General features: G+C 43.6%; 3 protein-coding genes across 4 annotated transcripts in view; all 3 read right to left on the bottom strand.

Annotated features, from left to right (window-relative positions):
• Window positions 1–32,751: 32,751 nt before the first annotated feature.
• On the bottom strand, window positions 32,752–44,958 carry LOC125538620 (cytochrome P450 87A3-like). Its single transcript, XM_087542617.1, has 4 exons — window positions 44,854–44,958; window positions 44,629–44,707; window positions 44,335–44,441; window positions 32,752–32,832 (listed from the first exon to the last, which is right to left on the bottom strand). The coding sequence occupies exons 1-4, from the start codon at window positions 44,869–44,871 to the stop codon at window positions 32,752–32,754; spliced, it is 285 nt and encodes a 94-aa protein (XP_087398743.1). The 5' UTR covers window positions 44,872–44,958.
• Window positions 44,959–48,877: 3,919 nt separating this feature from the next.
• On the bottom strand, window positions 48,878–67,610 carry LOC125538621 (cytochrome P450 87A3-like). Its single transcript, XM_087540525.1, has 5 exons — window positions 67,506–67,610; window positions 67,281–67,359; window positions 66,987–67,093; window positions 66,300–66,433; window positions 48,878–49,161 (listed from the first exon to the last, which is right to left on the bottom strand). Exons 1-5 carry the CDS (start codon window positions 67,521–67,523, stop codon window positions 49,071–49,073), a joined length of 429 nt encoding a protein of 142 aa, XP_087396651.1. The 5' UTR covers window positions 67,524–67,610; the 3' UTR covers window positions 48,878–49,070.
• A 3,836-nt stretch (window positions 67,611–71,446) lies between these two features.
• LOC125540525 (cytochrome P450 87A3-like) overlaps window positions 71,447–72,089 on the bottom strand; it is a 9,132-nt gene continuing 8,489 nt past the window's right edge. For both annotated transcript variants that reach the window (XM_087545639.1, XM_087545640.1), the window contains one exon: window positions 71,447–71,850. In XM_087545639.1, the coding sequence (XP_087401765.1) occupies window positions 71,760–71,850 (91 nt within the window). In that variant the 3' untranslated portion in view covers window positions 71,447–71,759. The remainder of the gene's footprint in view (window positions 71,851–72,089) is intronic.

Below are 72,089 nucleotides of genomic sequence, written 5' to 3'. Positions count from 1 at the left end.
TACTCTCTTCAAGGATGCCCGTAAGTTTGTCCTGTCTTGTGATGAATGTCAAAGAATTGGTAATATTAGTAGACGTCAAGAAATGCCTATGAATTATTCACTTGTTATTGAACCATTTGATGTTTGGGGCTTTGATTATATGGGACCGTTTCCTTCCTCTAATGGGTATACTCATATCTTAGTTGTTGTTGATTACGTTACTAAGTGGGTAGAAGCTATTCCAACTAGTAATGCTGATCATAACACCTCTATTAAGATGCTTAAAGAAGTTATTTTTTCGAGATTTGGAGTCCCTAGATATTTAATGACTGATGGTGGTTCACATTTTATTCATGGTGCTTTCTGTAAAATGCTTGCTAAGTATGATGTTAATCATAGAATTGCATCTCCTTATCACCCACAGTCTAGTGGTCAAGTAGAACTGAGCAATAGAGAGCTTAAATTAATTTTGCAAAAGACTGTTAATAGATCTAGGAAGAATTGGTCCAAGAAACTTGATGATTGATACGTCTTCAACGAATCTAAATTTTTTGATTGTTCCATGCTATTATATTATCTGTTTTGGATGTTAATGGGCTTTATTTTACACTTTTATATTATTAGTTGGGACTAACCTATTAACCCAAGGCCCAGTGCAAATTGCTGTTTTTGCCTATTTCAGTGTTTCACAGAAAAGGAATATCAAACGGAGTCCAAACGGAATGAAACCTTCGGGAGAGTGATTTTTGGAACAAACGTGATCCAGAGGACTTGGAGTGGATGTCAAGAAACATACAAGGAGTCCATGAGGTAGGGGCGCACCTACCCCCTAGGCGCGCCCTACCCCCTCGTGGCTCAACCGACCTACTTCTTCCTCCTATATATGTTCACATACCCCGAAAACATCCAGGAGCACCACGAAACCCTATTTTCACCGCCGCAACCTTCTGTACCTAAGAGATCCCATCTTGGGGCCATTTCCGGAGCTCCACCGGAGGGGCATCGATCACGGAGGGCCTCTGCATCAACTCCATGGCCCCTCCGATGATGTGTGAGTAGTTAACTTCAGACCTTCGGGTCCATAGTTATTAGCTAGATGGCTTCTTCTCTCTCTTTGGATCTCAATAAAAAGTTCTCCTTGATCTTCTTGGAGATCTATTCGATGTAACTCTTTTTGCGGTGTGTTTGTCGAGATCCGATGAATTGTGGGTGTCGGTGTACTAGAGTAGGGGTACCCTAGTATCCCGAACTTGTGCACGGGCAGTCGCAGCATCCCGCGGCAAGGCTTGCTGGGTGACTGCCAAGGTCCTCTGTGGTTCCTTTGAAGCCATTCAAGAACAAAGTATCCAAGCCAAGGAGACAAGACCCCGGCAAGAGGAGCTTGCCGGTAAGGCCAACCAAGGCACCTCAAGACCCTGGCAAGAGGAGCTTGCCGGGAAGGCCACCGAAGGCATCTCAAGGAACTTGCCGCGACGCGCCGTGCGTCCCGGCAAGGCCCGGTGAGCGACAAGCTCGCGGACGCGACAAGACAACGACCGCGGCAAGGCGCTTACCGCGACAAGCCATCACTCTATGCCCGCGCTCCAGCACATCCACCAACGTGTCGCTCTGGGACCCTTCCAGGCGTGCGTGGCGGGAGGCTGTGCAGCCAGCGGTGCGCGGTGGCAAGCGGCACTGACAAGTTTGCCATCGTGGCGAGCGGTGGCGTCCCTGACGGTCCCTTTTGCACTGTTTAGGCGACACAGACGGGCATTTAATACCCTTGTCCCCTGCCGTCAGGGTTAGGTATGATATACTGTAGCAGGTAGCTGTACCTACCGCAGGACCTTTCCACTTTTACCCTTGTCTACGTTGCCACCTGTCGGTGACCCCTTGAGCATATAAAAGGAGGCACATGCGCAACGTAGAGGGGGTTAGCTAGTTCAGAGAACACTCACGCTCGGTCTTGTTAGCTTCTGGTGTGTACTGTAGCACTCGGCGCTCCCGAGCAAGAACTCAATACAAACCACAAAGCAGGAGTAGGGTTTTACGCATCCGTGCTGCCCGAACCTGGGTAAACCGCTCGCGTGCTTCGCCTCGATCCGCTCTTCGTGCGATATCCGCCCCTGCCGAACCGAAAGGGACTCGGTCCGCCGGTCCCATAGGTGCCCGTGGATCAGTACCCCGGCATCTTTGGCGCGCCAGGTAGGGGGCGTCGAGGTTGTGTGAACCAGATCCGGCGGTCACGCGAGCTAGATCGTCATCATCTTCATCGACATGCCGCCGAAGAAGAAGGCTTCGGAAGCGGCTGCTCCGTCCGCCCCGCTGCCACCAGAGCAAACGGCTGATGGGGCGGACGCCGGCGGAAGAACGGGCGTCGACGAGGGAGCTCACGGTGCTGCCAGGTCCAAGGACAAGGCTGTGCTGCCCATCGGTGGCGTAGCCGGCTCCCACAATGACCGAGCGCACTCCAAGACCTCGGCGTCCGTACATGCACCGCGCCCATCTCAGGAGGCGCGGGACCGGCAGCGTCATGGTACTCACAGTACCATGCGCTTGCTGGACCAAGATCGAGCTGGTGGATCTCGAAGTGCTCAAGACCACCATGCACGCCAACCTGCTGGCACGAGCGAGGCACGGTCGCCTGGACGGGATACTGCTCCTTCTAACATAGTTAGAAGTCCGAGCATATCCCGCTCCTCGCACCGTTCGCCACCACCACCCGCCACTGCGGCAGAAGCTTTGGTGCGAGCTCAACTGCTTCTGGACTACCCTCCGACGGCAGACAAGATCGACGACTGGAGGGCCACCATTCAGAGTCTCATCGGCTTCGCCAACGGCGACAATCAACGGCAGCCGAGCACGTCGCAGCCGCGGCAAGTCAGCCAGGCACAAGCCGGTGGTGACAAGACCGGTGGGGGTGCAACCACTGTGCACTCTCTGCCCCGAAGGCCAAGATCGCCGACTCACCAGATCCACCTCGACAGTGACTCCACCGCGTCATCAGATCCACGAGCTCGTCGCGATCAGCGCCAAGTTCTTCACGAACGACAGCAAGAAGACGCTCGTACTCGCATCGAGCGCCAAAGAGAAGCGCGACGTCAATCAGACCAGCGCGCTGGGCCCTCTGTCGACATGCATGCGCCAGGGGAACCAGGCGACTTGCCGTACGCGGTAGGTTGCCCTGCATTCACTCGTGAGCTGCGGCAAGTCCAGTGGCCCAGCATGAAGAATTTCAAGCCAGACGTACCGGAGAAGTACGACGGCAAGTCGCATCCGTCGGAGTTCCTCAGCATCTACACCATCGCGGTGCAGGCTGCTGGGGGGCGGGACAACAAGATCCTTGCCAACTACTTCCCGCTGGTGCTCAAGCCCAACGTCAGGTCCTGGCTCATGCACTTGCCGGACAACTCCATATCCTCCTTGGCAGACCTGTGCCATCAGTTTGTCGGCGCCTTTACAGGCGGCCACAAACCTCATGGCCAAGAGAGTGACCTTCATCTGCTCTCCCAGAAGGAAGGTGAGCCCCTGCGCAAGTACATTCAGAGATTCAGCCGTGTACAGCACAACATCCCAGATGTCCACCCTGCCGCGGTCATCAGCGCATTCCATCAGAACGTGCGTAACCGCAGGATGCGGGAGGAGATGGCGATGTGCAAGATCAGAGACGTCAGTGAGCTGTACGCCCTGGCCGACAAGTGTGCACGCGCTGAGGAAGGGAGGAAACTCCCCGGAGAGAATGCAGGAGCAGGAGGATCTGACAGCGACGACGCTGCCCCGGCAAAGAAAAACAGGCGGCGGAACAGGAAGAAGAAAGGCAAAGATGTGCTAGTCGTTGAGCAGTCCGGCAACGAAGGTGGCGCCAAGAAAGCCAAGGCTGGTAGCTCCGGCAAAGAGATTGCCGCATGCACCAACTGCCAGGCTGTGGCGGTCGCCGACAAGCAGGACGGCACCGACAAGCAGTAGTGCAAGATTCACCGCACCAAGGGCCATGACCTCCAGAGCTGCAAGAAAGTCGAGCAGCTTGTCCAGCAGCAAAAGGCTGAGTACGAGCGGCGAGACAAGGAGAGGGCCCAAGGAGGCGCTGGAGAATCTGGCAAGAAGCGCGCCGGCCGGGGAGGACGCCGCGGCAAAGCCAAGCAGCGGCAAGGAGACAGACCTCCCCGCGGCCGCGACAAGGATGAAGATGACGACGACGACGACGAAGACATGGATGATGTCGAGACCAGTGAGCAGGAGTTCCAGAAAGCCACAGAGGTCTTGTGTGTTGACGGCGGTGCTTCTCTGCATACTTCGCACCGCCAACTCAAGCAGTGGGTGCGGGAAGTTAATGCAGCAGAACCACCCGTCGAATCACGCAAGCTTCTGAAATGGTCCAGCACGCCTATCATCTTTCATATTGAGGACCACCCTGATCGCACAACTGCGGTCGGGTGCTTGCCGATGTTGGTTTCACCAACTATCCGCAACCTCAAGGTCACTAAGATGCTAGTTGACGGCGGGGACGGCTTGAACCTGATCTCCTCCGCTGTACTCCAGAAACTCCAGATCCCTGACAGCGAGCTTGAAGAGACCGGCACATTCCAAGGAATCAACCCGGGAAGAAGCAAGCCGAAGGGGAAGGTCACGTTGCCAGTAACATTTGGCAGCGAGCTAAACTTCAGGACTGAGAGGGTCACTTTTGACGTTGCCGATATTCCATTGCATTACAATGGGATACTTGGCCGTCCAGCACTCGCCAAGTTCATGGTAGCCTCTCACTACGCCTACAACATGCTGAAGATGCCAGGCCCGATAAGCGTCATCTCTGTCCCCGGTGACAAGAAGGATGCTCTTATCTGCGCCGACAAGATCTACCGGGAAGCGGCAGCCGCAGCAGATCACAAGTCACTTGCTGTTGGAGCTCCCGGGAAGAAGAAGACCAAGTCCGGCAAGAGTCCTGATGCCCAATCCGGCAAGCGCACCTCTTCGGAGTGATGCGCCGCCGTCGAGGACGCACCATCGAGCTCCACCGGCAAGTGTAAGAAGACAATGGCAGCTCCGCCAGAGACGAAGAAGGTGTCCGCCAAGGAGGACGGCACTGGTGGTACCTTCACCATCAGTGCCACTCTCGACCCTAAATAGGAAAGCGCGCTCATTGCTTTCCTGCGGGCGAACGTCGACGTGTTTGCGTGGCAACCGTCTGACATCCCCGGTGTTCCCAGGAAAGTAATTGAGCACCATTTTGCCGTTTGCCCTCATGCGCGGCCCGTCAAACAGAAGGTCAGGAAGCAAGCAGTGGAGCGCCAAGAATTCATTGCAGAAGAGATCAAGAAGTTGGAAGCAGCAGGCCTTGTCAGAGGAGTGCTCCATCCTACGTGGTTGGCCAATCCTGTAGTCGTGCGCAAGGCAAATGGGAAATGGAGACTTTGTATCGATTTTACCGATGTTAACAAAGCTTGTCCCAAAGACCCATTTCCCTTGCCGAGCATTGACCAGATTGTTGACTCCACAGCCGGATGTGATTTGCTTTCATTTCTTGACACATACTCAGGATATCATCAGATCTTCATGGCAGAAGAGGATGAGGAGAAGACCGCATTTATTACTCCATGTGGCACATACTGTTTCATACGGATGCCTTTCGGATTAAAAAATGCTGGTTCAACATTTGCAAGAGTAGTCCATGTCGCTCTCGAGCCACAAATACACAGAAATGTGGAAGCCTACATGGATGACATAGTGGTCAAGAGCAAGGACAAGGCAACTCTGATCCAAGATTTAGACGAGACCTTTGCAAATCTGCGCAAGATTAGCCTCAAGCTCAACCCCGAGAAGTGTGTGTTTGGAGTCCCCTCCGGCAAGCTTCTCGGGTTCTTCGTGTCTCAGCGGGGAATTGAAGCCAATCCCGACAAGATCAAGGCCATTGAGCAGATTGAAGCACCAAAGCGCGTCAAGGATGTACAAAGACTTGCCGGTTGCGTGGCTGCTCTCAGCAGGTTTATCTCTAGGTCTGCCGAGCGTGCCCTGCCGTTTTTCAAGTTATTGAAAAAGGCAGGTCCAATGAAATGGACTCCGGAAGCGGAGACTGCGCTGCAAGACTTGAAGAGATACCTGTCCTCCCCTCCAATACTTGTCGCACCTAAACCACAAGAGAAGTTGCTGCTGTATATAGCGGCAACCAATCAAGTGGTGATAGAGGCAAAGGTGTCCCGATGTTTCGATGAGATGGTGGCTATCGTTTTTTGTGGGAGTCGACCTTGATGATCCGACTACGAACGTGCGAGACGTCGCGCCTTAGCAATCGCTAAACCAACTTCCGAGGGGTTATTGACCACGACGGAGCACGATCAACCTGACCACGAGGGCCTGTTTCCTGCGAGCAAACGAAGAACAAGCAAGAAACTGAGATTGCAATCTGGATATTGCGAATATAAGATGAAAGCTTTATTGATCAAGGTGGGGTTCTGTGACGTCTTGGTCTGGTCGTTGGACACAAACGAAGTACGAGAAGTTGCAGCTATGGCGAACTTTTAATCTAAACAAAACCCAAAGTCTAAACGACGCCCTAAGGGCTGTATATATGGAGGAAGAGAGGGGAATTTCGTGTCCCTTGAGGGTGGGGTCCGAAACCAACCCTAACTCTTGTTTCCCCACACATACAGACTCTAAAAATAGCCTATACTTAAGTATTTAGAAATTACATGGGCCTGGCCCATTAATAAGGTGACGCAGCACCTAGAATAGCCTATGGACGAATATTATGAAGTGGCATCTTGTATATTTCGTCCATGGCTTCATGCACTCCTTATGGCGGCTTCAAAGTCCTGAAATCATCACTTGTAACTCCGTTCTTGATCCCCTTGCGCATGCCATCAACTCCATGCGTGTTCTTGCTCCAATGTTCATCCTTCTCCAAGCTAGGCCCTTCATTTGAAAGCAAAACAAATGTATCCAATTTAGGCAGCATCATAATCTCATGAACATTAGAATCATTACCAAGAAACGAAAGTACCCGGTAATTTAATTGGCGTGCGCGAGCTCTAGTAATTGGTCCAGTATATGTAACAGTAGGGGCTGTGGGTGTAACAATGGTATTGATGTCCTCATCATCCTCCCCTTCTTGAAATGAAGTCGTCCTCGACAGAAGCTCATCTTCCTCACCCAAATAAGGCTTCAAATCTGCAATGTTAAAAGTGGGACTAACCCCAAAATCTGCAGGTAGCTCAAGTTTATATGCATTATCATTTATTTTCTCTAAAACCTTAAAAGGACCATCAGCACGTGGCATTAGCTTTGATTTGCGCAGATTAGGAAATCTATCTTTACGCAAATGTAACCAAACAAGATCTCCAGGTGCAAACACAACATGTTTTCTACCCTTATCTCCAGCAAGTTTATATTTAGCATTCATACGCTCAATGTTTTCCTTAGTTAACTCATGCATTTTTAAAATCAATTCAGAACGTTCTTTAGCATCAAAATTAACCTTCTCCGAAGATGGAAGAGGCAACAAATCAATAGGTGCACGAGGTAGGAAACCATACACAATTTCAAAAGGGCACATCTTAGTAGTAGAATGCAATGAACGATTATAAGCAAATTCAATATGAGGCAAGCATTCTTCCCACATTTTCTTGTTATTCTTCAAAACAGCCCTAAGCATAGTAGACAATGTTCTATTGACTACTTCAGTTTGTCCATCAGTTTGGGGGTGACAAGTAGTACTAAAAAGCAGCTTAGTCCCCAACTTAGCCCATAAACATCTCCAAAAGTGGCTAAGAAATTTAGTATCACGATCTGAAACAATAGTATTTGGCACACCATGTAAGCGAATAATTTCACGAAAGAACAAATCAGCAACATTAACAGCATCATCGCTTTTATGACATGGTATAAAGTGTGCCATTTTCGAGAACCTATCCACGACAACAAATATGCTATCCCTCCCCTTCTTTGTTCTAGGTAAACCTAAAACAAAGTCCATAGATATATCCTCCCAAGGAACACTAGGTACAGGCAAAGGCATATATAAACCATGAGGATTGAGTCGTGACTTAGCTCTTTGACATGTAGTGCAGCGAGCAACAAAACGCTCAACATCCCGTCTCATCTTTAGCCAAAAGAAATGTGTAGCAAGTATATCCTCCGTCTTCTTGACGCCAAAGTGTCCCATTAATCCTCCTCCATGCGCCTCCTGCAACAACAAAAGACGAACGGAGCTAGCTGGAATGCATAGCTTGTTAGCACGAAACACAAATCCATCATTAAGAACGAACTTGTTCCAAGTTCTCCCTTCCTTACAATTCTGCAATACATCTTTAAATTCAGCATCATTAACATATTGATCTTTGATGGTCTCCAAACCAAATATTTTAAAGTCAAGTTGTGAAAGCATAGTATAACGACGAGACAAGGCATCAGCAATAACATTTTCTTTACCCTTCTTGTGTTTAATCACATAAGGGAAAGTCTCAATGAATTCAACCCATTTAGCATGTCGACGGTTCAGTTTTGCTTGACTTTTAATGTGTTTCAAAGATTCATGATCAGAATGTATAACAAATTCCTTGGGCCATAAATAATGTTGCCATGTTTCTAAGGTCCGAACAAGAGCATATAATTCTTTATCATAAGTAGAATAGTTCAGACTAGGCCCACTCAATTTTTCAGAAAAGTATGCAACAGGTTTTCCATCTTGTAATAACACACCTCCTAATCCAATTCCACTAGCATCACATTCAAGCTCAAAAGTCTTATTGAAATTAGGAAGTTGGAGTAAAGGAGCATGTGTCAACTTATCTTTCAATACCGTGAAGGCTTCTTCCTGTGCGGTACCCCAAACAAAAGGTACATCCTTCTTTGTAAGCTCGTTGAGAGGTGCAGCAATGGTGCTGAAATCTCTCACAAAACGCCGATAGAAACCAGCGAGGCCAAGGAAACTCCTCACTTGTGTGACCGTTTTGGGCTGCGGCCAACTCTCAATAGCTTCAATCTTGGCTTTATCAACTTCAATTCCCTGTGGAGTAACAACATAGCCAAGAAAAGATACTCGGTCGGTGCAAAAGGTGCACTTTCCAAGGTTACCAAACAAACGTGCATCACGTAGAGCAATAAAAACAGCACGTAAATGTTCCAAATGTTCCTCCAAAGATTTTCTATAAATCAATATGTCATCAAAGTAAACTACCACAAATCGTCCAATGAAAGCACGTAAAACTTCGTTCATTAACCTCATGAAAGTACTAGGTGCATTAGTTAACCCAAAAGGCATGACTAACCACTCATATAATCCAAACTTAGTTTTAAATGCTGTTTTCCATTCATCTCCCAATTTCATACGAATTTGATGGTAACCACTACGCAAATCAACTTTGGAGAATATTGTAGAGCCACTCAATTCATCAAGCATATCATCTAGCCTAGGAATAGGATGACGATAACGAATAGTAATATTATTAATGCCTCTACAATCAACGCACATACATGACGTACCATCCTTTTTCGGCACCAAAATGATAGGAACAGCACAAGGACTAAGGGATTCGCGTATATAACCTTTGTCGAGCAGTTCTTGTACTTGACGCATAATCTCCTTCGTCTCCTCTGGATTGGTACGGTATGGTGCACGGTTGGGTAATGATGCACCGGGAATTAAGTCAATTTGATGCTCAATCCCGCGAATAGGTGGTAATCCCGGTGGCACGTCTTGTGGAAAGACGTCGGCGAACTCCTGCAAAATGTTAGTGACAGCAGGAGGCAAAGAGGAAGGCACGTCCTCGAATGAAAATAATGCCTCTTTGCACACAAAAGCATAGCAAACAGATTTGCTAAAATCTAGATCATCAATATCAGATTTGGTGGCAAGTAAACATGCACTTTTCAATTTAATTTCAGAAGCAACACTAGATTGTTTATTATTATTAGGCTGCATTTGTTGCTCAAATTCTTTTGCCACAATCTGATTTTCACTCTTAGTTTTCTCCTGTTTTGCTTTATTAGCTCTATTAATATCATCTTTCAAAATGGAATCAGGAGTCATAGGAAGCAAAGTAATATTTTTATCCTTATGAACAAGAGTATACTGATTGTTTCTACCATGGTGAATAGAATTTTTATCAAATTGCCATGGTCTACCAAGTAATAAGGAACATGCTTGCATAGGTACCACATCACAATCAACATAATCAGCATATGTAGAGATACTAAAATGCACACGAACAGTACGTGTTACCTTAACCTTGCCGCTGTTGTTGAACCATTGGATGTAGTAAGGATGTGGATGTGGTCTTGTGGTGAGAGATAGCTTCTCCACCATCTCGATGCTAGCCAAGTTGTTGCAACTCCCTCCATCTATGATCACGCGAACAGAACGTTCCTTCACAACTCCCTTTGTATGGAACAAATTATGCCTCTGATTTTGCTCAGCTTGTGTAACCTGCACACTCAAAACACGTTGAGCAACTAAACATTCATACCTGTCAGCATCTTCAGGAGCCATGTATTGCGTCTCATGATCAGAATCGTCTCCACCGTGTTCGTCACGTGTAATAAGAGCCAAAGTCTCCTCATCATAGTCACTAGCGGACTCATACCCACCATCCTCAGTAACAATCATCACACGCTTAGATGGGCATTCTCTCGCATAATGACCTCCACCCTTGCAATGTCGACAAATAATATCATGTGTTTGCCCTGTTGATGCCATGGATGAAGAAGAGCTCTTTGCAGGCCCAGAAGGTGTGCTCTTGGCAGATAGTGGTGATTGTGCCTGCTTTATTGTATCACGGTTGGAGGTGGCAGCCGACGGAGGCGCCGGTGTAGCAGAACGTGTGGAAGTAGATGATGCACGTAGTGTCCATGAAGAAGGTCGACCTGCAGAAAAGTTAGTCCGCGCCAATGCCTGTCGATCCTGCACTTCACGTTCAGCTTTACAAGCAAGATGGAATAAACGAGTGATATTAGTATACTCCTTATACTCTAGAATCATCTGAATCTCTCTATTTAATCCACCCATAAAACGTGCAAGCATAGCTTCATTCTCCTCAACAATACCACATCTAATCATGCCAGTTTGTAATTCCTGATAATATTCTTCTACAGAATTTTTTCCCCTGTCTTAAGCGCTGCAATTTTTGAAGTAATTCACGTTGATAATATGGTGGAACCCAACGAGTACGCATAGCAGTTTTCAAAGCAGCCCAAGTAGCAGGAATGGGATATAATCTACAATGCTCAGACCACCAAACACATGCAAAACTAGTGAATGCACAAACAGCAGCAGGAACACGTCTCTCCTCGGGATATTGTAAACATGTAAATCGTTGTTCAGTTTCTAACTCCCAAGTAAGATATATATCAGGAACATATCTACCCTCAAATGGTGGAATATTCAATTTTAGTTTAGGGAGATGGTCATGATCTCGTACCTGAGGGTGAGCCCTACCATTGCCATTATTTGCATGTGGACGACCTGATGGTTGCTGTGCTGGTGGTGGCACGTAGTTCTGATTTTGATCAACCTCATCCTCGTAATCGCCAACAAAATCATCCTCCTCCGCATCAGCAGCAGGAGCCACAGAAGTAGCAACAGCAGCACCAACAGTTTGGCCAGGTGCAAGAGGGAGACGGCTCGCTTGGCGGAGGGCTGTTTCACGATGTGTAGGTAGTCGTCGTTGTTGTTGTTGTAGAGGTGCGTTAGGTGCAGCCGGTGGTGGTGGTGGTGGAAGACGCGCGAGCAATTCATTAAACCTGTTATCGAGATTTGTTTCGAACGTCTTCTCCATGTCATCTATCTTCTCCATGGCCTCTTCAAATCTGTTTAGCACATCCTGCACCTGTCCATTCATCATTTGCTGAAATTTATCATGCAACTCCTGATTCGTCATGTTCTCCCAGTCAATCTCGTCGGCTTGTGATCCTGCCATGGTTAGCAACAATAGAAAACACACAAGAATATGATCCTACAGAATACTAACAAGAGGTGGTGGTGGCGGGTGTCACAAATCCGTCAAGCAAATCTCAAATTCTTACCAGTTCTTACCCAGCAGCAGGCGGTGATCGGCAACCGTTGTAGTCAAAACTCTCAAAAGCTTGGATAGAGCGATTGCCAGGGAGAGTCAAATGCACGACGTAGAGGTATGTGGAGCTGGGAAGGCTTATAGTATGGTAGCAAAAAGGGTCAGCAATAATCAATTCAGAGATGCAAAGTTGAATAAACGCTCAACGACGGTACTGTGCTGGTCCTAGGCTAGACCGTGCTAGAGACGCGAGCCTAGAACACTAACAAAATCACGGCGCTGCACGTAAATAAGGGAAAAGCACACTCTGGAACTTTTTTTTTCGCTTTTTTTTGCGCTCCTCTTTTTTTTTGCGCTCCTCTTTTTTTTTGCGAAAAATTACTATAATGGCGAGTGTCTCAAAACTCTTCCCTCGTCAAACTGATAGGATGGGCACGAAAATTTTTTTTCACTTTTTTTTTCGGAAATCAGGGCAGCGACGACGAAAAAGTGCGACAAAAAATCACTATGATGGCACGTGGCTCAAAAGACTCAGAAAAACCTAAAAATAGGATAGGGAAAAAATATTTTTGCCCGTGAAAATTTTGGCCTAAAAACTGCCCGGGGGTCTCCAGACTTCTTTTTTCGAGACCTACGCAGGCAAGGAAACACGAATCGGAATTGAGATTGATCTCAAGAACAAACCTAATATGAGAAGAACTCGGATTGGTGGTGGATATATGGTTACAGATTGGTGGTGGTATATGGATACAGATTGGTGGTGGTATATGGATACGGATTGGTGGTGGTATATGGATACGGATTCAGAACGGTGGCGGATAAGCAATGGTGGTAGATGGGCGATGATGATGGTGCGGCGGCGGCGTGACAACTTATGACCAGAACTCGAAACTCTAAAAGACTAGACTCTAAGACCAGCAACTTGACACGACGATGCAACCGCAAATTCAACAAAGCAAAAACCCTAAAAAGATTATGCAAAGGCTCAGATTGGTTCGGATATGATGAACTAACCCTAATTTTTTTGTGGCTTTTTCGTGGACTGTAGGTATGAAAAACAGACTCGATCTAATCTACGAAAAACTGTAAAAATCTCACTGAGCAACCTGGAAATCTGATACCACTTGATAGAGGCAAAGGTGTCCCGATGTTTCGATGAGATGGTGGCTATCGTTTTCTGTGGGAGTCGACCTTGACGATCCGACTACGAACGTGCGAGACGTCGCGCCTTAGCAATCGCTAAACCAACTTCCGAGGGGTTATTGACCACGCCGGAGCACGATCAACCTGACCACGAGGGCCTGTTTCCTGCGAGCAAACGAAGAACAAGCAAGAAACTGAGATTGCAATCTGGATATTGCGAATATAAGATGAAAGCTTTATTGATCAAGGTGGGGTTCTGTGACGTCTTGGTCTGGTCGTTGGACACAAACGAAGTACGAGAAGTTGCAGCTATGGCGAACTTTTAATCTAAACAAAACCCAAAGTCTAAACGACGCCCTAAGGGCTGTATATATGGAGGAAGAGAGGGGAATTTCGTGGCCCTTGAGGGTGGGGTCCGAAACCAACCCTAACTCTTGTTTCCCCACACATACGGACTCTAAAAATAGCCTATACTTAAGTATTTCGAAATTACATGGGCCTGGCCCATTAATAAGGTGACGCAGCACCTAGAATAGCCTATGGACGAATATTATGAAGTGACATCTTGTATATTTCGTCCATGGCTTCATGCACTCCTTATGGCGGCTTCAAAGTCCTGAAATCATCACTTGTAACTCCGTTCTTGATCCCCTTGCGCATGCCATCAACTCCATGCGTGTTCTTGCTCCAATGTTCATCCTTCTCCAAGCTAGGCCCTTCATTTGAAAGCAAAACAAATGTATCCAATTTAGGCAGCATCATAATCTCATGAACATTAGAATCATTACCAAGAAACAAAAGTACCTGGTAATTTAATTGGCGTGCGCGAGCTCTAGTAATTGGTCCAGTATATGTAATAGTAGGGGCTGTGGGTGTAACAATGGTATTGATGTCCTCATCAAGTGGTTAGTGCTGCGTTAGTAGCAGAGAGGGAGGCAGATGACGAGCCAGCAACCACGGCAAGCACATCCAGCGACAAGCAGGGGGCTTCTCCGGCAAGCTCTGGTCCCGACAAGGATGGATCTGCGCAGATGCGGGAGGAGATACAGAAGAAAATGGTGCAGCGCCCAGTTTACTTTGTCAGTTCCCTTCTGCAGGGGGCTAGATCAAGGTACTCTGGCGTGCAGAAATTGCTTTTCGGCCTTCTCATGGCCTCGAGAAAGCTGCGCCATTACTTCCAAGCACAACTGGACAGCGGTCAAGAATATCCTGAAGTACCTGAAAAGGACTAAGGAAATGTTTCTCGTTTATGGAGGTGACGAAGAGCTCGTCGTAAAGGGTTACGTCGACGCTAGCTTCGACACAGATCTGGATGACTATAAGTCACAAACCGGATACGTGTATATTTTGAATGCTGGGGCAGTAAGCTGGTGCAGTTGCAAGCAGAGCGTCATGGCGGGATCTACATGTGAAGTGGAGTACATGGCAGCCTCGGAGGCAGCGCATGAAGCAATTTGGGTGAAGGAGTTCATCACCGACCTAGGAGTCATACCCAATGCGTCGGGGCCGATCAAGCTCTTCTGTGACAACACTGGAGCTATTGCTCTTGCCAAGGAGCCCAGGTTTCACAAGAAGACAAGGCACATCAAGCGTCGCTTCAACTCCATTCGTGAAAATGTTCAAGATGGAGACATAGATATTTGTAAAGTACACACGGACCTGAATGTAGCAGATCCGTTGACTAAACCTCTCCCTAGAGCAAAGCATGATCAACACCAGAATTCCATGGGTGTTCGATTCATCACAATGTATCTAGATTATTGACTCTAGTGCAAGTGGGAGACTGTTGGAAATATGCCCTAGAGGCAATAATAAAAGCATTATTATTATATTTCCTTGTTCATGATAATTTTCTTTATTCATGCTATAATTGTGTTATCCGAAAATCGTAATACATGTGTGAATAATAGACACCAACATGTCCCTAGTAAGCCTCTAGTTGACTAGCTCGTTGATCAACAGATAGTCATGGTTTCCTGACTATGGACATTGGATGTCATTGATAACGAGATCACATCATTAGGAGAATGATGTGATGGACAAGACCCAATCCTAAACATAGCATAAGATCGTATAGTTCGTTTGCTAGAGTTTTCCAATGTCAAGTATCTTTTCCTTAGACCATGAGATCGTGTAACTCCCGGATACCGTAGGAGTGCTTTGGGTATGCCAAACGTCACAACGTAACTAGGTGACTATAAAGGTATACTACGGGTATCTTCGAAAGTGTCTGTTGGGTTGACACGGATCAAGACTGGGATTTGTCACTCCGTATGACGGAGAGGTATCACTGGGCCCACTCGGTAATGCATCATCATAATGAGCTCAAAGTGACCAAGTGTCTGGTCACAGGATCATGCATTACGGTACGAGTAAAGTGACTTGCCGGTAACGAGATTGAACGAGGTATTGGGATACCGACGATCGAATCTCGGGCAAGTAACATACCGATTGATAAAGGGAATTGTATACGGGGTTGCTTGAATCCTCGACATCGTGGTTCATCCGATGAGATCATCCAGGAGCATGTGGGAGCCAACATGGGTATCCAGATCCCGCTGTTGGTTATTGACCGGAGAGTCGTCTCGGTCATGTCTACATGTCTCCCGAACCCGTAGGGTCTACACACTTAAGGTTCGGTGACGCTAGGGTTGTAGGGATATGTATATGCAGTAACCCGAATGTTGTTCGGAGTCCCGGATGAGATCCCGGACGTCACGAGGAGTTCCGGAATGGTCCGGTGGTAAAGAATTATATATAGGAAGTGCTATTTCGGGCATCGGGACAAGTTTCGGGGTCACCGGTATTGTACCGGGACCACCGGAAGGGTCCCGGGGGTCCACCGGGTGGGGCCACCTGTCCCGGGGGGGCACATGGGCTGTAGGGGGTGCGCCTTGGCCTACATGGGCCAAGGGCACCAGCCCCAAGAGGCCCATGCGCCTAGGGTTTCAAGGAGGGAAGAGTCCTAGGAGAGGAAGGCACCTCCTAGGCCGCACCCCCCTAGGAGATTAGATCTCCTAGGGCCGGCGCCCCCCCCCCTTGGCCCTCCTATATATAGTGGGGAGATGGAGGACTTCTTACCTTGATCTTTGGTGCCTCCCTCTCCCTCTCCAACACATCCTCCTCCTCCATAGTGCTTGGTGAAGCCCTGCCGGAGTACTGCAGCTCCATCAACACCACACCGTCGTGCTGCTGCTGGAGCCATCTCCCTCAACCTCTCCTTCCCCCTTGCTGGATCAAGAAGAAGGAGATGTCACGCTGACCGTACGTGTGTTGAACGCGGAGGTGCCGTCCGTTCGGCGCTAGGATCTCCGGTGATTTGGATCACGTCGAGTACGCCTTCCTCATCCCCGTTCTTTGAACGCTTCCGCGCGTGATCTACAAAGGTATGTAGATGCAATCCGATCACTCGTTGCTAGATGAACTCCTAGATGGATCTTGGTGAAACCGTAGGAAATTTTTTTGTTTTCTGCAACGTTCCCCAACAACCACCGCTATTGCTGATGAGAATGCTAGGTTGAAGACATTGCTTGAAACAGGGATGTACAAAAGTCTTCAAGGGCATCAGACACTATGTGATGTCCTCAAAAAGCAGATTCTGAAATGAAACCCTAGGAAAGAGGGTGTTGGGTTCGTAAGGAAAATGAATGCAGATGGCTCTTACTGGAAACCTGAGCAGTACCCCAAAACCATGTGGGTTGCTGCAAAGGAACCTTCAGCAGATCCATCCAATCTAACTGGCTTCACTTGTGCTAACCCCATTATCATTGATGAATCCTTTGATGCAAACTATATACTATTTAAGAATCAGAATGGTGAAGTGTTTGCCAGGTACGTTGGTACTAACTGCAGGAATGGACCACCTATGAAGAAGATCTGGGTTCCGAAAAAGTGTCTGGAAAATCTTCCTGTGAATGTCTTCATGACACCTCACTTGAAGAAGACAAACCTCAGACCAAAGGCTTCATACGGTCCAAAGGCTTCATACAAACAGAGGACTCACCTGAGTCGCACTAACGCAAATGCTTTGCAGGGAGACCATACTCAGTCATATGAATATGAGAGCGGTTCATCAAACCGCTATGTTCATAAGACCAAGAACTATTCTGCTTATTCTTATGAGTACTATTGTCCATTTGCAGGACTGTTTGCTAAGGCTTCAAAGCCAAAATTCTCAGATGCTGCACTTAGACTTATTGCTTCTAAGCCACCCTTGAAGATGTGGGTGGTTAAGAAGGCTTAACTCTCTTTTGCAGGGAATGGTCTCCAGCAGAAAACCAAAATCGTCTGACGCTATTGCTGGGGACCTTAAACATCTTGTAGGGCGCAAGATCAAATGCCCAAATGGTCTTACTATGTACTTCGTACCTGAATCGCTTGCTACTCTCCCTATTAGTCCTAACCTGGATCTAAGCTTTCATAACCCACTGGTTCGTCAAATGTTTTTGCTTCACAATGCTCTTGGTGAAGCCTATCCCCCTAACTGCACTGTAGGGTACGACACCAGCGTCTTCAGAATGGATTATTGACAGTGGGTGTACAAATCACATGACTGGCAAAAGAAGTTTTCTTATGGACTCAACCTTACGTCCATCCGACAAGAGTCACATCACATTTGCTCACACTGGTAAGAGTAAGGTATTGGGTCTAGGTAGAGTTGCAATCTCAAGGGATCAACACATGGATAAAGTTATGCTTGTTGAATCCCTTGGCTTCAACTTAATGTCTGTCTCAATGCTTTGCGATTTGAACATGATCGTAATGTTTGGAAAATATCGTTGCCTTGTACTAATGGAATCTGACAAGTCTCTAGTGTTTGAAGGGTATCGAAAAGATGATCTGTACGTGGTAGATTTCTCAGCAGGGCCACAGCTTGCAGTATGTCTTCTAGCAAAGGCTTCAGAATGCTGGCTATGGCATCGAAGGCTTGGACATGCTGGCATGAGGAACCTCCACACCCTCGCGAAGAAGAAGCATGTCATAGGCATCGAGGGCGTCAAGTTCAAGAAAGACCATTTATGCGGTGCCTATGAAGCAGGGAAAATGACGAGGGCCAAACATCCCTCGAAGACAATCATGACTACTACTCAACCCTTCGAACTGCTCCACATGGATCTTTTCGGTCCCACTCATTACTCAACTCTAACTACTACTGCTTGCCTCTATGACTTCGTTATTTTTGATGATTATTCTAGATATACTTGGGTGCACATAATCCTTTACAAGACTGAAGTGCAGGATGTCTTCAGACGCTTCGCCAATCGTGCTATGAACAATTTTGGCGCCAAGATAAAGCACATCAGAAGTGACAATGGCACTGAATTCAAGAACACTGGCCTTGATACATATCTTGATACCTTGGGCATCACACATGAATTCTCAGCCCCGTACACGCCACAGCAGAATGGCGTCGTCGAACGCAAGAACAGAACACTAATTGAGATGGCCAGAACGATGCTAGATGAATACAAGACTCCAAGAAAATTCTGGCCCGAAGCCATTGATACTGCATGTCATACAATCAATCGTGTTTATCTTCACAAGCTACTGAACAAGACATCTTATGAGCTCCTTACTGGCAAAAAGCCAAATGTCAGTTACTTCAGAGTATTTGGCGCAAGGTGCTGGATCAAGGACCCACATCACACCTCAAAATTTGCACCAAAAGCACATGAGGGTTTTATGCTTGGATATGGAAAGGATTCGCACTCCTACAGAGTCTTCAATCTCTTTCATTACAAAGTGGTTGAAACAGTGGATGTGCAGTTCGATGAGACCAACGGATCACAAAGAGAGCAGCTGCCAAGTGTGCTACATGAAGTTCCATCCAGTGAATCAATCAAGCTAATGGGAACTGGAGAGATTATACCTTCTGAAGCTCATCCTGAAGAAGAACTTATCATTTCAGCACCTGATCAACATGAAGACATTGCTCAGCCTGAAGACATTCCTTCCAACAACGACAGTGAACAGCAAGAGCAAAGTCTTCGCCCTGTACATCCTCGCGTTGCCAATGAAGTGCAGATTGAAAGAATAATTGATAGCATAAATGCACCTGGTCCAATCACTCGTTCAAGGGCAACTCAGCTAGCAAATTTCTGTGGGCACTTCGCATTCGTCTCAATATCAGAACCCAAGAAAGTTGAAGAAGCCTTCATGGAACCTGAATGGATTCAAGCTATGCAAGAAGAGCTTCAACAGTTTGAGCTGAATAATGTATGGGAACTGGTTAAGCGTCCTGATCCACGGAAGCACAACATAATAGGCACCAAATGGATATACCGCAACAAGCAAGATGAGCATGGTCAAGTTGTCAGAAACAAAGCTCGTCTCGTTGCTCAAGGATATACTCAAGTGGAAGGCATTGACTTCGATGAAACATTTGCTCCTGTGGCTAGGCTTGAAGCCATACGCATACTGCTGGCCTATGCAAATCATCATAACATACTTCTATATCAAATGGATGTGAAGAGTGCCTTTCTCAATGGCAAGATTGAAGAAGAAGTGTATGTTGCACAACCGCCTGGCTTTGAAAATCCAAAACATCCTGACATGGTATACAAGCTCAACAAGGCACTGTATGGCCTCAAACAAGCCCCTAGGGCCTAGTATGACACACTCAAATACTTCCTGAAGAGCAAAGGCTTCATACCTGGTTCCCTAGATCCCACTCTTTTCACGAAGACATATGATGGTGAACTGTTTGTGTGCCAAATATATGTGGATGACATTATCTTCGGCTGCACCAATCAGAAGTACAGTGAAGAGTTTGGATATATGATGCAAGAGCAATATCAGATGTCCATGATGGGGGAGCTGAAGTTCTTCCTTGGTCTTCAAATACGACAACAACGCAATGGCATCTTCATATCTCAAGAGAAGTATCTCAAAGATTGCCTGAAGAAGTTCGGTATGCAAGACTGCAAAGGCTTCACAACACCAATGCCAGCCAAACATCATCTGGGTCCTGTCGACAATGGTAAAGAGTTCGATCAAAAGGTATACCGCTCCATGATTGGTTCTTTACTTTATCTATGTGCATCTAGGCCAGATATTATGCTTAGTGTTTGCATGTGTGCTCGATTTCAAGCGGCACCAAAGGAGTCGCATCACTTAGCTGTGAAGCGAATTCTTCGATATTTGGCTCACACCCCAACTCTAGGATTATGGTATCCAAAGGGCTCAGAGTTTGATTTGGTTGGATTCTCGGATGCTGATTATGCTGGTGACAAAGTTGATCGCAAGTCTACATCAGGCACATGTCACTTTCTGGGACGATCACTTGTATGTTGGTCTTCAAAGAAGCAGAACTGTGTATCTCTCTCCACTGCTGAATCTGAATACATTGCTGCTGGATCTTGCTGCGCTCAGCTTCTGTGGATGAAGCAAACACTCAAGGACTATGGCATTCATCTGAAGCAAGTGCCACTTTACTGCGACAATGAAAGCGCCATCAAGATTGCCAACAACCCAGTTCAGCACTCGAAGACAAAGCACATTGAAATTCATCATCACTTTCTCAGAGATCATGTTGTGAAGGAAGACATTGATATCATACACGTCAACACTGAAGAGCAATTGGCAGATATCTTCACCAAGCCCTTGGATGAGAAGAGGTTTTGCAAGTTACGGTGTGAGCTAAATATCCTGGAATCCTCAAATGTCCTGTGATCAGGCACACATCCTAACCCTTATGCATATTGATGACTTAGATGTGCAACACATGAAGTGAAGTATATCTTCAATCAATGAAGACATACATTCTAAGTGTGAATACATTAATGTGGAATTTGACTTCGGAGCGCCACGATAATTGTGCGTCGTGTCTGGGTCTAATACTTCCTATACGGTGGGTAACGCCACCACCAAACGTTCTATTTTGAAGTGTTTCTCTCATGGCGTTACCTTGCAAAGTCTTCACATTTGGTTTGGCTTTGAACTCAACATATTTTCATGATTATCTTCACTATGTTGACTATATATATATATATATGCTAGTGTTCTGTCCTCTACAACATTCACTTATAGCTATGTCTTCGTGTTGAATCTTTTGAACTAAGTGAATGTGATCGGACCCCAAACTTCTCTATGCTTTCTATCTCAAACTCTATCTCTCTAAGTCATATGCATTCTATTGAAACTGTCGAATGTCTTCTCTGTGTCCTTGTCAGCAGAAGACATAGAGACAACATTTAAGTCCGTTTTCAATGCTCATTTATCCACATGAAATCCGGAGAAGTAGGAACGACCACCCGACAATCCAGGCGTGCGTGGGACGTGGAACTGCCCCAAAAATACCGCATGATGGCCACGTATTACTCAAATGCGAATCGCCAGGGGCACCTGTGTAATAGCGCAGTGCCGCCCTTGTGCCTATAAATACACACTCACAGCGGTAACTATCTCTTCTTCCACCCTCGCACGAACCCTAGCGCCACCGCTAGCTCACGACGACGCCGGCGACGAAGCGCTTCGCTGCCGCAACCTCTCCGACGCCGTCTTCACGCCGACCGCGGACATCGTCCTCTTTGCCGTCGCCGTAGGTCTCCTCCTCGCCAAGTTAGGGCACGGACGAGTGAACTGCTCGGCCTCATCTCCCACTCCGTCTAGCAGTTCTCAGTGTGGTAAATAAAACTCCCTTTTTTACAACATCGTTGATCCTATTGATCTGTCACTTTCTACCACAAGTAGTTTCTGTTCACACAAGCTAGATCTCTCTCAAACTGCATGTCATAACATGCCTAGTATATTCACTTGTGCTTCACAAAGTAGTTAGATTCCTCACTTGTACTGATCTATGGATTCGTACAAATCTGGAACCAACTTCTTATCTATGAGTGAATGTCTTCGCACAATGAGGTCAATGTCTTCTAAACTGATTTATCTTCAAAATCTTCTGAGAATGCATATGACCTCTTCCCCTTCCCTCGCACCTTAATGCTGTCACAGGTACATGTCTGTGGGAGAATCCTTTGGTTCTCATAGTCTGCATTCATTTGCAGAATTCTTACAGCATCACATAAATTCTCCTGAAGCCAGTTCCTGTTGGTCCAGCAAAAGAAAGCCTTTGAAGCCTTTGAACATCTTGAAGCCTTCCAAGTTAAGGTTTATGGCTTCAGAAACAGCAGCAAGGAAGGGGGGCAGACAGCGACGTGGAGGAACATCCAAAGATCTGCCTAATGAACTGGCAGAAATGTATAAAACAGATCCTGAAGAGAATTATGGTCAGTGCAAGACCCGAATCCAATGGATTCGACGCTATTGGGCAGAACAATGGTTCAAATACCGCTTCACAACCCAAGAGTATGCTGAGAAAAGTGCCATAAAAAGACCGTGGGGAGACATCTTATACAAGAATCTTGTACCCAGGTCCAGAGATGAAGCTATTGCCCAAAGCTTCTATCCATGCATGGTCCGTGGGCCACAGCCTGATGATGCACATCCGTCGTCACTACTCTAGTGTCGTGACGACAATCTGTTCAAGCGCAACTTCCAGTTTGCCCAAAACTCAGCGAAGCAGAACAAGAAGAAATTTGGGTTAGACTTCAACCCTAGTCCCTCAGCACCAAGGGCAGATGGCACACGAGAAGCAGAACCCAATGTCATCGGTCCGTATGCCAACCTTGAAGGCCTCATCACCTACATCTTGGTTCAAGGGACTGCAGTGAATGAGCCTGCAGCTGACACTAAGTCTGATGAAGCGCCTGCAGTGCCTGCAGTGCAGAAGCCGAAGTAGTTGAAGAAGCCAAAAGCTTCAAAGCCAGCCCCTTCACCAAAAATCTCAAAGGCGAAGCCATTGGCGACTGCACCTCCTGAAGACAGTGTGCAGTCTGAAGACTTATCACGTGTCTCAAGGCACCTGAAGGCCAAGATGCCTCTGTCTCACACTGGCAAAGAGCTCATAGCTGCTGCCATCCTGCGCAGTGAAGCCATTGATCTGTCAAGTGATGAATATCTTGGAGATGACGCTCTTGAGCAACTCATCAAGAGCAAAGAAGAAGCAGAAATCTTCAACAATCTGCCTCTCTTTGATGTCGCCATCATCCACAACTTCATTGACGAGTGGTTTGCCACACCAAACATCAGCTTTGAAGATCTATAGCTACCCATTGGCCTCAGCGTCGCCTTCCAAGGTGCTATTGCTTCAGAACTTGCTATTGCCCAGCGCATTGTTGAACTGAAGCAGAAAATTGATCATGAAAAGGCTCAGTTCAAGAAGCATATGGCCAAGCTCAGCGTGCAAGAAGTGAAGAGCTTCAAGATCATGTTGCATGAGCTAAAGGAAAACTTTCTGAAGAAGCGTGCAAAAGCTCAGGGTTCACATGAGCGGATGAAGACTCTGGCTGACAGATGTGTGCAAGACTACAATGAGCCTGAGAAGCGCAAGGCACTTGGGCGTCCTGGTATCGACCCCAAGATGGCCACAAAGAAAAAGAAGAAGACTGTTCCAACTGAACCAGAGGCACCAAGGCAGGAAGCAGTTCCGCTTGTCTTCCCAACTGCAACGACTGGCTCGAAGCCAAAGAGCCGGTCAACCGCTTCAGAGCTCAAGAAGACGAGAACTGCAGAGGCTAAAGCCAGGAAGAGGAAACACTCTGAAGCCTCTCCTTCTGCCCCCACTCAGAAAAAGCGAAAGATCAAGAAAGCTCAGGCTGCTCCCACAGAGCCCTTGATAGTTGAACCTATTTCTATGGTTCACCCTGACGCAGAACGTCAACTGACGGTTCATGAGCCTGCTTCCACAGAGGCTCCTGAAGCTGAAGACATTCCAGCAGCTGATCCCATTGCTACTGAAGACATTGGTCATCGTGACAATGTAGAAGATGATGCAGCCCTTCCTCAGTTAGAACACAGTGAACTCATCAGCATTGGTCGTCAACTGACGCCAATTGCACAGGATGCTTCATGGGCGGATCGCCCTCAAGAGGAAGAAGACTATGAGGCCCAGCCCACTCCAACCCCACAGGTGCCGTCTGCGTTCCGCAGGCTTCGCAGAGGTCCAAGGCCTCAAGTCTATGCTGAAGACATTCCGGCTGCATCAGCCGCAGAAGAAGCACCACAAGAGCCCACTCCTCTGCTCCACCAAGAAGCAGTTCTCCAGGAGAACGTGCTTGTGACCGACCCTCCAGCTAGTCAAGCGGAGGATGAAAATCTTGAGGCTGCCACAACCAACAACGAAGCTAATGTGGAGCCCTCCCCAGCAAAAGCTTCAGAAGACAGCGAAGCCACTGAACCCACAACTTCTGTTCCTGAGTCTGCTGCAGGTCCCCAATTCAACTATCATGTTGAGCACAGGCCTCAGGTCCAGAATGCCAAGGTTTCCAGGTCCTGCATCAGCACCTGGCTCCTTCAATATCAATGGCTTCAGGGCAGATAATACTTTCTTCAATAGCTCCAAGAACCCCTATTCAAGGGAAAGGATTTCATCAGATAGGTTCTGGATCTATCCTCAGCGCAGCTACTACTCTTGCATACTGTACAACCAAGGTCGCATTTTCCCACACAAGCGCCTTGATGTTGAAGCTATTGCTGGTCTGCCCTGTCTAGAGGAAGCGTTGGATTGCTTCAAACAAGTGGGTCTACTATAGTTTGTTACTGATGAAGAACATTGGAACGAAGAGCTCCTGCTACAATTATATGCCACTCTGCACATCAAAGGATACAACAGAGATCCAAAGACTTGGGTACTGGAGTGGATGACCGGCAACGTTCATCACGAAGCCAATGCATTTGATATCATTGAGCTCACTGGCCTGCCCACTCCAGGCGAATTCTTCGAGCAAGGCTGTCGGCTACACACTGAAGCTATTGAGAGCATATTTCAGAGGCCTGAACCGAATATGAGTCAGATGCTCTCCATGATGAAGCCATTGCCCCACGATGCTCCTTATCCCACAGAGTTCTCCGTTGAAGACCTTGAGTACCTGCCCAGGACCATCTATCACATCATCCAGCGGACTCTCTGGCCCATTAAAGGACACTCTCCAAATGCCAAGATCGAGGGTGCAATGAAGACTCTGATATTCTGTATCCTTCATGGAAAATGCTTCAACGCACAGGATTTCTTCATACGCCAACTAGCTGCATCCGGCTCAGATCTGTTTGGTTTAAAGTTCTATGCTCCTTGGGTAATGAGGCTGATCAAACTTCACTCTGCCATCTCGTATCAGCCCTCAGCCCGCAACCATCGGATCTTCTTGCCTGATGTGGATACCTCTGCTGAAGCCATCTATCCTAAACCTGCCAAGCAACCTCTGAGTCTTCAGAATGCAGAACACCAGAGCTTCACTCAAAACGTTGAAGGTGTTGAAGCCATCTCCAGGGTGTATCCTTTGGCTGGCACTACACGTGCACCACACCCTGCTTCAACTGAAGCCACTGACAGTGCCACTGCTTCAAGACCCAAGAAGCGCACTCGTGTTCTCAACGACCGAGAGCTTCTTGTGGCCCTTCATCAAAAGCAGGATAGGCATCATGACTGGTTGAAGAGACAGATGAAAAGCCTCTTGGTGGATGTAAATCGCATCCGTAATCTTGCCACCAAGAACGCTTTCGTTGCCCATGAAACCTGTCGCCGCACATGGAAAGGGCTAACGATGATGCTTTCTGAAGCTGATCTTCAAGAGGATGGCTTCACTGAGAGATTCAAATTTGACTCCACACCTCCTCGAAGAGCTGTGCTGCTGGGGACTCTATCTCTTGAAGACTCTGAGTTTTCTTCCTCTGCTGCCACAGTCACTGCCAGAATCATTGAGGAAGAAGACGATGCTACTTCACCACCATCTGCTTCAGCACCCCCAAGCTCTTCTGCACCGCCAAACAACATCAACAACCCTGCTACTTCATCTACTCCTCATGGGAACGAGTAGAGGCTCTATGTCTTCAAACCTTTTTGGTCATTACTGACAAAAGGGGGAGAAGCATATGAGATTGATAGTCTTCAAGCGGGTTCATATGGGCGGGTGCCTTATATTTTGCTTCGTGCTTACAACTCTCGTTTTTGCTACATTTGGTTCTTATGAGTTGTAACACTTAAACCAGATGGTCGTCTGCTACTTGTTTGCCACCCTGTTTTGCGAAGATAAATTCCGCATGTGCGACGATAAATTCCGCACTTATCTCATTCTGCAGACGTCCATTTTCCATTATGCATGTCATTATCTTCATATACTTTCACATGCATAGTGGATTGTCATCATAAGCTGAAGAGGATCTCCACAAGTACAACCTGCCATGTGCATTTGCATTCCAAAAGCAAATTAACTTATATGCACATCTTCAGGGGGAGCCCTTGCAACTTATGAAGACAATTCCTTATCCTTATATTCCCCGTTGAAAACTTCAACTAGTTTGTCATCAATCACCAAAAAGGGGGAGATTGTAAGTGCATCTAGTGCCACCCCTAGTTGGTTTTGGAGTATTGACGACAAACCTAGTTGAGGGACTAATGTGTTTGTGAGAATTGCAGGATAACACAGGTAGAAGTCCCTCATTGATTCGGTTTTACTACCAGAGATGACCCCTAAAAATGAATGAAGAAATTGAAGTCAAAGGTGGTGTATGAAGATATTCACATTGAAGACTATGACAAAAGAAGACACGATATGAAGCCTATGGAGCTCAAAGACTTAGATCTTTCGTAGTTCTTTTTCTTTTGTGTTGAGTCATAGGAACCACCGTACTGTTAAGTGGGGTCCAGGAGAACCAGTCAGAATGACTGAAGTGATGCCTAAACCAAAAACCTATGTCTTTGAGTGAAGACAATGAGAGCGAATCTTGTCCAGAGCCGGACAAGTCAGCTTTGCTTGTAGCCCAAGTAAAGTTGCCATGAGAGTTTGAAATCTGACCGTTGAGACACGTGTCAGTTCCTTAGTGACCCAGGGTCATTTCGGACAAATCAAGTCGGGTTGCCAAGTGGCTATAAATAGCCCACCCCCTACAACCATAAACGGTTGGCTGCTCAGATTGAGAGTACGGCTTTTGTCGTTTGAGAGCAACCCACCTCGAAGCCTTTGAGAGAGAATTCCTTGCGAGGATAAAGCCCTAACCACCAGAGCCAGAGAGAATTGGGCATCACTTAAGTCTTCTTGTCTGTGTGATCTGAAGACTTATTACACTTGAGGACTGTGCATCCTCCAGACGGTTAGGCGTCACGTTCAGAGCATCCAAGAGACATTGTGGATTGCCAGTGAACAAAGTCTGTGAAGGTTTGGGAGTCTACCTTGAAGACTTACCAGAGTGATTGGGCGAGGACTATGTGACCTTAGCTCAAGGAGAATACGGTGAGGACTTGGTGTCCTGAGCTGCGTGTTCAGGACTGGGTGTCCGGGACTGTGTGTCCTAAGGTTTAAATACCTAGCCGCTCCAACCAGACGTACAGCTGTCACAGCAACTGGAACTGGTCCAACACATCATTGTCTTCAATGAGTCACTGGTTTCATCTTCACTTCCTTTTACTTACTGATTACTCATTGTGAAGTCATTGCATGTCTGTTCTATCTTTTGTCTTCACAACGTGAGTGAATGATCTGTTTGGCTTCATAACATCTTCCTACCTGATCCTCATTACACTACAGCTATTTGTCACTGTGCTTTCACTCTGTTGATACTTGACCATGGCTTGCCTAGTGTAGTCTACCTTCCGCTGCATAGTAATAGGCATATCTCTACTGTTTGTCTTCATAACTTCCACGTTTTGAAGACTTCCATAAAAATCGCCCATTCACCCCCCCCCCCCCTCTAGTCGATATAACGCACTTTCAATATGTTTTATTTAATCAAATACAAATAATTTTTACTAATTAGTGTTCAATGATAGAATTCGACTACACAGTTATGACCAAGCCATAAATTTTGGAGCAAGCAGTGGTAGAAAATGCATTTTACAGAAATAGAAATTTCCATGTAGGATATAATGACAACAAACAAGATCCATCTTCTATTCTGCAATTGTCAGTCATAAAAAAATATGAGCCTATTAAGGAAATATAGAAAAATGGGTTTATACAACATAATTGTGCCATTGAAGTTAAATTCATTCTCCTACTTCTCATGTTACCCGCTAAGAACTACATTGCAAGCAAAAATCTAGAACTACATGAGTAAGCACTCACATGTATATTATTAAATAAGAAGCAATCAATACTTATTATTATTGGTAGATTTATACTAATTAATATTTTGAGTACATGAAAAAGCAATTCACCTATATTTGGTAACTAAGCAATGCAGGAAGATGGCCATTTGTAGCTTAGCAAAGTCGGCACTGATGTCTACTACACAACCTTCTTCTTGTAGACGTTGTTGGGCCTCCAAGTGCAGAGGTTTGTAGGACAGTAGCCAATTTCTCTCAAGTGGATGACCTAAGGTTTATCAATTCGTAGGAGGCGTAGGATGAAGATGGTCTCTCTCAAGCAAACCTGCAACCAAATAACAAAGAGTCTCTTGTGTCCCCAACACACCCAATACAATGGTAAATTGTATAGGTGCACTAGTTCGGAGAAGAGATGGTGATACAAGTGGTATATGGATGGTAGATAAAGGTTTTTGTAATCTGAAAATTTGAAAACAGCAAGGTAACTAATGATAAAAGTGAGCGCAAACGGTATTGCAATGCGTTGAAACAAGGCCTAGGGTTCATACTTTCCCTAGTGCAAGTCCTCTCAACAATAATGACATAGTTTGATCATATAACAATCCCCCAACATGCAACAAAGAGTCACTCCAAAGTCACTAATAGTGGAGAACAAACGAAGAGATTATGGTAGGGTACGAAACCACCTTAAAGTTATTCTTTCCAATCAATCCGTTGGGCTATTCCTATAAGTGTCACAAACAACCCTGGAGTTCGTACTAGAATAACACCTTAAGACACAAATCAACCAAAACCCTAATGTCACCTAGATACTCCAATGTCACCTCAAGTATCCGTGGGTATGATTATACGATATGCATCACACAATCTTAGATTCATCTATTCAACCAACACATAGAACCTCAAAGAGTGCCCCAAAGTTTCTACCGGAGAGTCAAGACGAAAACGTGTGCCAACCCCTATGCATAGGTTCACGGGCAGAACCCGCAAGTTGATCACCAAAACATACATCAAGTGAATCACGTGATATCCCATTGTCACCACAGATACGCACATGCAAGACATACATCAAGTGTTCTCAAATCCTTAAAGACTCAATCCGATAAGATAACTTCAAAGGGAAAACTCAATCCATTAAAAGAGAGTAGAGGGGGGAGAAAACATCATAAGATCCAACTATAATAGCAAAGCTCGCGATACATCAAGATCGTACCACCTCAAGAACACGAGAGAGAGAGAGAGATCAAACACATAGCTACCGGTACATACCCTCAGCCCCGAGGGAGAACTACTCCCTCCTCGTCATGGAGAGCACCGGGATGTTGAAGATGGCCACCGGAGAGGGATTCCCCCTTCGGCAGGGTGCCGGATTGGCTTTTGGTGGCTACGGAGGCTTCTGGCGGCGGAACTCCCGATCTATTGTGCTCCCCGATCGTTTTAGGGTATATGGGTATATATAGGAGGAAGAAGTATGTCAGGGGAGCCATGAGGGGCCCATGAGGGTGGAGGGCGCGCCCCCTGCCTCGTGGCTTCCTCGTTGCTTCCCTTACATGGACTCCAAGTCTCCCGGGTTGCTTTCCTTCCAAAAATAAGTTCCGTGAAGTTTCAGGTCAATTGGACTCCGTTTGATTTTCCTTTTCTGCAATACTCTAAAACAAGGAAAAAAACAGAAACTGGCACTGGGCTCTGGGTTAATAGGTTAGTACCAAAAATAATATAAAAGTGCATAATAAAGCCCATAAACATCCAAAACACATAATATAATAGCATGGAACAATAAAAAATTATAGATACTTTGGAGACGTATCAGCATCCCCAAGCTTAATTCATGCTCGTCCTCGAGTAGGTAAATGATAAAAACAGAATTTTTGATGTGGAATGCTACTTGGCATAATTTCAATGTAATTCTTCTTAATTGTGGTATGAATATTCAGATCCATAAGATTCAAGACAAAAGTTTAATATTGACATGAAAACAATAATACTTCAAACATACTAAGAAAGCAATCATGTCTTCTCAAAATAACATGGCCAAAGTAAGCTATCCCTACAAAATCATATAGTCTGGCTATGATCTATCTTCACCACACAAAATATTTAAATCATGCACAACCCCGATGACAAGCCAAGCAATTGTTTCATACTTTTGATGTTCTCAAACTTTTTCAATCTTCACGCAATACATGAGCGTGAGCCATGGACATAGCACTATAGGTGGAATAGAATGGTGGTTGTGGAGAAGACAAAAAGGAGAAGATAGTCTCACATCAACTAGGCGTATCAACGGGCTATGGAGATGCCCATCAATAGATATCAATGTGAGTGAGTAGGGATTGCCATGCAACGGTTGCACTAGAGCTATAATGTATGAAAGCTCAACAAAAGAAACTAGTGGGTGTGCATCCAACTCGCTTGCTCACGAAGACCTAGGGCATTTTGAGGAAGCCCATCATTGGAATATACAAGCCAAGTTCTATAATGAAAGATTCCCACTAGTATATAAAAGTGACAACATAGGAGACTCTCTATCATGAAGATCATGGTGCTACTTTGAAGCACAAGTGTGGTAAAAGGATAGTAGCATTGCCCCTTCTATCTTTCTCTCTCATTTTTTTATTTGGGCCTTCTCTTTTTTATGGCCTCTTTTCTCTTTTTTTTATTTGGGCTTTGTTGGCCTCTTTTGTTTATTTATTTTTGTCCGAAGTCTCATCCCGACTTGTGGGGGAATCATAGTCTCCATCATTCTTTCCTCACTGGGACAATGCTCTAATAATGATGATCATCATACTTTTATTTACTTACAACTCAAGAATTACAACTCGATACTTAGAACAAGATATGACTCTATATGAATGCCTCTGGCGGTGTACCGGGATATGCAATGACTCATGAGTGACATGTATGGAAGAATTATGAACGGTGGCTTTGCCACAAATACGATGTCAACTACATGATCATGCAAAGCAATATGACAATGATGGAGCGTGTCATAATAAACGGAACGGTGGAGAGTTGCATGGCAATATATCTCGGAATGGCTATGGAAATGCCATAATAGGTAGGTATGGTGGTTGTTTTGAGGAAGGTATATGGTGGGTGTATGATACCGGCGAAAGGTGCGCGGTATTAGAGAGGCTAGCAATGGTGGAAGGGTGAGAGTGCGTATAATCCATGGACTCAACATTAGTCATAAAGAACTCGCATACTTCTTGCAAAAATCTATTAGTTATCAAAACAAAGTACTACGCGCATGCTCCTAGGGGGATAGATTGGTAGGAAAAGACCATCGCTCGTCCCTGACCGCCAGTCATAAGGAAGACAATCAATAAATAAATCATGCTCTGACTTCATCACATAACGGTTCACCATATGTGCATGCTACGGGAATCACCAACTTCAACACAAGTATTTCTCAAATTCACAACTACTCACTAGCATGACTCTAATATTACCATCTCCATATCTCAAAACAATCATCAAGCATCAAACTTCTCTTAGTATTCAAAACACTCATAAGAATTTTTTTATTAATCTTGAATACCTAGCATATTAGGATTATTTAAGCAAATTACCATGCTATTTAAGACTCTCAACATGATATAAGTGAAGCACGAGAGTTCATCTATTTCTACAAAATAAAACCACCACCGTGCTCTAAAGAGATATAAGTGAAGCACTAGAGCAAAATACAAACTACTCTGAAAGATATAAGTGAAGGTCAATGAGTAGTCGAATAATTATGCAACTATGTGCAGACTCTCTAACATTTAATAATTTCAGATCTTGGTATTTTATTCAAACATCAAGAAAAACTAAATAAAATAAATCCAATAAGTGTTCTCAAATCCTTAAGGACTCAATATCGTACCACCTCAAGAACATCATAAGATCCAACTATAATAGCAAAGCTCGCGATACATCAAGATCGTACCACCTCAAGAACACAAGAGAGAGAGAGAGATCAAACACATAGCTACCAGTACATACCCTCAGCCCTGAGCGAGGACTACTCCCTCCTCGTCATGGAGAGCATCGTGATGATGAAGATGGCCACCGGAGAGGGGTTCCCCCTCCGGCAGGGTGCCGGAACGGGTCTAGATTGGCTTTTGGTGGCTACGGAGGCTTCTGGCAGAGGAACTCCCAATCTATTGTGCTCCCCGATCGTTTTAGGATATATATATGGGTATATATAGGAGGAAGAAGTACGTCAAGGGAGCCACGAGGGGCCCATGAGGGTGGAGGGTGCGTCCAGCGGGGTGGGTGCGCTCCCCTGCCTCGTGGCTTCCTCGTTGCTTCCCTTACGTGGACTCCAAGTCTCCCGGGTTGCTTTCCTTCCAAAAATAAGTTCCATGAAGTTTCAGGTCAATTGGACTCCGTTTGATTTTCCTTTTCTGCGATACTCTAAAACAAGGAAAAAACAGAAACTGCCACTGGGCTCTGGGTTAATAGGTTAGTCCCAAAAATAATATAAAAGTGCATAATAAAGCTCATAAACATCCAAAACACATAATATAATAGCATGGAACAATCAAAAATTATAGATACGTTGGAGATGTATCAGGCACCAACACATAATCGTAGCCCGCCTCCAAAGGCCATGAACTCCTTTGAGGAGCCACCAGCTGGTTCAGTAGTATCCTGTGTACAAAGTTGTCAAAAGTTTTAGCGAGAGAGAGAGTTTTTTTTATTACAATAAATACTCCCCCTTTGTTTGAAATTTTCCTAGAACTCTCCTTTTTAACGCTTTGTCAAGAAAAAAATTTGGGATAAAAGAACCAAACATTATAACTAGCTGTTGGAAATATGCCCTAGAGGCAATAATAAATTGATTATTATTATATTTCCTTGTTCATGATAATCGTTTATTATCCATGCTAGAATTGTATTGATAGGAAACTCAGATACATGTGTGGATACATAGACAACACCATGTCCCTAGTAAGCCTCTAGTTGACTAGCTCGTTGATCAATAGATGGTTATGGTTTCCTGACCATGGACATTGGATGTCGTTGATAACGGGATCACATCATTAGGATAATGATGTGATGGACAAGACCCAATCCTAAGCTTAGCTCAAAGATCGTGTAGTTCGTATGCTAAAGCTTTTCTAATGTCAAGTATCATTTCCTTAGACCATGAGATTGTGCAACTCCCGGATACCGTAGGAGTGCTTTGGGTGTGCCAAAAGTCACAACGTAACTGGGTGGCTATAAAGGTACACTACAGGTATCTCCGAAAGTGTCTGTTGGGTTGGCACGAATCAAGACTGGGATTTGTCACTCCGTGTGACGGAGAGGTATCTCTGGGCCCACTCGGTAGGACATCATCATAATGTGCACAATGTGATCAAGGAGTTGATCACGGGATGATGTGTTACGGAACGAGTAAAGAGACTTGCCGGTAACGAGATTGAACAAGGTATCGGGATACCGACGATCGAATCTCGGGCAAGTGTCGTACCGATAGACAAAGGGAATTGTATACGGGATTGATTAAGTCCTTGACATCGTGGTTCATCCGATGAGATCATCGTGGAACATGTGGGAGCCAACATGGGTATCCAGATCCCGCTGTTGGTTATTGACCGGAGAGTCATCTCGGTCATGTCTGCATGTCTCCCGAACCCGTAGGGTCTACACACTTAAGGTTCGGTGACGCTAGGGTTGTAGAGATATTAGTATGCGGTAACCCGAAAGTTGTTCGGAGTCCCGGATGAGATCCCGGACATCACGAGGAGTTCCGCAATGGTCCGGAGGTAAAGAATTATATATAGGAAGTGCTATTTCGGCCATCGGGACAAGTTTCGGGGTCACCGGTATTGTACCGGGACCACCGGAAGGGTCCCGGGGGTCCACCGGGTGGGGCCACCTGCCCCAGGGGGCCACATGGGCTGTAGGGGGTGCGCCTTGGCCTATATGGGCCAAGGGCACCAGCCCCAAGAGGCCCATGCGCCAAGAGAAGAGGGAAAGGAAGAGTCCTAAAGGGGGAAGGCATCTCCGAGGTGCCTTGGGGAGGAGGGACTCCTCCCTGGCCGCACCCTTCCTTGGAGGAAGGGCCAAGGCTGCCCCCCCCTCTCCCTTGGCCCTATATATAGTGGGGGGAAGGGAGGGCAACCATACCTAAGCCCTGGCGCCTCCCTCTCCCTCCCATGACACATCTCCCTCCTCCCGCAGCGCTTGGCGAAGCCCTGTTGGAATCCCGCTACTTCCACCACCATGCCGTCGTGCTGCTGGATCTCCATCAACCTCTCCTCCCCCCTTTCTGGATCAAGAAGGAGGAGACGTTGCTGCTCCGTACGTGTGTTGAACGCGGAGGTGCCGTCCGTTCGGCGCTAGGATCATCGGTGATTTGGATCACGACAAGTACGACTCCATCAACCCCGTTCTCTTGAACGCTTCCGCGTGCGATCTACAAGGGTATGTAGATCCACTCCTCCCTCGTTGCTAGATGACTCCATAGATTGATCTTGGTGATGCGTAGAAAATTTTGAATTATTGCTACGTTCCCCAACAGTGGCATCATGAGCTAGGTCTATGCGTAGTTTCTATGCACGGGTAGAACACAAAGTAGTTGTGGGCGTTGATTTTGTTCAATATGCTTGCCGTTACTAGTCTTATCTTGATTCGGCGGCATCGTGGGATGAAGCGGCCCGGACCGACCTTACACGTACTCTTACGTGAGACTGGTTCCACCGACTGACATGCACTAGATGCATAAGGTGGCTAGCGGGTGTCTGTCTCTCCTACTTTAGTCGGATCGGATTCGATGAAAAGGGTCCTTATGAAGGGTAAATAGCAATTGGCATATCACGTTGTGGTTTTTGCGTAGGTAAGAAACGTTCTTGCTAGAAACCCATAGCAGCCACGTAAAACATGCAAACAACAATTAGAGGACGTCTAACTTGTTTTTGCAGGGTATGCTATGTGATGTGATGTGGCCAAAAGGATGTGATGAATGATATATGTGATGTATGAGATTGATCATGTTCTTGTAATAGGAATCACGACTTGCATGTCGATGAGTATGACAACCGGCAGGAGCCATAGGAGTTGTCTTAATTTATTTATGACCTGCGTGTCAACATAAACGTCATGTAATTACTTTACTTTATTGCTAACCGTTAGCTGTAGTAGTAGAAGTAATAGATGACGTGACAACTTCATGGAGACACGATGATGGAGATCATGATGATGGAGATCATGGTGTCATGCCGGTGACAAGATGATCGTGGAGCCCCAAGATGGAGATCAAAGGAGCTATATGATATTGGCCATATCATGTCACTATTATTTGATTGCATGTGATGTTTATCATGTTTATGCATCTTATTTGCTTAGAGCGACGTTAGTAAATAAGATGATCCCTCATTACAATTTCAAGAATGTGTTCTCCCCTAACTGTGCACCGTTGCTAAAGTTCGTCGTTTCGAAGCACCACGCGATGATCGGGTGTGATAGATCCTTACGTTCACATACAACGGGTGTAAGACAGTTTTACACATGCAAAACACTTAGGGTTAACTTGACGAGCCTAGCATGTACAGACATGGCCTCGGAACACAGAGACCGAAAGGTCGAGCATGAGTCGTATAGAAGATACGATCAACATGAAGATGTTCACCGATGATGACTAGTCCGTCTCACGTGATGATCGGACACGTCCTAGTTGACTCGGATCATGTAATCGCTTAGATGACTAGAGGGATGTCTATCTGAGTGGGAGTTCATAAGATGAACTTAATTATCCTGAACATAGTCAAAAGGTCTTTGCAAATTATGTCGTAGCTCGCGCTTCAGTTCTACTGTTTAGTTATGTTCCTAGAGAAATTTAGTTGAAAGTTGATAGTAGCAATTATGCGGACTAGGTCCGTAAACTGAGGATTGTCCTCATTGCTTCATAGAAGGATTATGTCCTTAATGCACCGCTCAGCGTGCTGAACCTCGAACGTCGTCTGTGGATGTTGCGAACATCTGACATACACATTTTGATAACTACGTGATAGTTCAGTTAAACGGTTTAGAATTGAGGCACCGAAGACGGTTTTGGAACGTCGCAAAACATATGAGATGTTTTGAGGGCTGAAATTGGGATTTCAGGCTCGTGCCCACGTCAAAAGGTATAAGACCTCCGACGATTTTCTTAGCCTGCAAACTAAGGAGAAAAGCTCAATTGTTGAGCTTGTGCTCAGATTGTCTGAGTACAACAATCATTTGAATCGAGTGGGAGTTGATCTTCCAGATGAGATAGTGATGTTTCTCCGAAGTCATTACCACCAAGCTGCTAGAGCTTCGTGATGAACTATAATATATCAGGGACATATATGATGATCCTTGAGATATTCGCGATGTTTGACACCACGAAAGTAGAAATCAAGCAGGAGCATCAATTGTTGATGGTTGATGAAACCACTAGTTTCAAGAAGAGCAAGGGCAAGAAGGGATACTTCATGAAACGACAATTCAGCTGCTGCTCTAGTGAAGAAACCCAAGGTTGAACCCAAACCCGAGACTAAGTGCTTCTGTAATAAGGGGAACAGCCACTGGAGCAGAATTACCCTAGATACTTGGTAGATGAGAAGGCTGGCAAGGTCGATAGAAGTATATTGGATATACATCGTGTTGAACGCGGAGGTGCCGTCCGTTCGGCGCTAGGATCATCGGTGATTTGGATCACGACAAGTACGACTCCATCAACCCCGTTCTCTTGAACGCTTCCGCGTGCGATCTACAAGGGTATGTAGATCCACTCCTCCCTCGCTGCTAGATGACTCCATAGATTGATCTTGGTGACACGTAGGAAAATTTTGAATTATTGCTACGTTCCCCAACAGTGGCATCATGAGCTAGGTCTATGCGTAGTTTCTATGCACGAGTAGAACACAAAGTAGTTGTGGGCGTTGATTTTGTTCAATATGCTTGCCGTTACTAGTCTTATCTTGATTCGGTGGCATCATGGGATGAAGCGGCCCGGACCGACCTTACACGTACTCTTACGTGAGACTGGTTCCACCGACTGACATGCACTAGTTGCATAAGGTGGCTAGCGGGTGTCTGTCTCTCCCACTTCAGTCGGATCGGATTCGATGAAAAGGGTCCTTATGAAGGGTAAATAGCAATTGGCATATCACGTTGTGGTCTTTGCGTAGGTAAGAAACGTTCTTGCTAGAAACCCATAGCAGCCACGTAAAACATGCAAACAACAATTAGAGGACGTCTAACTTGTTTTTGCAGGGTATGCTATGTGATGTGATATGGCCAAAAGGATGTGATGAATGATATATGTGATGTATGAGATTGATCATGTTCTTGTAATAGGAATCACGACTTGCATGTCGATGAGTATGACAACCGGCAGGAGCCATAGGAGTTGTCTTTATTTATTTATGACCTACGTGTCAATATAAACGTCATGTAATTACTTTACTTTATTGCTAAAGCGTTAGCCATAGTAGTAGAAGTAATAGATGACGTGACAACTTCATGAAGACACGATGATGGAGATCATGATGATGGAGATCATGGTGTCATGCCGGTGACGATGATGATCATGGAGCCCCGAAGATGGAGATCTAAAGGAGCAATATGATATTGGCCATATCATGTCACTATTTGATTGCATGTGATGTTTATCATGTTTTTGCATCTTGTTTACTTAGAACGACGGTAGTAAATAAGATGATCCCTCGTTAAAATTTCAAGAAAGTGTTCCCCCTAACTGTGCACCGTTGCGAAAGTTCGTCGTTTCGAAGCACCACGTGATGACCGGGTGTGATAGATTCTTACGTTCACATACAACGGGTGTAAGCCAGATTTACACACGCGAAACACTTAGGTTGACTTGACGAGCCTAGCATGTACAGACATGGCCTCGGAACACAAGAGACCGAAAGGTCGAGCATGAGTCGTATGGTAGATACGATCAACATGAAGATGTTCACCGATGTTGACTAGTCCGTCTCACGTGATGATCGGACACGGCTAGTTGACTCGGATCATGTAATCACTTAGATGACTAGAGGGATGTCTATCTGAGTGGGAGTTCATAAGATGAACTTAATTATCCTGAACATAGTCAAAAGGTCTTCGCAAATTATGTCATAGCTCGCGCTTTAGTTCTACTGTTTAGATATGTTCCTAGAGAAATTTAGTTGAAAGTTGATAGTAGCAATTATGCGGACTAGGTCCGTAAACTGAGGATTGTCCTCATTGCTTCACAGAAGGCTTATGTCCTTAATGCACCGCTCAGTGTGCTGAACCTCGAACGTCGTCTGTGGATGTTGCGAACATCTGACATACACATTTTGATAACTACGTGATAGTTCAGTTAAACGGTTTAGAATTGAGGCACCGAAGACGGTTTTGAAACGTCGCGAAACATATGAGATGTTTCGAGGGCTGAAATTGGGATTTCAGGCTCGTGCCCACGTCAAGAGGTATAAGACCTCTGACGATTTTCTTAGCCTACAAACTAAGGGAGAAAAGCTCAATTTTTGAGCTTGTGTTCAGATTGTCTAAGTACAACAATCGCTTGAATCGAGTGGGAGTTGATCTTCCAGATGAAATAGTGATGGTTCTCCGAAGTCATTCCACCAAGCTGCTAGAGCTTCGTGATGAACTATGATATATCAGGGACATATATGATGATCCTTGAGATATTCGCGATGTTTGACACCGCGAAAGTAGAAATCAAGAAGGAGCATCAATTGTTGATGGTTGGTGAAACCACTAGTTTCAAGAAGGGCAAGGGAACAAAGGGATACTTCATGAAACGGCAATTCAACTGCTGCTCTAGTGAAGAAACCCAAGGTTGAACCCAAACCCGAGACTGAGTGCTTCTGTAATAAGGGGAACAGCCACTGGAGCAGAATTACCCTAGATACTTGGTAGATGAGAAGGCTGGCAAGGTCGATAGAAGTATATTGGATATACATTGTGTTGATGTGTACTTTACTAGTACTCCTAGTAGCACCAGGGTATTAGATACCGGTTCAGTTGCTAAGTGTTAGTAACGCGAAACAAAAGGCTATGGAATAAACGGAGACTAGCTAAAGGTGAGCTGACGATATGTGTTGGAAGTGTTTCCAGGGTTGATATGATCAAGCATCGCACGCTCCCTCTACCATCGAGATTGGTATTAAAACCTAATTGTTATTTGGTGTTTGCGTTGAGCATAGACATGATTGGATTATGACTATCGCAATATGGTTATTCATTTAAAGAGAATAATGGTTACTCTGTTTATTTGAATAATACCTTCAAATGGTCTTACACCTGAAATGAATGGTTTATTGAATCTCGATCGTAGTGATACACATGTTCATGACAAAAGATAGTAATGATAGTACCACCTACTTGTGGCACTGCCACTTAAGTCATATCGGTATAAAACGCATGAAGAAGCTCCATGTTGATGGATCTTTGGACTCACTCATTTTTGAAAGGATTGAGACATGCGAACCATGTTTGTTGGTAGATATGCATGAAGAAACTCTATACAGATGGATCGTTTGGACTCACTTGATTTTGAATCACTTGAGACATGCAAATCATACCACATGGGCAAGATGACTGAAAGCCTCGTTTTCAGTAAAATGGAACTAGAAAGCAACTTGTTGGAAGTAATACATTTTTGATGTGTGCAGTCCAATGAGTGCTGAGGCGTGTAGTGGATATCGTTATGTTCTTACTTCACAGATGATTTGAGTAGATGTTGAGTATATTTACTTGATGAATCACGAGTCTGAATTATTGAAAGGTTCAAGTAATTTCAGGGTGAAGTTGAAAGATCGTCGTGACAAGAGGATAAAAGATCTATGATATGATCATAGAGATGAATATCTGAATTACGAGTTTGGCACAAAATTGAGACATTGTGGAAATTGTTTCACAACTAATACAGCCTGGAACGCCATAGTGTGATGGTGTGTCCGAACATCATAACTGCACCCTATTGGATATGATGCATACCATGATGTCTCTTATCGAATTACCACGATAGTTTATGGGTTAGGTATTAGAGACAACCACATTCACTTTAAATAGGGCACCACGTAATTCCGATGAGATGACACCGTATGAACTATGGTTTAGAGAAACCTAAGCTATCATTTCTTAAAAGTTTGGGGCTGCGACGCTTATGTGAAAAGGTGTCAGGCTGATAAGCTCGAACCCAAAGCGGATAAATGCATCTTCATAGGACACTCAAAACAGTTGGGTATACCTCCTGTCTCAGATTCGAAAGCAATAAGGGATTGTTTCTAGAATCGGGTTCTTTCTCGAGGAAAAGTTTCTCTCGAAAGAATTGAGTGGGAGGATGGTGGAGACTTGATGAGGTTATTGAACCGTCTCTTCAACTAGTGTGTGGCAGGGCACAGGAAGTTGTTCCTGTGGCACCTACACCAATTGAAGTGGAAGCTTATGATAGTGATCATGAAACTTCAGATCAAGTCACTACCAAACCTCGTGGGATGACAAGGATGCGTACTACTTTAGAGTGGTACGTAATCCTATCTTGGAAGTCATGTTGCTAGACAACAATGAACCTACGAGCTATGGAGAAGCGATGGTGGGCCCGGATTCCGATAAATGGCTCGAGGCCATAAAATCCGAGAGAGGATCCATGTATGAAAACAAAGTGTAGACTTTGGCAGAACGGCTCGATGGTCGTAAGGCTGTTGAGTATAGATGGGTTTTAAAAGGAAGACAGACAATGATGGTAAGTATCACCATTAAGAAAGCTCGACTTGTCGTTAAGATTTTTCCGACAAGTTCAAGGAGTTGACTATGATGAGACTTTCTCACTCGTAGCGATGCTAAGAGTCTGTTGGAATTATATTAGCGATTACTGCATTATTTATGAAATCTTGCAGATAGGATGTCAAAACATTGTTTCCTCGACGATTTTCTTGAGGAAAGGTTGTATGTGATAAAACCGGAAGGTTTTGTCAATCCTGAAAGATGCTAATAAGTATGCAAAGCTCCAGCAATCCTTCTAGGGACTGGAGTAAGCATCTCGGAGTTGGAATGTATGCTTTGATGATGATCAAATATTTTGGGTTTATACAAAGTTTATGAGAAACTTGTATTTCCAAAGAAGTGAGTGGGAGCACTATAGAATTTTTGATGAATATATGTTGTTGACATATTGTTGATCAGAAATGACGTAGAATTTCTGGAAAGCATATAGGGTTATTTGGAAAGTGTTTTTTCAATGGAAAGCCTGGATTAAGCTATTTGAACATTGAGCATCAAGATCTATAAGGATAGATCAAAACGCTTAATGTACTTTCAAATGAGCACATACCTTGACATGATCTTGAAGGTGTTCAAGATGGATCAGTCAAAGAAGGAGTTCTTGCCTGAGTTGTAAGGTATGAAGTTAAGACTTAAAGCTCGACCACGGCAAAATAGAGAGAAAGGATGAAGGTCGTCCCCTATGCTTAAGACGTAGGCTCTACAGTATGCTATGTTGTGTACCGCACCTGAAGTGTGCCTTGCCATGAGTCAGTCAAGGGGTACAAGAGTGATCCAAGAATGGATCACAGGACAGCGGTCAAAGTTATCCTTAGTAACTAGTGGACTAAGGAATTTTTCTCGATTATGGAGGTGGTAAAAGAGTTCGTCGTAAAGGGTTACGTCGATGCAAGCTTAACACCTATCCGGATAGCTCTGAGTAGAGATGCCGGATACGTATAAAGGAGCAACAATTTAGAATAGCTCCAAGTAGAACAGTTATTTGGAATAGCTCCAAATAGAACGTGGTAGCTACATCTAGGAGATGACATAGAGATTTGTAAAGCACACACGGATCTGAAAGGTTCAGACCCGTTGACTAAAACCTCTCTCACAAGCAACATGATCAAACCCAGAACTCATTGAGTGTTAATCACATAGTGATGTGAACTAGATTATTGACTCTAGTAAACTCTTTGGAACATGGCGATGTGACCTGTGAGTGTTAATCACATGGCGATGTGAACTAGATTATTGTCTCTAGTGCAAGTGGGAGACTGTTGGAAATATGCCTTAGAGGCAATAATAAATTGATTATTATTATATTTCCTTGTTCATGATAATCGTTTATTATCCATGCTAGAATTGTATTGATAGGAAACTCAGATACATGTGTGGATACATAGACAACACCATGTCCCTAGTAAGCCTCTAGTTGACTAGCTCGTTGATCAATAGATGGTTATGGTTTCCTGACCATGGACATTGGATGTCGTTGATAACGGGATCACATCATTAGGATAATGATGTGATGGACAAGACCCAATCCTAAGCTTAGCTCAAAGATCGTGTAGTTCGTATGCTAAAGCTTTTCTAATGTCAAGTATCATTTCCTTAGACCATGAGATTGTGCAACTCCCGGATACCGTAGGAGTGCTTTGGGTGTGCCAAACGTCACAACGTAACTGGGTGGCTATAAAGGTACACTACAGGTATCTCCGAAAGTGTCTGTTGGGTTGGCACGAATCGAGACTGGGATTTGTCACTCCGTGTGACGGAGAGGTATCTCTGGGCCCACTCGGTAGGACATCATCATAATGTGCACAATGTGATCAAGGAGTTGATCACGGAATGATGTGTTACGGAACGAGTAAAGAGACTTGCCGGTAACGAGATTGAACAAGGTATCGGGATACCGACGATCGAATCTCGGGCAAGTGTCGTACCGATTGACAAAGGGAATTGTATACGGGATTGATTAAGTCCTTGACATCGTGGTTCATCCGATGAGATCATCGTGGAACATGTGGGAGCCAACATGGGTATCCAGATCCCGCTGTTGGTTATTGACCGGAGAGTCATCTCGGTCATGTCTGCATGTCTCCCGAACCCGTAGGGTCTACACACTTAAGGTTCGGTGACGCTAGGGTTGTAGAGATATTAGTATGCAGTAACCCGAAAGTTGTTCGGAGTCCCGGATGAGATCCCGGACGTCACGAGGAGTTCCGCAATGGTCCGGAGGTAAAGAATTATATATAGGAAGTGCTATTTCGGCCATCGGGACAAGTTTCGGGGTCACCGGTATTGTACCGGGACCACCGGAAGGGTCCCGGGGGTCCACCGGGTGGGGCCACCTGCCCCGGGGGGTCACATGGGCTGTAGGGGTGCGCCTTGGCCTATATGGGCTAAGGGCACCAGCCCCAAGAGGCCCATGCGCCAAGAGAAGAGGGAAAGGAAGAGTCCTAAAGGGGGAAGGCACCTCCGAGGTGCCTTGGGGAGGAGGGACTCCTCCCTGGCCACACCCTTCCTTGGAGGAAGGGCCAAGGCTGCGCCCCCCCCCTCTCCCTTGGCCCTATATATAGTGGGGGGAAGGGAGGGCAACCATACCTAAGCCCTGGCGCCTCTCTCTCCCTCCCATGACACATCTCCCTCCTCCCGCAGCGCTTGGCGAAGCCCTGTTGGAATCCCGCTACTTCCACCACCACGCCGTCGTGCTGCTGGATCTCCATCAACCTCTCCTCCCCCCTTGCTGGATCAAGAAGGAGGAGACGTCGCTGCTCCGTACGTGTGTTGAACACGGAGGTGCCGTCCGTTCGGCGCTAGGGTCATCGGTGATTTGGATCACAACGAGTACGACTCCATCAACCCCGTTCTCTTGAACGCTTCCACGCGCGATCTACAAGGGTATGTAGATCCACTCCTCTCTCGTTGCTAGATGACTCGATAGATTGATCTTGGTGACAGGTAGGAAAATTTTGAATTATTGCTACGTTCCCCAACACTAGCCATGTATTCTGCAATATTTTAGTTCCTTGTCGAAACATTGTTTTTAATATTGTAATTCCTTCCTGAAAAATATTTCCAGTACCCTCCATGCCTAAGTATTTTTCTTCAAAAAAACTTTACTTAGTCTGAAGGCTACAGGACATGAGCTGCTTTTTCTTTATTAGAATGGTTTTGAGCTACTATTTTCTCATAATATATAGATTTCCAGCTATGTTGTGGATGCACGTTAACTAAAAAATTAAAATCACATTAATATCTATTACACATTATGATAAAATATCATATACATTAGAAAAGGCGTATATCATTCAACTAGATTGTGTTGCTTTACAATAAAAACATATGCACCGGTTTATTAGAATAACAAGGAATAGCCCTTCGAAATTGATAAATTTGACAAACCTTCCACCTCCAGGGATTGAACACACTAGGATCCTTGTAAACCGTAGGATCCAGATGAATGCTAGAAGGATTAACCATGATCTTTGATCCTTTTGGAAGAGTGTAACCTGCACAAATCACGAGCATATATAGAAGACATATTAAGACATCATTAGTTAAAGTGTTATAGCTACAATATATAGTCTCTCTCCCCCAATTTCTGATTACAAGGAGGGTGCACACACTCCCTATACACGCACAAACATATATATCCTACTGTCCTACATGTCTCATGTCTTTGAACAATCTTCTCACCTTTAATATGAACTTCCTCTGTTGCTTTTCTAAACATTAAGGGAGCAATGTTAGCCAGCCTTAATGCTTCATGTATGACCTACAAATAATAACAAAGCTGATGAAATAATACAACTTATACACGTGCTCATGTCACTAATTACACAATAAAATGGACAAGTTTACATCATGTGTGTATGGTTGATGTGATGAAAAAGAAAGGCTAAAGAGAGACAAACTATATACATGAGATGTAAATTTCATGGACTTGTATTCCTCCCATGTGATTTCAGAGTCAGGATCAATCCTTCTTTTCCGAATGTTGTTGTGCTCCTCCTAGAAAATATAAATCTAGCTTAATTAGTCATTTGTGTACATAAGTTACCTAATTTCATATATAACAGTTTTCTTGAATTGTGCCCGACTTAATTAATTGTCTATATATATGGACAAGAAGTCCTATTGGTATTATTAGATGTAGTTATATCCACATATATTTCACATGACCTAAGGAGTTTGTGACATAATTGGGTATCTAGTGGTAGATTGGTAGTAATAGGAATATACAATACCACTTAGTTGTGACTACTTTTTTGGTGGCATATGAGACAGAGGTATAACTACAACCAAGAGTAAGATGGATATTTCCTATATGGATAATCATGTATATCTGTTTAATAACTATGTACAGAAGTATAAACGCTAACTTAGTGTATTGTGTGTTAGAGAATGCACATATGTAGGTGCGTGTCTACTAGCGTGGTCGAAGAATTCTAGTGTGTATGTCAAAGAATTCAAGTTGCATGCTTGGTGGGTTCGTTCAAGCTGAAGACAATGTTTGTTCCTCTTCTTTGAAATGATTTTCATGAATCTCGAGATGATACTGATTGGTCTGAAATCCTCGAAGGTGTTTGCATTTTTTCTTTTTGGGAGAAGAGTGATGGATGCCTCAGTTAGCGTCCAAACATAAAGACCATTGCTATGAAAGGGCTGCAAGAGAGAAAGCAGTCGCGGGTGGATGATGTCCCAGAAGGCTTGGATTGAGCAGTGCATCACCCACCTCGCTCAAATTTCTTTTCTTTTCTTAAGACATCCTCGCTCAAATTTGTGAGCAACAAGGCCAGGCCACCTACGGCCTCTTCCCTTAGGGTGTGGCCAGCCTGCCCGTGCTTAATAACGGTAGCGTCGTCGGATGTTCGCCCGTGCCGGATATGGGTACCTCCACACCATTGGCTTCGACGTCCTCCCGAGGTTAGTCCCGCATCTCTAATGATATTTATATTTCATGAACATTTAAAACATTGTCATGTAACATATTTTTAAACGCATGACTATTTTTTCAATGACATGAACAATTTTTGTATGGCACAAACATTATTTACAAATACTCAAACGAAGTTGTACATTTACATGAGCATTTTAAAAATATGTCATGAACATATTTTTGAACATGTGAACATTTTTAGAGTATAAGTAAAATTTGTTTTGAAAGGTAGTATGAACAGTTTTTAAAATTAAGTGAAAAAATTATTACGTTCCATGAATTATTTTAATGCATGGTTAATTTTCTTGAACATTTAACTAAGTAAATTTTGAAATGATTTTTTTTCTGAGGGGGTAAAGGGACAAAATAAAAGATAAAAAATGGTACTTCCCCGCAAATCTACAATACTTAAATAGTTGATCCCCCACTACTTCTAATTCTCTCAACATGCACGCCATCCACCTTATCAAGTGTGCCATGTCAGCATTCACTTACAATATTTTTCAACCCATGCAGTACTTCTAATTCTCTCAACATGCATGTCATCCACCTCACCAAGTGTGCCACATCAGCATCCACTAACAATATTTTCAGCTCATGCAAACCTTATTTCATTATCATTAATTCTCTCAACATGCAAGCATCCCACTCCACCATACTCTAATATATTTTTCAGCCCACGCAAACCATACCAATATGTTTATTTTTGTCACTGGCCATATGTAGATAATTATTTAATTTATTTACTTCCAAAAGGTTGTGAAATGCCTTGATTTACACATAATGCAAGTACGGAATATTTATATAATAAAATTATTAGCTTTTTATTTAGATCTTTTCCTTCAGATGTAAGTCGTCGGTAATTAATCTTTATGTTTTCACAGCAACGCGTGGGGTAATTACCTAGTTTAAAAAAAACTAATGACAGTTACTGGATTGCCCGCTACATACGATTGTTGGGGCGAGGCGAACGTCCGTCTCGCAGTAAGCGAGGCGTAGCTGATTGGGGCAGCGCTTTTTCTCGCGTCGGTGGTTCGCTCCCCTCGCTACTATTGGGCCGGCACAGTACTGGCCTCAGGTGTCTGTTCGTTCTTTATTCTCTTTTCCTTCTATATGTTCGTTCATTTTCCTCTTTTATTCTTTGGTTTGTATTTTCGAAATATTCGAAATATATATATATACTTAATTATTTAAGTTTTCTAAAAGTGTTCACTGTACATTCGAAAAATGTTAATAAAAATGTTTGTACCATTCAAAAACATGTTACACACGAATTCAAAAAATTCTCAGCGTTTATTTGAAAAATGTTTAACATATATCCAAAAAAATTCAATCATGTATTTTGTAAATGTTCATCATGCATTGAAAGATGTTCAACCTATATCAAAAAATGTACAGCATGCGACGTGTATTTGAAGAATGTTATTTTCTAAATGTTTCACATTTATTAGAAAATGTTCAGTGTATATTAAAAAACCACGTGTTGCAAAAATATGTTTTTTGACATTTTAAAACAAATATTAATACAATAAAAAAATGCTCATGTAATTTTGAAAAAAAAACATACCATAGAATAAAATGTTCTCGGCATTTCAAAAGAAAGTTCATGTGCTTCAAAAATATGTTCATGTCATTGTTTGTAAAAAAATTATATAATATACCAAATGTTCAGGATTTTTAAAAAAAAGATTAGTTCATTCACAATGATTGTGAGATTTAACAATCTATTCATGCATTTAAAATATTATGCTCATCCCATTTTAAAAAAAGTTCATACAGTGTAAGATAAAGTTGTATGCCAAGACAAAAATCTTGAGAGGGCCGGTCAAGGCACCCATGGTAGGTGTGCCTGGACCGGCTGTCCCGCGGCATGCGAAAAAACCACGTGTTGCAAAAATACATTTTTTGACATTTTAAAACAAATATTAATACAATATAAAAAATGCTCATGTAATTTTGAAAAAAAGACAAACCATAGAATAAAATGTTCTCGACATTTCAAAAAAAAAAGTTCATGTGTTTCAAAAATATGTTCATGTCATTGTTTGTAAAATGTTTATATAATATACCAAATGTTCAGGATTTTTTTAAAAGATTAGTTCATTCACAATGATTGTGAGATTTAACAATCTATTCATGCATTTAAAATATTATGCTCGTCCCATTTAAAAAAAAGTCCATACAGTGTAAAATAAAGTTGTATGCCAAGACAAAAATCATGAGAGGGCCGGTCAAGGCACCCATGGTAGGTGTGCCTGGACCGGCTGTCCCGCGGCATGCGGAGCATTGTCTAGTGGCCTTGGAGTGCTTATTATCAATATGTATCATGTGATTTAGTACATGAGGGGGAGCGCCCGGTAGTCATGTCTCGGGGATGTAGCCATGTTGATGAACCTTATTATCACTCAGTGTTTCCCTTGGAGTTTCTATGTATACAAATGTTGGTTTGTTATGGTACCAACTCAGAAAGTGCAGGAGTATTTATTTATTTAGGTATACAAATTGGAGGGCCATGTAAAAACAGTTAGTCTATGCGAGCATTATGTTGGATTGTAAACTAGGCATCTGTTTTCCTTTCTTTCTTTCTTTCTCATGGCATGCTCCAAAGCAACACATTGACATACTGCAAATTAATCATTGGAAAAGGTGGCATATTTTCTCGCATTATTTACCAAGTAGAAAATGCTACTGTACTTTTTTGGTGTATTGTTTACCCAATCGTTTTGACTTAATGATAAGCTCTCTTGGCCAATCAAAAACTGCACGTTGGCATTCTCTTTGGTGACATTCAACATGTTCTGACTTAGTGATAAGTTCAACACACTGATTGTCCCCACCAGTGGAGTCAACACACTGGTTGAATATGCAGAGATAGCGAGGGCACTATTCGAACTAAATAGGAGAACCTCAGTTCACTAGCATTGTTATCGCCGTCACCAGTGTTGCCACCACACTTACAGCTTACACTTGGGAGTATCCCAACGCTTCTACGGAAGAGCAAGCAGAAACCGCACATGCACTTCACTATAAACTAGCTTTTGAAGCAAATAATGGTTTGACCAATGTTTATACATTATTATTCTAATCCATAGCCACACATGGACATGATACCATACTAGAGATCTGTATAAACGACTATATTGTGAATCCTCCAGAGGCTAAGAGGTCTTGAACGTATTGAAGCAGTAACATCCACGCATCAAGCTTTTGGGACAAGTTGTATGTGAAAACCACTAGGAAACTGTAGTCCAGGACAAAGCACCATGGTTCCTCCCTTGACCGCTTTCCAACTATATAAAGTTTAAAATTTAGAGAGTCAAGATCTATGTACAATATTCTACTTTTGTACTATATTCTAATTTTTGTACTAAACACATTTAAGACGATCCATGTTAATTACATCCATGGATGTAGCAGTAATCTTAAAAACTAGTTATCCGCTAATAAACTTGCATGTATAACAGTTCGTGCTTAGGACTCTACCGGCACTAGCAACTTTCATAGTTGATTTTTTACGAACATGCATTTAAATGATTATAAAATTATATTGTTAAACTGTAAGTGCATCTAGTGCCCCTTAGTGATTTTGGTGTATTGAAGACTTATAGGTTAAGGGACTAATGCATTTGTGAGTGTACACAGGTCTATAAGTCTATGAGGAGTTTGATATTTACAGGAAAAGTCGACCCCTAAAAATGAATATCTTCGACTGAAGATTTTGGTATTTCTGAAGACTTTCATGAAGACTTTGAAAGTGAAGAAATTGGTGTGTCCATGAAGACTTGATATTCATGCGAGGAATATGAAGCTTGAAGACTTTCGTTTTCATAGTTTTGTTTTTTTTCTTTCTTGAGTCATAGGAAACACCGTACTGTTAAAGGGGGTCGAGGAAATAATAAGGAAAAATTTCCATGTGATGCTCAACTCAAAATCCTACACCTACCAATCACTTCGAGTGAAGCCATTGGAAATCTCATATAGTTCAGTCAATTTCTTCAGTGACAGAGATGAAGTTCTTCTGGTCTCTGAGGAATTTGTCCTGACTAAGGAGTTAGGAATTCGCTAGTGCGGATTGCCTACACAGTGAGGAACATGATAGCCCTGAGGATTTTGCTACTCAAAATTCCGACCGTTGCTGTGCTATGCGCCAGCTGTCCCAAAATATCTATCCACCTAACGGTCATATCATTGAAGGGCATTTATGTCTTATCATGTCGGGCTGCTCCCTAGGCTATAAATAGCCGCCCCCTACAACCACTAGCTGGTTGGCTGCTCCGAGAGAAACTGACACTTGTCATTTGAGAGCAACCCATCCTCTGAGGACTTTGAGGGAAAATCATCAAGTGAGGAAAAACCAAAAACCCAAAACCCAAACACCTACAAACCCCAAGTGATTGAGCATCACTAAAGAGATTGATCCCGCGTGGATCCGACGCTTGTTACCTTTGAAGACTGTGCTTCTTCCAGATGGTTAGGCATCATGGTCTAGAGCATCCAAGAGGAATTGTGGATCGCCAAGTGACCGAGTTTGTGAAGGTTTGGAAGTCGCCTGAAGACTTACCACGAGTGATTGGACGAGGTCTGTGTGACCTTAGTTCAAGGAGAATACGGTGAGGACTGGGTGTCCTGAGCTGCGTGTTCAGGACTGGGTGTCCGGGACTTTGTGTCCTCGAGTTTAAATACTCAGCCGCTCCAACCAGACGTACAACTGAGACAGCAGTTGGAACTAGTCTACCAAATCATTGTCTTCACCAAGCTTACTGGTTCTATTCCCTCAACTCTTTCATTTCCTCATAACTGTGTTGTGTGTTTGTTCATATCTGTATTTGAAGACTTTGACTGAAGACTTTCTCAATTTCCTCAGTTCAATTTCTTCAGTCTGTTTGTCTTCATCCAGTGTTATCCTGTGATTATGCTTCCTATACTCTGTGCCTGTCTTCATTTCATCATGATGACTATGCTTGTATTCTGTTATGTTTACTTTTGAGTACTTATTCCGCTGCTAGTAGTTCTTCGCTAAGGAATTTCCTCACCGGCAAATTCCTCAGTGAAGAATTTCATAAAAATCGCCTATTCACCCCCCTCTAGTCGATATAACGCACTTTCAATTGGTATCAGAGCAAGGTACTCCCTTGTTCTGTGTGATTTTGGTTTAACCGCCTGGAGTTTTAGTTATATCGACCGCAGTTATGATCAAGGTCTCTGCTGGGTGTCCTACCTTCGATGGGACGGACAACCCCTACTGGAAGTATAAGATGCGAATGCATCTTGAAGCAATTGATAATGATCTCTGGTATGTTGTGGAAAATGGTGTTTCCTCAGTCACACCTTCTCTGAATGCTGCTGATGTGAAGAGATTCAAGCAACTCGACTCTCAAGCGAAGAATATCATATGTGGCCATCTGAGCAAAGGATAGTATGTCAGAGTGAGTACTTTGGAGACAGCGAAGCTTATCTGGGACAGGTAGTCCAAAGTGAATGAAGGAGTCTCAACTCAGCGTGACTCTTGAGTTGATGTTCTTCGCAATCTCTTCAACCGCTTCAAAAGGCTCGACAATGAAAATGTTCAACAAACCTTCGATCGCCTCACTGACATCTCAAATGAGCTTCAAGCACTTGGTGCCACTGACATCACCGACCATGAGGTGGTGAAGAAATTGCTGAGATCGCTTGATTCCTCATTTGACACTCTGGCATTGATGATACAAGAACGTGCTGATTACACGTCACTTGATCCCGCAGATATTCTCGAGAGGCTAAATACTCATGAGTTCCAACTTGCTGAAAAGAGAGATCTCTATGGTTCAATCTATGGCAGATCACGTGCACTAAAGGCCAAGGCAGTATCTGAGTCCGAAGATGAAGACTCTGATAGCAGCCTTGGTGATCCTGAAGAACTGAGCCATGATCTGGCTCTGCTCGTGAAGAAGTTCCAAAAGTTCTCAAGACGTGGTCGCCTTGGAAGACCCTCAAGGAGCAATGATTCCTCATCAAGTGACTACAAGAGGAGGCTCTGCCACAAATGCAAGAAGCCTGGACATTACATTCAAGATTGTCCTCAATGGGAAAAGGAATCAAAGAAGAAGAAATACAAGGATTACAGTTCTGATGATGCGAAGAACAAGAAGAAATCCTCAAAATCCTCATCATCAAAATCCTCAAAGCCTTCATATCACAAGAAGAGCAGCTCCAAGAAGGCCAGGGCATTCATTGGCAAGGAAATTGACTCTGAGGCTGAATCTGAAGAAAATGAGGAAGAGGAGTCATCTGAGGAGTCCGAATCTGGAGTGGCGAGCCTAGCTCTCGCTACTGCATTCGTCAGCAAGTCTATCTTCAACACTGAAGAAAATAACCTCACCAACAAAGCTGATGAAGGGGATGATGACTACGCTCCCACCTACTGCTTCATGGCAAAGGGTGCCAAGGTACTCAAATATACCTCATCTGAATCAAGTGAGAATGAATCTGATGAAAATCTTAAGCCCAGCTATTCTAAACTTGCTAAGATTGCTGTAAAACAACAAAGGGCTTTAGAAAAGGTTCAAAACATGCTAGACAAAAGTGATGATATGTTGGGTGAAGAAATGGATCGCACTAAAGCCCTGACTGAAAATCTTCAGAGATTTCAGACTAGGTTTGACAATCTTCAAGATCATCATAACACTCTCTTATCCGATCACGAGAAGCTTTCTTATGAATTTCTTCAAAGAAAGCAAGACCTTGAGAAGCTAAGAGTGAGTTATGAAGATCTTCAGAAGGAGCGTGATTCATTACTTGCTCAACAAATCGGCGCTTCTCAGGAAGAATTTGTTCCTCCATGCTTGAAGTGCATTGAACGTGAATCTGCTAATTCTTCACCTGAATGTTCAAATGCTGCTAATGTTTCAAATTCTTCACATGCCTCTGCTATCACTAATTCCTCATCTGAAGACATTGCTAGTATCACTAACGATGCAGGGCTGAAGGAATTGTACACGACAGGCATGTACAAAAGCCTTAAAGGGCATCAGGCTCTTTGTGATGTGCTTAAAAAGCAGATCCTCAACAGGAACCCTAGGAAAGAGGGTATCGCCTTTGAGAGGAAACTCAATGCTGATGGTACATATTGGAAGCCTGAGTAGTACCCCAATACTACATGGGTTGCTGCAAAGGGACCTCCAGTTGATCCATCTAACTTATCTAGATTTGCATGTGAATCTCCTCATTCTGATGATGAGTCAATTGACTCCAACTATAAACTGTTCAAAAATCAGAATGGTGAAGTATTTGCTAGATATGTTGGCACTAACTGCAGGAACGGCTCCCCTATGAAGAAAATCTAGGTTCCCAAAAGATGGCTTGAAAATCTTCAAGTGAATGTCATCATGACGCCACCTATGAAGAATAGGAACCCCAGATCAAATTCTTCATATGGATTCAAGTCCTCATACGGACCAAATTCCTCATATGGATCAAAGTCCTCATATGAACATCATTGTGCTAACCCGTCTGTTTCGCAAGGAAGATCTAAGGATTATGGATATGTGCATTATTCTTCAAATCATTATGTCCATAAGTCCTCGAAGAATTTCTCTACATACTCTTATGCTTACTCTAACCCCTCTTATGTGAAACGAAATGGACTGGCTTCTATGCCATCCTTCTCGTATGGAGCTCGCAGAATGATGAACTCTTTGTCACCCCTTCAGATGTGGGTGGGAAGAAAATGAACTAATCTCTTCTGCAGGGTCAGGTCTCCAGACGCACGTAATCGTCTGAAGAATTTGCTGGAGACCTGAGCATGCCTGATAGGATGTAGGCTAATCATGAAGAAATGAACTTTCATTTCTCACGTCCTCATATTGCTTTATCAGTTCTTTTACTTGATGAAATTGATCTGATGAATTGATGTCATATTGTTCACTGATGAAGTATATGAGTTTGTAAGCTGCACTAATTCGTCTGCAGGATGATCAACCCAAAGCCACTGAGTGGGTCCTTGATACTGGATGTACAAACCACATGACTGGTGACAAGAATCTATTGATGGATGCTCCATTATCTCCGTCGCATCTGAAGCATATCATCTTTGCTGACAAAGGCAAAAGTCAGGTATTGGGTCTAGGTAAGGTTGTGATTACAAAGGATCGACACATGGACAAAGTCATGCTTGTTGAGTCCTTAGGATACAACCTTATGTCTGTCTCAATGCTTTGTGATCTTGATATGGTTGTTGTCTTTGGCAAGTATCGTTGTGTTGTGGTTATGGAAGCTGACAATTCCAAAGTCTTCAAAGGCTTTAGGAGAGGAGACCTGTATATTGTTGATTTCTCTACAGGACCACAACTAGCCATGTGCTTACTTGCAAAAGCTTCAGAAGGCTGGCTCTGGCATCGATGACTTGGTCATGTGGGCATGAGGAATTTGCACATGCTTGCGAAGAAGAAGCATGTCATTGGCATCGAGAATGTCAAATTCCTCAAGGATCACCTATGCGGAGCCTGTGAAGCTGGGAAGATGACGAAGGCCAAGCATCTAGCAAAGACTATCATGACCACCACTCGCCCGTTTGAATTGCTTCACATGGATCTCTTTGGTCCTAATCATTATTCTGCTATTTCAAATGAAGCATCTCAATATGGCTTTGTTATTGTTGATGATTATTCTCGCTCCACATGGGTACACCTTATTACTTACAAACATGAAGTGCAGGAAGTCTTCAAACGATTTTCCTCGAGGGCTTCAACCAACTTTGGTATGAAGATCAAGCACATCAGAAGTGACAATGGCACTGAGTTCAAGAATTCTGGTCTCGATGACTATCTTGATGAGCTTGGTATTACTCATGAGTTATCTGCTCCTTACACTCCTCAGCAGAATGGCGTCGTGGAGCGCAAGAACAAGACTCTTGCTGAGATGGGTCGCACTATATATGCTTGATGAATACAAAATGCCTCATCGTTTCTGGACTGAGGCAATTGATACTGCGTGCCACATCATCAACAGAGTATATCTTCACAAATTCTTCAAAAAGACTGCCTATGAACTCCTCACTGATAAGAAACCCAATGTAAGTTATTTCAAAGTCTTCGGTGCTAAATGTTGGATTAGAGATCCTCATCACAACTCAAAATTTGCACCGAAAGCACATGAAGGTTTTATGCTTGGTTACGGAAAGGACTCGCAAACCTACAGAGTCTTCAACAACGTTCTTCACAAAGTTGTTGAAACTGTAGATGTGCGGTTCGATGAAACTAATGGCTCGCAAAGAGAGCACCTACCTGCTGTGATAGATGAACCAGCACCTGAGGAAACTATCAAGTTCAAGGCTACTGAGGTTGTCATTCCTATTGAAGAATCTGCTGAAGAATTCATTCCAGAACATGAAGAACGTCGGGCTAATGCACCTGAAGAAAATGCTGCTGAAGAAATCGCTGATCAAATTCTTCAACGGCAACCAGCTCATCCTCGCATTGCAAAAGAAGTGCAAGTTGAAAAGATCGTCAATGACATCAAAGTGCCAGGTCCTCTCACACGCTCAAAAGCTTCACATTTGTCTAACTTTTGTGGGCACTATGCTTTTGTCTCTATTACAGAGCCCACTAAGGTAGATGAAGCATTTCTGGAGCCTGAGTGGATTCAGGCCATGCAAGAAGAATTACATCAGTTCGAGCTCAACAATGTTTGGGAACTGGTCAAACGTCCAGCTCTTCGCAAGCACAATATCATCGGCACAAAGTGGATCTACCGCAACAAGCAAGATGAAAATGGCCTTGTGGTGAGGAATAAGGCATGGCTTGTAGCTCAAGGCTACACACAGGTTGAAGGAATTGATTTTGATGAAACTTTTGCACCTGTTGCTAGACTTGAGGCTATTCGCATATTACTTGCTTATGCTAACCATCATGATATCACTTTATATCAAATGGATGTGAAAAGTGTTGGAAATATGCCCTAGAGGCAATAATAAAAGGATTATTATTATATTTCCTTGTTCATGATAATTGTCTTTTATTCATGCTATAATTGTGTTATCCGAAAATCGTAATACATGTGTGAATACACAGACACCAACATGTCTCTAGTAAGCCTCTAGTTGACTAGCTCGTTGATCAACAGATAGTCATGGTTTCCTGACTATGGACATTGGATGTCATTGATAACGAGATCATATCATTAGGAGAATGATGTGATGGACAAGACCCAATCCTAAACATAGCTCAAGATCGTATAGTTCGTTTGCTAGAGTTTTTCCAATGTCAAGTATCTTTTCCTTAGACCATGAGATCGTGTAACTCCCGGATACCATAGGAGTGCTTTGGGTATACCAAACGTCACAACGTAACTAGGTGACTATAAAGGTATACTATGGGTATCTCCAAAAGTGTCTGTTGGGTTGACACGGATCAAGACTGGGATTTGCCACTCCGTATGACAGAGAGGTATCTCTGGGCCCACTCGGTAATGCATCATCATAATGAGCTCAAAGTGACCAAGTGTCTGGTCACGGGATCATGCATTACGGTATGAGTAAAGTGACTTGCCGGTAATGAGATTGAACGAGGTATTGGGATACCGACGATCGAATCTCGGGCAAGTAACGTACCGATTGACAAAGGGAATTGTATACGGGGTTGCTTGAATCCTCGACATCGTGGTTCATCCGATGAGATCATCAAGGAGCATGTGGGAGCCAACATGGGTATCCAGATCCCGCTGTTGGTTATTGGTCGGAGAGCCATCTCGGTCATGTCTACATGTCTCCCGAACCCGTAGGGTCTACACACTTAAGGTTCGGTGATGCTAGGGTTGTATGGATATGAGTATGCAGTAATCCGAAAGTTGTTCGGAGTCCCAGATGAGATCCCGGACGTCACGAAGAGTTCCGGAATCGTCCGGAGGTGAAGAATTATATATACGAAGTGCAGTTTCAGCCATCGGGAGAGTTTCGGGGGTCACCGGTATTGTACCGGGACCACCGGAAGGGTCCCGGGGGGTCCACCGGGTGGGGCCACCCATCCCGGAGGGCCCCATGGGCTAAGTGGGGAGGGGAACCAGCCCATAGTGGGCTGGTGCGCCCCCCTTGGCCCACCCCCTGCGCCTAGGGTTGGAAACCCTAGGTTGGTGGGGCGCCCCACTTGCCTTTGGGGGGTACTCCAACCCCCCTGGCCGCCGGCCCCCTTGGGAGATCTGATCTCCAAGGGCCGGCGCCCCCCCCAAGGGGGCCTATATAAAGGGGGGGAGGGAGGGGCAGCCGCACCCTTAAGCCTTGGCGCCTCCCTCTCCCTTGCTACACCTCTCCCTCTCGTAGAAGCTCGGCGAAGCCCTGCTGCGGTGACTGCTGCATCCACCACCACGCCGTCGTGCTGCTGGATCTTCATCAACCTCTCCCCCCCCTTTGCTGGATCAAGAAGGAGGAGACGTCACGCTGACCGTACGTGTGTTGAACACGGAGGTGCCGTCCGTTTGGCGCTAGGATCTCCGGTGATTTGGATCACGTCGAGTATGACTTCCTCATCCCCGTTCTTTGAATGCTTCCGTGCGTGATCTACAAAGGTATGTAGATGCAATACGATCACTCGTTGCTAGATGAACTCATAGATGGATCTTGGTGAAACCGTAGGAAAATTTTTGTTTTCTACAACGTTCCCCAACAAAAAGTGCATTCCTCAATGGTAAGCTTGAGGAAGAAGTATATGTTCCTCAACCCCCAGGTTTTGAAGATCCAAAGAATCCTGACAAAGTCTTCAGACTCAACAAGGCCCTCTATGGCCTCAAGCAGGCCCCACGGGCTTGGTATGATACCTTGAAGGACCTCTTCATGAAGAAAGGCTTCAAACCCGGTTCACTCGACCCTACTCTTTTCACTAAATCTTATGATGGTGAATTGTTTGTCTGCCAAATATATGTTGATGATATTATCTTTGGCTGTACTGACCAACGTTATAGTGATGAATTTGCCTATATGATGAGTGAAGAATATCAAATGTCTAGGATGGGAGAGTTGAAATTCTTCTTAGGTCTTCAAATTCGTCAACAAAGCAATGGCATATTCATATCTCAGGAGAAATACCTCAAGGATGTACTGAGGAAATTCGGCATGCAAGATTGCAAAGGCGTCAAAATTCCTATGCCCACAAATGGCCATCTGTGCACTGATGAAAATGGTATTGACTTCGATCATAAGGTATACCGCTCCATGATAGGTTCCTTATTGTACTTATGTGCATCTAGGCCAGATATAATGCTTAGTGTTTGCATGTGTGCCCGATTTCAAGCTACACCGAAGGAATCACACCATAAGGCTGTGAAGCATATTCTTCGATATCTAGCTCACACACCAACACTTGGATTATGGTACCCCAAGGGCTTGGCTTTTGATCTCATTGGATATCCTGACTCTGACTATGCTGGTTATCATGTGGACCGCAAGTCAACATCTGGTACATGTCATTTCCTCGGACGATCTTTGGTCTGTTGGTCCTCAAAGAAACAGAACTGCGTATCACTATCTACTGCTGAAGCTGAGTACATTGCCGCTGGTTCTTGCTGTGCCCAATTGCTATGGATGAAGCAAACTCTCAAGGACTACGGCGTCAACATGAAGAATGTGCCTCTCTTCTGTGACAATGAGAGTGCCATCAAGATTGCTCCCAACCCAGTTCAGCACTCGAAGACAAAGCACATTCAGATTCTTCATCATTTTCTTCATGATCATGTGTTGAAGGGCGACATTTCTATTGAGCATGTGAAGACTGAAGAACAGCTAGCCGATATCTTCACAAAGCCCTTGGATGAGAAGAGATTTAGCAAGTTGCGGTGTGAGCTAAATATCCTAGAATCTTCGAATGTTCTTTGAAAAGGACACTCATCCTAACACTTACGCAAAATTGATGACTTAGATGTGCAACACGTGAAGAAACGTTTTTCTTCAATCAATGAAGAATAACACTCTTAGTGTGAAGAATTTGATTCTCAGAACCCTATGATAATTGTACGCGGTGTCTGAAATCATCATTCTTATACGGCGGGTCACGCCACCACCAAAAGTTGAAATTCCTCAAATTATTCATATTCTTCAACTTTGCAAAGTCTTCACTGGTTCCGTCGTTTTTCTTCATTGGCTATATATATATATATATGAGTTTATGTCCTCTACAACATTCACTTATTGCTATTTCTTGAAGTTGGTTCTCTGCTAAGTGAATGTGATCGGACGCTTCCCCTCTATGCTATACTCAACCCAATCTGTTCACAAATTCTTCATGTGCGTTCTATTTGAAACTCGTTCAAAATCTTCACTGTGTCCTTGTCAGCTGAAGAAATTGCGAACGGAACTTTAAAACCTATCTTATCGAAATTTTCGTCTTTGCCGCTCAAACCGTTCCGCATCCCACGATACACTTATCCACTCACCCACGATCTAACACGATCTCCACCTCTCACTACGTGGGTGACACATGTCATGCAAATGAGAAGGGTCAGGGGCACATTCGTCCAATTTCTTTGGGCGAACAGTTTTTCACCGTGGCTATAAATACCCCTCCTTCCCTTCCTCACTTCTTTTACTCTGCTCGATCTCTCTCTCCAGCTCGAGCTTCTCAAACCCTAGCGCCGCTGCTACTTCATCGCCGCCGGTGAGGAAGAGCTTCACTGCCTCGACCTTGTCCCCGACATACTCGCGCTAACCGCAGAAATCTTCACTCCGCCGTCGCTGTAGCTATCTTCCTCCGCCAAGTTAGGGCATGGAAGATCTGCACAGACGAACTTCACATCTCCTCACTCCAGTTCGTCGTGTTCTTCGTCCAGGGTAATTAAAAGTTACTTTTACTACCCTCGTTGATTCGAATGATTATCTTTAAAATCTTCAAAGGTGTTTTTCTTTATAGATTCACACACTAAACACCTCACAAGTCATCTGTTCTTGACTCGTTTCTCTAAGCCATGTTTTTTCTTCAAGATTCCTCAAATGTGTGGATTTTTAATCTACACATCTCTGGAACCTAAGACAAAGAACGCTTAGTGAAATTCTTCAAGACTCATCTGGTCAAATTCCTCTAACTTGTTCTTTTGAAAAACCCTCTGAGAACGCATATGACCTCTCCAAATTCCTCGAAACTATACTCTGTTCACAGGTACACATGTCAGCTACTGAATCACTAGGTTCTCATCAACTTAACTCATTTGCAGCGTTCCTCGAAGAAAAGTTGCATACTTCTTCAGAGAATTCAATTGTTCAAATTCCTCAACTGAAGAAAATGGCTGACGGTAAGAAGCCACAGAAGGGAGGAAAGAGGCCTGAGGTAAATACAGCGTTTGAGATCCCTGATGACATATATGCTGGGTACTGCACACCTACTGAGGAAACCAAGAATGAGCGCAAAGTGCGCATTCAGAAGATAGAGAGGAGATGCGCAAGAGAATGGAGGGAGTACAGATATGTCACTCCGAAGTACATGAAGAAATTCGCACTCAATCCTCCATGCCCAAGAGCTCCATTGGCACCTGGCCAAATTGCTGATCCCACCAGCCTCAAGCGCGGCGAGGACTATCCTAATAAATGGGCCAAGCACCAAGCCAAGCTGGCTAAGCAAGCCAGAGAAGCAGTGAGGAAATTTAATGAAGACTCTACTGCTGCTGCTGCTGCCTCTGCTGAGGCCTTTGCTGTCAAGCCAAAGAAGGCTATGTCAAAGAAGCCTGCGCGCAAGACAAGTGCTTCACCAACAATGCCCTCAAGGCCAAGTTCCTCAGCAATGCCCTCACGGCCAGAATCCTCAAAGCCCTCACGACAAATTCCTCATGCTGCTCCTGTTCCTCCAAAGTCCTCAGCTCCTCCGCCAAAGCCTTCAGCTGTTCTGACTAAATCCTCAGCACCTGTGCATCTCGCCTCATGCTAAAGGACTGCCGGCATCTCCATTGCCTCAGGTGTCTCAGCTAGTTCCTCAGCTGCACCAAGTTCCTCAGCTGGCCCTTCACTGCTGAAGACAAAGGCCACTGCTGGACGAGGTCCTCGCCCAAGTCCTCAAAAGAAGCAAGTCGCTTTCCAAGTGCCGTCTGATGAAGACGAAGCTGATGATGATGAACTTGCAGAAATCATCAGAGACATGCAAGTCAGGGCCGCTAGAGCCAAAGGATCAGAGGTGCCACTGCTTTTGGATCCCAAGCTGATCCTCGACTACATTGATGATTGGCACAAGGACCCCAACACTCCCTTGCCTAACTTCAAGCTGACTCCTGGCTAGAGTCACATGCTGACCCACTTCATTCAAGAAGAAAAGTGGAAATTTGAGAAGGCCAGGCAGATCAAGAAAGCGTAGTACAAGAAAGAGCGCTATCTGAATAAAAACGTTGTCTCTATGACAACTGAAGAACTTGTCACTATTCAGACTGAGATTAAGAAACTCAGTGATGACTTTGACGCATATCGCGCTGATTGGCTTGGAGCCAAGGTTCGTTTTGTGAAACTTGTGGATAACTTGACTTCCAATGTTCCAGCCCCAACGCAACAGGAAATTCCTCAGGCTGAAGCATCTGCTCAGCCTACTGAAGAAAATGTTAGCACCGCTGATGACAATCAGGCTGCTGAAGATAATGTGAGTTCCAGGGCTGATGACTGCATTCCAGCCGCTGAAGAAATTGCCAGGGCACCCACTAGTGGTGTGCGTGAAGAAACTGAAGAACTCAGGGCAACTGCATTAGTTGTGCCTGAAGAAAATCAACCAGATTCCTCAGCTGCTCCTGTACCAACTTCAACTCCAACCCTTCCATCTGCATCAGATGTGAAGAAGACCAAGGCTGCAGAGCGTGCTACAGTGAAGAAAAGGAAAGCATTAGTTGCTTCAGATTCTTCAGCTCCGAAAAAATGAAGCCTATGACAAGTTCATTTGCAAATCCGATTGATGCTGTTCCCATCTCAACCAGGCCATCAAAGGACCTTGTTCCTTTTGATGAAGAATATGTGATCCCCAGTGGATCTGATGAAGAAACTCCTTCTGCTGCTTCGTCTGAACCGTTGGATGAAGAAATTGAAGTGGATGCGATCCCTTCAACACCTATCATCTCCTTGCCTATGCCTCAGTTCACAGCTGAAGAGGCTGGCGTTGAAGAAATGGAAGATGAAGATGTGGACATTGGCTGCTCCACACCCGTAATCAGTGATGAATTCTGGGAAAGTCAGCATCCAAACTCTCCAATGTTCACCCCTCTATAGAAAATTCCTCAGTCCCCCACACAAACTGTTCACATGGGCTCCGAAGAAACTCATCCCACTGCATCTGTCCATGAGGAAATTCCAGCCACTAGCGCTGAAGAAACTGTTGCTGCTGAACAACCAACGACGCAGACTGCCACTGAGGAGGAACCATAAATTCCTCAGCCTGAAGAACCTGCGATTGAGATTCCTGAGGTCGTGATGCAACTCACTAACACTCCTCTGCCGAAGCCAAAGGATCCATTCTCACACAAGCAAAAGTTCAAGGCTGATGATTTCTTCGGTGAGCATGTATTCTTCGAAAATTAAAACCCATATGACTCTGCTCGCATTAGGAAGAGGCGTTTCTGGACTGCTAGTCAAGCCAATTTCTATTCCTCAGTGCTGTTCAACAAGGAGAAGATCTTCTACCATGAGCATATTCCTCACGTGGATATGGAATCTCTGCCGTGCTTCGCACCAGTCCTCAGTGTTCTTCATGATGCTGGGCTGCTAAACTTTTGCTCTGACATCTGCAATTGGAATGAAGAACTGATTCTTCAATTCTATGCAACGTTGCACATCACCGGAGATGCTGAAGATGTGAATTCATGGGTGCTGGACTGGATGTCTGAACACACTCACTACACTGCACCAGCCTCTGAATTGCTTCGTGCTCTACCACTCAGTCCTCCCCTTGAAGAAGCTCGTTGCATCTACAATGAACCTGAGCTCACACATCATTACATGCAGGTGCTAATGAAACCTTTGAAGCCAGGTCAAGCACCAAGAACCAAATTCCTCGTGAAGGAATTGCTATACGTGCCCAGAACTGTCTATCGTATTCTCATGAGGACAATCAGTCCCATCAAAGGCCACGACTCATCTGATGAGGAAATTGTTGGCATCATGAAGAATCTGGTATTCAACATCGTTCATGGCATTCCTGTCAATTATCACGATTTCTTCATGAGGACTATGGCCAATGTTGCACTGTCTTTGTTTGAGCTGAAGCCTTATGCACCTTGGATTATGAGATTCCTCAGGACAAGGTCTTCACTCAACTACAAAGCCGATTTCCAGAATCACCTCAGCTACTTGCCCCCAATTGAAGTCCTCAAGCAGACATATTCCTTAGTTGATGGAAAGGGCAAGGCACCAGCTGTAATAGATGAAGGCATTCGTCCATTGGATGGTCAGTTTCGCAAAGCTGCATCTTATTCCACCAATGATGACTCTACCACACATGACTCTGCCAATGCACCCAAGTCCACTCCTCAAGCCACTGCTCCGCGCGTGATGACTGACCGTGAACTTCTGCTTAGTCTTCACCAGAAGGTGGATCGAAATCACAAATGGGTTACACGTCAGTTTGGTTCACTTCTTCACAACATGACTGCCACACACAATGCAGTGAAGAAAAACCACTACTACCTCCATCAAGTCTTCGGTCGCACCTGGGCAATCCTGTCACATCTGTATGGTGAAGAAGATCTGAAGAACATGGGTCTCAAAGAAGATTTTGCCTGGTCTGCACCTCCACCGAAGAAATTCAAGAAGGTCAAGGTTCCTTCTTTGGTGGCCAGCTGATATTCTTCATCGCACGACACTGATGAACATGAAGATTTGGACGACACTGCGGCAGGCCCTACATCAACAAACGACCCTAACAACGCTGGCGCTCCTTCATCAACATGATTATCTTCAGGGGCGTTAGTCCTCATTTTCGATCCTTTTGGTCATTCGATGACAAAGGGGGAGAAATATGAGTTAGTCTTCAAGCGGGTCTACTATATGGGCGTTTTTTTGCTAAGTTACAACTCTTGTTCTTCTAAAACTTTATTGGATCGAGTTGTAATCTTAAACCCAATGGTGCACTGATACTTTTGATGCATTGTGCTCTGATACTATTGATGCACTATTCTGCATGCTTATTCCTCGTTAATATTATTGAACGCATGCTGAATTTCATCAGGCACCATATTTTCATCATGCATTTCAAATTCTTCATATTATATGTTAAATGCCTGTATGAATTACAAGATATAGGGGGAGATCTCCATGATTCAACTCTTCAAGTGTGCATTGCTTAAAAAGCAAATTCCTCACTATGCACATCTTCAGGGGGAGTTCTTCTATATCTTGCAATCAAATTCCTCAATATCAGTAGTTACACTTCATATGTTTATCCCCGTTGAAAACTTAACCTATGTTGTCATCAATCACCAAAAAGGGGGAGATTGTAAGTGCATCTAGTGCCCCTTAGTGATTTTGGTGTATTGAAGACTTATAGGTTAAGGGACTAATGCGTTTGTGAGTGTACACAGGTCTATAAGTCTATGAGGAGTTTGATATTTACAGGAAAAGTCGACCCCTAAAAATGAATATCTTTGACTGAAGATTTTGGTATTTCTGAAGACTTTCATGAAGACTTTGAAAGTGAAGAAATTGGTGTGTCCGTGAAGATTTGATATTCATGCGAGGAATATGAAGCTTGAAGACTTTCGTTTTCATAGTTTTGGTTTTTTCTTTCTTGAGTCATAGAAAACACCGTACTGTTAAAGGGGGTCGAGGAAATACTAAGGAAAAATTTCCATGTGATGCTCAACTCAAAATCCTACACCTACCAATCCCTTCAAGTGAAGCCATTGGAAATCTCATACAGTTCAGTCAATTTCTTCAGTGAAAGAGACGAAGTTCTTCTGGTCTCTGAGGAATTTGTCCTGACTGAGGAGTTAGGAATTCGCCAGTGCGGATTGCCTACACAGTGAGGAACATGATAGCCGTGAGGATTTTGCTACTCAAAATTCCGACCGTTGCTATGCTATGCGCCAGCTGTCCCAAAATATCTATCCACCTAACGGTCATATCATTGAAGGGCATTTATGTCTTATCATGTCAGGCTGCTCCCTAGGCTATAAATAGCTGCCCCCTACAACCACTAGCTGGTTGGCTGCTCCGAGAGAAACTGACACTTGTCATTTGAGAGCAACCCATCCTCTGAGGACTTTGAGCGAAAATCATCAAGTGAGGAAAAACCAAAAACCCAAAACCCAAACACCTACAAACCCCAAGTGATTGAGCATCACTAAAGAGATTGATCCTGCGTGGATCCGACGCTTGTTACCTTTGAAGACTGTGCTTCTTCCAGACGGTGAGGCGTCATGGTCTAGAGCATCCAAGAGGAATTGTGGATCGCCAAGTGACCGAGTTTGTGAAGGTTTGGAAGTCGCCTGAAGACTTACCACGAGTGATTGGACGAGGTCTGTGTGACCTTAGTTCAAGGAGAATACGGTGAGACTGGGTGTCCTGAGCTGCGTGTTCAGGACTGGGTGTCCGGGACTTTATGTCCTCGAGTTTAAATACTCAGCTGCTCCAACCAGATGTACAACTGAGACAGCAATTGGAACTGGTCTACCAAATCATTATCTTCACCAAGCTTACTGGTTCTATTCCCTCAACTCTTTCATTTCCTCATAACTGTGTTGTGTGTTTGTTCATCTCTGTGTTTGAAGACTTTGACTGAAGACTTTCTCAATTTCCTCAGTTCAATTTTTTCAGTCTGTTTGTCTTCATCCAGTGTTATCCTGTGATTACGCTTCCTGTACTCTGTGCCTGTCTTCATTTCATCATGATGACTATGCTTGTATTCTGTTATGTTTACTTTTGAGTACTTATTCCGCTGCTAGTAGTTCTTCGCTAAGGAATTTCCTCACCGGCAAATTCCTCAGTGAAGAATTTCATAAAAATCGCCTATTCACCCCCCTCTAGTCGATATAACGCACTTTCATAAACTATGTTATATGAATACTTATCATATGTTTTATTTAATCAAATACAAATTATTTTTACTAATTAGTGTTCAATGATAGAATTCGACTACACCGTTATGACCAAGCCATAAATTTTGGAGCAGGCAGTGGTAGAAAATGCATTTTACAGAAACAGAAACTTCCATGTAGGATATAATCACAACAAACAAGATCCATCTTCTATTCTGCAATAATCAGTCATACAAATAATATAAGCCTATTAAGGAAATATATAAAAATGGGTTTATACAACATAATTGTGCCATTGAAGTTAAATTCATTCTCCTACTTCTCATGTTACCCGCTAAGAACTACATTGCAAGCAAAAATCTAGAACTACATGAGTAAGCACTCACATGTCTATTATTAAATAAGAAGCAATCAATACTTATTATTATTGGTAGATTTATACTAATTAATATTTTGAGTACATGAAAAAGCAATTCACCTATATTTAGTAACTAAGCAATGCAGGAAGATGGCCATTTGTAGCTTAGCAAAGTCGACACCAACACATAATCGTAGCCCGCCTCCAAAGGCCATGAACTCCTTTGAGGAGCCACCAGCTGGTTCAGTAGTATCCTGTGTACAAAGTTGTCACAAGTTTTAGAGAGAGAGTTGTTTTTATTACAATAAATACTCCCCCTTTGTTTGAAATTTTCCTAGAACTCTCCTTTTTAACGCTTTGTCAAGAAAAAAATTGGGATAAAAGAACCAAACATTATAACTAGCCATGTATTATGCAATATTTTAGTTCCTTCTCGAAACATTGTTTTTTATATTGTAATTCCTTACTGAAAAATATTTCCAGTACCCTCCATGCCTAAATATTTTTCTTCAAAAAAAACATTACTTAGTTTGAAGGCTGCAGGTCATGAGCTGCTTTTTCTTTATTAGAAAGGTTTTGAACTACTATTTTCTCATAATATATAGATTTCCAGCTATGTTGTGGATGCACATTAACTAAAAAATTAAAATCACATTAATATCTATTACACATTATGATAAAATATCATATACTTTAGAAAAGGTGTATATCATTCAACTAGATTGTGTTGCTTTATAATAAAAACATATGCACCGGTTTATTAGAATAACAAGGAATAGCCCTTCGAAATTGATAAATTTGACAAACCTTCCACCTCCAGGGATTGAACACACTAGGATCCTTGTAAACCGTAGGATCCAGATGAATGCTAGAAGGATTAACCATGATCTTTGATCCTTTTGGAAGAGTGTAACCTGCACAAATCACGAGCATATATAGAAGACATATTAAGACATCATTAGTTAAAGTGTTATAGCTACAATATATAGTCTCTCTCCCCCAATTTCCGATTACAAGGAGGGTGCACACACTCCCTATACACGCACAAACATATATATCCTACTGTCCTACATGTCTCATGTCTTTGAACAATCTTCTCACCTTTAATATGAACTTCCTCTGTTGCTTTTCTAAACATTAAGGGAGCAATGTTAGCCAGCCTTAATGCTTCATGTATGACCTACAAATAATAACAAAGCTGATGAAATAATACAACTTATACACGTGCTCATGTCACTAATTACACAATAAAATGGACAAGTTTACATCATGTGTGTATGGTTGATGTGATGAAAAAGAAAGGCTAAAGAGAGACAAACTATATACATGAGATGTAAATTTCATGGACTTGTATTCCTCCCATGTGATTTCAGAGTCAGGATCAATCCTTCTTTTCCGAATGTTGTTGTGCTCCTCCTAGAAAATATAAATCTAGCTTAATTAGTCATTTGTGTACATAAGTTACCTAATTTCATATATAACAGTTTTCTTGAATTGTGCCCGACTTAATTAATTGTCTATATATATGGACAAGAAGTCCTATTGGTATTATTAGATGTAGTTATATCCACATATATTTCACATGACCTAAGGAGTTTGTGACATAATTGGGTATCTAGTGGTAGATTGGTAGTAATAGGAATATACAATACCACTTAGTTGTGACTACTTTTTTGGTGGCATATGAGACAGAGGTATAACTACAACCAAGAGTAAGATGGATATTTCCTATATGGATAATCATGTATATCTGTTTAATAACTATGTACAGAAATATAAACGCTAACTTAGTGTATTGTGTGTTAGAGAATGCACATATGTAGGTGTGTGTCTACTAGCGTGGTCGAAGAATTCTAGTGTGTATGTCAAAGAATTCAAGTTGCATGCTTGGTGGGTTCGTTCAAGCTGAAGACAATGTTTGTTCCTCTTCTTTGAAATGATTTTCATGAATCTCGAGATGATACTGATTGGTCTGAAATCCTCGAAGGTGTTGGCATTTTTTCTTTCTGGGAGAAGAGTGATGGATGCCTCAGTTAGCGTCCAAACATAAAGACCATTGCTATGAAAGGGCTGCAAGAGAGAAAGCAGTCGCGGGTGGATGATGTCCCAGAAGGCTTGGATTGAGCAGTGCATCACCCACCTCGCTCAAATTTCTTTTCTTTTCTTAAGACATCCTCGCTCAAATTTGTGAGCAACAAGGCCAGGCCACCTACGGCCTCTTCCCTTAGGGTGTGGCCAGCCTGCCCGTGCTTAATAACGGTAGCGTCGTCGGATGTTCGCCCGTGCCGGATATGGGTACCTCCACACCATTGGCTTCGACGTCCTCCCGAGGTTAGTCCCGCATCTCTAATGATATTTATATTTCATGAACATTTAAAACATGTCATGTAACATATTTTTAAACGCATGACTATTTTTTCAATGACATGAACAATTTTTGTATGGCACAAACATTATTTACAAATACTCAAATGAAGTTGTACATTTACATGAGCATTTTAAAAATATGTCATGAACATATTTTTGAACATGTGAACATTTTCAGAGTATAAGTAAAATTTGTTTTGAAACGTAGTATGAACAGTTTTTAAAATTAAGTGAAAAAATTATTACGTTCCATGAATTATTTTAATGCATGGTTAATTTTCTTGAACATTTAACTAAGTAAATTTTGAAATGATTTTTTTTTTCTGAGGGGGTAAAGGGACAAAATAAAAGATAAAAAATGGTACTTCCCCGCAAATCTACAATACTTAAATAGTTGATCCCCCACTACTTCTAATTCTCTCAACATGCACGCCATCCACCTTATCAAGTGTGCCACGTCAGCATTCACTTACAATATTTTTCAACCCATGCAGTACTTCTAATTCTCTCAACATGCATGTCATCCACCTCACCAAGTGTGCCACATCAGCATCCACTAACAATATTTTCAGCTCATGCAAACCTTATTTCATTATCATTAATTCTCTCAACATGCAAGCATCCCACTCCACCATACTCTAATATATTTTTCAGCCCACGCAAACCATACCAATATGTTTATTTTTGTCACTGGCCATATGTAGATAATTATTTAATTTATTTACTTCCAAAAGGTTGTGAAATGCCTTGATTTACACATAATGCAAGTACGGAATATTTATATAATAAAATTATTAGCTTTTTATTTAGATCTTTTCCTTCATATGTAAGTCGTCTGTAATTAATCTTTATGTTTTCACAGCAACGCGTGGGGTAATTACCTAGTTTAAAAAAAACTAATGACAGTTACTGGATTGCCCGCTACATACGATTGTTGGGGCGAGGCGAACGTCCGTCTCGCAGTAAGCGAGGCGTAGCTGATTGGGGCAGCGCTTTTTCTCGCGTCGGTGGTTCGCTCCCCTCGCTACTATTGGGCCGGCACAGTACTGGCCTCAGGTGTCTGTTCGTTCTTTATTCTCTTTTCTTTCTATATGTTCGTTCATTTTCCTCTTTTATTCTTTGGTTTGTATTTTCGAAATATTCGAAATATATATATATACTTAATTATTTAAGTTTTCTAAAAGTGTTCACTGTACATTCGAAAAATGTTAATAAAAATGTTTGTACCATTCAAAAACATGTTTCACACGAATTCAAAAAATTCTCAGCGTTTATTTGAAAAATGTTTAACATATATCCAAAAAAATTCAAACATGTATTTTGTAAATGTTCATCATGCATTGAAAGATGTTCAACCTATATCAAAAAATGTACAGCATGCGACGTGTATTTGAACAATGTTATTTTCTAAATGTTTCACATTTATTAGAAAATGTTCAGTGTATATTAAAAAACCACGTGTTGCAAAAATATGTTTTTTGACATTTTAAAACAAATATTAATACAATATAAAAAATTCTCATGTAATTTTGAAAAAAAAACATACCATAGAATAAAATGTTCTCGGCATTTCAAAAGAAAGTTCATGTGTTTCAAAAATATGTTTATGTCATTGTTTGTAAAATGTTTATATAATATACCAAATGTTCAGGATTTTTTTTAAAAAATATTAGTTCATTCACAATGATTGTGAGATTTAACAATCTATTCATGCATTTAAAATATTATGCTCGTCCCATTTTAAAAAAAGTTCATACAGTGTAAGATAAAGTTGTATGCCAAGACAAAAATCGAGGGCCGGTCAAGGCACCCATGGTAAGTGTGCCTGGACCGGCTGTCCCGCGGCATGCGAAAAAACCACGTGTTGCAAAAATATATTTTTTGACATTTTAAAACAAATATTAATACAATATAAAAAATGCTCATGTAATTTTGTAAAAAAGACATACCATAGAATAAAATGTTCTCGACATTTCAAAAAAAAGTTCATGTGTTTCAAAAATATGTTCATGTCATTGTTTGTAAAATGTTTATATAATATACCAAATGTTTAGGATTTTTTAAAAAAGATTAGTTCATTCACAATGATTGTGAGATTTAACAATCTATTCATGCATTTAAAATATTATGCTCGTCCCACTTAAAAAAAAGTCCATACAGTGTAAAATAAAGTTGTATGCCAAGACAAAAATCATGAGAGGGCCGGTCAAGGCACCCATGGTAGGTGTGCCTGGACCGTCTGTCCTACGGCATGCGGAGCATTGTCTAGTGGCCTTGGAGGGCTTATTGTCAATATGTATCATGTGATTTAGTACATGAGGGGGAGCGCCCGGTAGTCATGTCCCCGGGATGTAGCCATGTTGGTGAACCTTGTTATCACTCAATGTTTACCTTGGAGTTTCTATGTATACAAATGTTGGTTCATTATGGTACTAACTCAGACAGTGCAGGAGTATTTATTTATTTAGGTATACAAATTGGAGGGCCATGTAAAAACAGTTAGTCTCTGCGAGCACTATGTTGGATTGTAAACTAGGCATCTGTTTTCCTTTCTTTCTTTCTTTCTCATGGCTTGCTCCAAAGCAACACATTGACATACTGCAAATTAATCATTGGAAAAGGTGGCATATTTTCTCGCATTATTTACCAAGTAGAAAATGCTACTGTACTTTTTTGGTGTATTGTTTACCCAATCATTTTGACTTAATGATAAGCTCTCTTGGTCAATCAAAAACTGCACGTTGGCATTCTCTTTGGTGGCATTCAACATGTTCTGGCTTAGTGATAAGTTCAACACACTGATTGTCCCCACCAGTGGAGTCAACACACTGGTCAGTACAACAGTTCTACAAAGCCTCAGCTCACAACGAGTTGAATATACAGAGATAGCGAGGGCACTGTTCGAACTAAATAGGAGAACCTCAGTTCACTAGCATTGTTATCACCGTCACCAGCGTTGCCACCACACTCACCGCTTACACTTGGGAGTATCCCAACACTTCTACGGAAGAGCAAGCAGAAACCGCACATGCACTTCACTATAAACTAGCTTTTGAAGCAAATAATGGTTTGACCAATGTTTATACATTATTATTCTAATCCATAGCCACACATGGACATGATACCATACTAGAGATCTGTATAAACGACTATATTGTGAATCCTCCAGAGGCTAAGAGGTCTTGAACGTATTGAAGCAGTAACATCCACGCATCAAGCTTTTGGGACAAGTTGTATGTGAAAACCACCAGGAAACTGTAGTCCTGGACAAAGCACCATGGTTCCTCCCTTGACCGCTTTCCAACTATATAAAGTTTAAAATTTAGAGAGTCAAGATCTATGTACAATATTCTACTTTTGTACAATATTCTAATTTTTGTACTGAACACATTTAAGACGATCCATGTTAATTACATCCATGGATGTAGCAGTAATCTTAAAAACTAGTTATCCGCTAATAAACTTGCATGTATAACAGTTCGTGCTTAGGATTCTATTGGCGCTAGCAACTTTGATAGTTGATTTTTTCGAACATGCATTTAA

This window comes from Triticum urartu, chromosome 2A (assembly GCF_056163025.1).
Source record: "Triticum urartu cultivar PI428250 chromosome 2A, HENAU_Tu73, whole genome shotgun sequence".
NCBI lineage: Eukaryota > Viridiplantae > Streptophyta > Magnoliopsida > Poales > Poaceae > Triticum > Triticum urartu.
This window is presented reverse-complemented; position numbering and strand designations above follow the sequence as displayed.

Excerpts from the sequence above, each read along its gene's own strand:
- LOC125538620 (XM_087542617.1), bottom strand. Across the intron at positions 44,442-44,628 it reads AGAGGAAGTTCATATTAAAG|GTTACACTCTTCCAAAAGGA; the intron begins GTGAGAAGATTG and ends TGATTTGTGCAG. Across the intron at positions 32,833-44,334 it reads TCAATCCCTGGAGGTGGAAG|GATACTACTGAACCAGCTGG; the intron begins GTTTGTCAAATT and ends CTTTGTACACAG.
- LOC125538621 (XM_087540525.1), bottom strand. Across the intron at positions 67,094-67,280 it reads AGAGGAAGTTCATATTAAAG|GTTACACTCTTCCAAAAGGA; the intron begins GTGAGAAGATTG and ends TGATTTGTGCAG. Across the intron at positions 66,434-66,986 it reads TCAATCCCTGGAGGTGGAAG|GATACTACTGAACCAGCTGG; the intron begins GTTTGTCAAATT and ends CTTTGTACACAG.